This window comes from Phycodurus eques, chromosome 2 (genome assembly GCF_024500275.1).
Source record: "Phycodurus eques isolate BA_2022a chromosome 2, UOR_Pequ_1.1, whole genome shotgun sequence".
Classification (NCBI taxonomy): Eukaryota; Metazoa; Chordata; class Actinopteri; order Syngnathiformes; family Syngnathidae; genus Phycodurus; species Phycodurus eques.
Genome location: NC_084526.1, coordinates 5,470,641 through 5,542,729, shown reverse-complemented (window position 1 = coordinate 5,542,729; position 72,089 = coordinate 5,470,641). Strand labels below are relative to the sequence as shown.

Here is a 72,089-nt window from a genome sequence, read left to right as displayed (position 1 = left end):
TCGGCCTTTTATAACAGTAGACAAAGAGGAGTCTCAATACTAGTCCATAAAAGACTACTTTTTTTTTACAATAAATAGTACAGTAGTAGATCCAGAAGGCCGACACATAATTATACAGGCTACAATATTTAACAAACTTTACACAATTGTCAATGTTTACCCTCCTAAGAAAGAAGATCCAGCCTTTTTTCACACACTCTGTTCAGACTTGTTAAACCTGTCAGCCAATTCTACAATTATCAAGGGAGGCGAATTTAACCTTACGCTAAATCCCCTAATAGATTGCTCAAATCTCAAAAATAGCAGTCAGCCATATTGCGCCAATATATTAGAGCAGTATATGGATGACTTTGGTCTTGTTGACATATGGCGGCTGAAAAACCGTACAAAAAGAGCATAAACATTTTTCTCGTCGGTTCACCGCTCTTTCTCAAGAATAGAATTTTTTCTCTCAAACAATTCACCAGCTCAAAGAATTACCTCGAAAATACATCCAATCATCAGCAGTGACCACACAACAATTTCTCTCAATCTAAAAATTTAGACAAATCTGGGACCCCCACCAACATGGCGCTTTAACATGTCCCTATTGAAGGACCCGGACGGATTATTTCGTGAGGAAGGAATGTGACGAGTTTTTCAAATTCAACGACTCCCAACCATAACCCCATCTCTCCTGTGGGAAACCGGGAAAGCTGTATTGAGATGTCGAATCATATCATATTCTTCGTACAAGAAAAAAAAATTGAAAATTTAATTGAGTAAAAAATTAAACACCTCATAGAAGAATATGCAATTAATCCGACAGATACACTTAGAAACCAACTGAAAAAGGAAAAACATCAATTAAATGTCATCTTATCAAAAAGAACAGATTTTCTACAACAACAGTTAAGATAACTTTGAGTCCAATAATAAATCGGGAACATTTCTTGCGAACCAACTTTAGCGCAATAAAGAAAAGTCCTTAATTACAGCCATTCAAGATTCAAATGGAATCAGAATCAGAATCATCTGTATTTGCCAAGTATGTCCAAAACACACAAGGAATTTGTCTCCGGTAGTTGGAGCCGCTTTAGTACAACAGACAGTCAATTTACAGAACACTTTGGAGACATAAAGACATTGACAAAAAACAATTGTGCAAGAAGATGCAGAGTCCTCTAGCACTTAGAGCAGTTCGAACGACTAATATTGCAATAGTCCGGTGCAATGACCATTGTGCAAAGGGCCCCGAGACTTCAAGGAGTGTATGCGGTTTAAAATGACGAGTAGTGCGATCATCTGGGACAATGTCGGTTGTGCAAATGTTACAGATACTCCTCAATCAGTGTGCAAATGGAGCAGATGCTACTCTGGCATGAGTGGCCAGTATATGCAAATAGTGCAGCATGGCGAGACAACTACAGTGAGTGCACAAGTAATACATAATTGCCCCCACAGAATGTGACAACGAACTCAAGTCAAAAAATTGCCAGCTTGTTGTAATGGAATTATAGGTTAGGTGTTTAAGAAGTTGATCGCAAAAATAAATTTAAACTTTTATTAATTCATCAATTAAATAGACAAATTAAAGACAGCCTTGATGTTCCTTTAACCATCACAGAATTACAAAACGCATTAAAAAATATGCAATCGGGACGAGCGCCTGGCCCGGACGTGGCAACTTTACATCACAATTAATTCGGACAAAATTCACATGAACGTTGTCTCACAGTATCACAAACACTGACCTTGTGCCTCATCTGTGGGTCCGAAAATGAATCATTTTATAGCATTTGGTTCCATCCTTTAAAAAAATAAATAAAAATAAAAATCACCGGTGCCGTGTGAAGTTATTTTTCATGCTGTAGTGACTCTGACCCTTTTTCTTCTCCCGCTGGTTTTTGTTTTATTTTTCTGGATCCTTTTTCTTCTTCAACCAAACCTCCTTTGTTTTTCTCCTGAGCCCTCCCCAAAGACCAAAGAACCTACGGTTTTGAGTATCGCAACAAGTGTTGCTCGGATGTACAATATTTGTGCCTAATAATTTTGGGGAAATTACTAGCTTCCCACAAGCTCCAACCTTGTACTCGCTCAACACGCTCACATTTTCAACTTTAGCCCTGCAACACACGATGTCCTAGTTCCCTTTTCGTACACCTATTTTTCTTTCTTTCACCATTATTTGTGTTTCCTTTTTGTAGTTAGACCCCTCTGTGTGTTTACCTATAGATCCCTTGTAGATTTAATTAAATATTCTACAAAATTCCGGTCTTTTATGTGTTTTGTGTGTTTTTTGAGTTTAATAAGTAAGCCTCTGTCATCTAGGACTCGTATTTCATAAAATGTAGCAGCCTTTAGATTATGAGACTGATAAAAGGTTTCTCGTCGCTTTTCCTAAATTTTACACATATAAAAAGAGACGTGGTGCCCTTTACGAGACAAAATAGCGTGATTATAATGTTACGAGTCAAATCCCGCTAAACCGAAGCAACGCAGGCGTCGCTGCTTCGACAAATTTATTTCTCAAATAAATTATGTTTTATCCAAATGCTACAGTGCCAAAATGCTAAGTTACGTGCTTACCCTTCAAAAAAAAAAGGCTACAAGGAATTTAAGTTAAAACTTGCACATATAAACCACTTGACGTGATAAAACAGTCCCAAATAATGATCTTAACAATGCTATATTTAACTTTTAGCTGAAACATGAATTCATGAATGAATATAAGTCAATTGGGTTAGTTACACACACATTGCATTTTAGTTCATAGGTTTGATATTGATACTGGTTATAAAGAACCCCGAGTCAAATGTTCATTATAGTCTATGCTGCAGGCTGCTAAGAAAATGGATGTTCAGAATTTGGACACCCTTTATTTAAACCATGCAAACTTTTTTGACCCAGCCCCTAAAATAATCGGAATCGAGAATCGATTATTTGGAACCAGAATCAAAATAAGGAACCGGAATTGCTCAAATACAAACGATGCCCAACCCTACATGCACTGGAAAGGAGAGGAATGAAAATTTGCCGAAGTAAGACAGAATATATGAGCATGAATGAGAGGGGTGGAGGGGCAAGAATGAGGCTTCAGGGAGAAGTGATAGTGAGGGTGCAACTCTTTTGCAACTCTTGTCATATTGAGGATTTTAAAAACATTTGCATAATGAATTGAAAAAAACCCCAAAGTTTATCGAATGTTTTTTTTGATGATCAAGATTTTTTTTAATTTTCATTTTTTAATAAATTATCATCAAAACAGTGGAACGGTGGACGACTGGTTAGAGCGTCAGCCTCACAGTTTTGAGGACCGGGGTTCAATCCCCGCCCCCGCCTGTGTGGAGTTTGCATGTTCTCCCCGTGCCTGCGTGGGTTTTCTCCGGGCACTCCGGTTTCCTCCCACATCCCAAAAACATGCATGGTTGGTTAATTGACAACTCTAAATTGCCCGTAAGTGTTATTGTAAGTGCAAATGGTTGTTTGTTTGTATGTGCCCTGCGATTGGCTGGCAACCAGTTCAGGGTGTACCTCGCCTCCTGCCCGATGATAGCTGGGATAGACTCCAGCACGCATCCAGTGAGGTGAAGCGGCTCGGAAAATGGATGGATGGATGGATGGATATCATCAAAACAACATTTGTTGTTTTCAACTGTGTTGAGTTTTTTGGAGCAGATGGACTGTTTCAAAGATCTTTTCAAACTGTGAGGCTGGCAGCCTTTCGTATTTCAACCAGAAAAAAACAAAACAAAACAGAAACATTCAAAAGTCCAACGGTCATTTTGTTCTTTTTCACTCCCACTTCTTCTTTAGCTCCAACCTGCACAGCCTGCTGTTCTGTCAAAAAAAAAAAAAAAAAAAAAAAAAGAAGAAGAAGCAAATGGAGTGCAACAAGCTGGCTGTCTCCTTTGAATAATGGACAAGTCCTTGAACAAAATATTTGATTATGATCATAACCAGATCACTTTGCAAACAATCCATCCATCCATTTTCCATACCGCTTATCCTCACTAGGGCTGCGGGCGTGCTGGAGCCTATTCCAGCTAAATTTGGGCGAGAGGCGGGGTACACCCTGAGCCAATCCATTCATTGAAACCAAAAATAATGTACAATTTGTCATTCATCTGTAGGATCATTATGCATACACAGGATTATTGCTACTTTGAAACTCTAAAAACAAGATTAAATGTTGATAAATCTGTGGAAATCATTTTTTTATTTTATGTTTAAATATGAAATATGAAAACAATTTAACCATTTGTTAATTTAGTAGCAAATTGTGGCTATTTAATGTTGACAAACAACTATGTCTATAACTAGCAAAGCAACATCATATTTTTCATCCATCAATAAAAAACATTCAGGCATTCCACACTGCAGTTGAGCTGGGGCCTATCCCAGCTGTCTTTGGTTGAGAGGCAGGGTACACCTCTGGATTGGTTGCCAGTCAATTACAGGGCATAGACAAACAAGCATTCATACTCACAGTGACATCTATGGACAGTTCAGAGTTTTCAAGTAACCTAGCAATTAAAAGTTTGGAATGTGGGTGGAAGATGGAGTACAGGAAGCCGAGATTTGAAAACCCGTGCAGAATCTCTTGCCTGTGAGGCAGACCCACTAACTACAAAATGAATGCATCAAAATCAGATTAAAAAAAAAAAAAAAAAACATTTCAAAATATAATGCTGTTATTATTTCATTAAAGCATATAAATCTGAGGTGAACTGACAAATTTAATACAAAAGGCAAAATTGTGACAATTGATTTTATTGACTTATAATAAAGCAGTAACTACAAAAATATTATACACATAATACACACATACAGTATTTACAACATGGGGACTTCAAAGTTCAAATACAAAAATATAAGTATAAGAAATCCAATTAAAACATAACATCACAAATTTAAAAATAACTCAGACAATAACAAAATACTGTATTCTTAAAGCTTGAGAGGCAGGTCATTATTTCACATACAGGAACTCTCTCCTCATATCACTTCAACATAGTTTTCACAGGTGGTCTGATTGAAAGGGGCAGGTACAGATGTCTTGTTGGCAGAAACGGTCTCAAAATCTCTCAATATATTTTCTGCCCACCTCCAATTGACTGTGACGCAAAAGCTTTTATCACACACCGTTGTGACCCTGAAAAAAAGAAATGAGCCCATTATATGATGCCAGCAGCCCTATGAACTCCACATGCACTTGCAAGATGTCATTTAATTTTTAATTTTTAATTATCAGAGAGGGTTCTGACACCCAAATGATGACTCATCATACTTTGTCTTGATAACAAAGATTTTCCGCTCATAGTGAGAACGTGCAAATGAGCATGTGACGAGCAATGCACTTTCAAAAATGTCTGATACTTACACAATAGCTTTGTGTGGGCAGCCATCTGGTGTCCTCGCCACGTGTTTTACCCATGCCTTCGGGATTAGTTTTTGTGAGCTGTTTAGACAGCATCCTTCCTTCAACAAGAACTCCTGGCTGACTAAGCCTGCAAGCACATGCACACTTCAAATAATCTCACTCACCGCGAAAGTAATTTCAGTGAGAACAAAATTGCAACTGACCCGCAGACACAAAGCACATCAGAGTGAGGAGTGTGAGAGGGCCAAGTGTCTTCATAGTGACAGCTGTGCCTCTGATCTTCAGTATGTTCTGGCGTGGGTGCCCTACGCTGGCTTCCCTTTTTATGCAACTGGTATTTCCACCTTTTACAGTGGCCTTGTACTGTAAGAAAGCGTCTGTGGTTTGTCTACCCCTTTCCTTCTGCTTTGAGATACTGATAAAAGTAGACAATTCCACGAAGTGCCTTACAGAGCATCAAATGAAAGTTCCTACTATCGTTATATTACAGATTGTCAGAAAAAAGGAAGTCATTCTTGGCTATAAGATACCTGGCCAGCAGCGCCCATTGTGTGTCCAACACCGGATCCTTTTTAATGTTTCGAATTACACCATGCTCTTGATTATCTTGCACTTTTGAATTTGTGTTTCAAAGTCAAAACAAAGAAGAAAAAGTGTTTAAAAAAGTAGTGAACACATTCAGGGACATGGACAGCAAACAGGGATTGAGTCAGCCGTTGCTAAGTAGTGATAATTTACGTTTGTCAGACTGTCCTCAAGCAGAAGATGAAGCTTAATTTGAGTTAGAATGTCACACATTGCCTAATGGTTCTGAAAAGAAATTATAGTGTAAGGATATCATGAGAGGCTGGTACGGTGGGGGACTGGTTAGCACATCTGCCTCACAGTTCTGAGGACCAGGGTTCAAATCCCGGCCCCGCCTGTGTGGAGTTCGCAGGTTCTCCCCGTGCCTGCGTGGGTTTTCTCCGGGTACTCCAGTTTCCTCCCACATCCCAAAATCATGCATGGTAGGTTCATTGAAGACTCTAAATTCCCCGTAGGTGTGAATGTGAGTGCGAATGGTTGTTTGTTTATATGTGCCCTGCGATTGGCTGGCGACCGGTTCAGGGTGTACCCCGCCTCTCGTGCGAAGATAGCTGGGATAGGCTCCAGCACTCCCGCGACTCGAGTGAGGATAGGTGTTTACAGAAAACGGATGGATGGATGGATATCATGATATAATATTGATGGCCCCGACACGCTTACAAGGCTTTTCAATTGATGTTGACCAAAAAAAAAAAAAAAAAAAAAAAGTAATGCAGTAGTACTTGTAAGACTGAAAACTACAAAACTTTCTCAGAAGTTAGTGGAGGGTCTCCACAAAAATCAGCTGGAAACTGATTCCGCATTCAAAATCAGTAGTGCTCTTGTTCTAACCATTACTTCTCACAAAGTCAGGCATCCTATTCGAGCTGTATCGGTCTTGCCATTATCCATCCAGTTTATTGTTCAGAGTTACAGGGAGCTACAATCTGTACAGTATATCTGGCCTGATACAAGTTATATGCAACAGGGTACATCCTGGACAATTTAGAATCTAAAATGAAGCAAATATTAAAACAATTTAAAATGGAAAAACTATTCAGGAAACAGATAAACATTTTCAATGTGACGCAGCAATTGTGTTAGTGTTAACAGTGTTAACCACTGCAGTGATGTGTGAGCTTGGCTGAATTTGTGAGAAAATGTGAACAACTCTTATGTTTGAATCATTCATTCAGACCAGATTCAAAGGAAGAGCTGGCCTGAGTTGATATGATACTGAATGGTTGTTAATTATGAACGCGATTAATTCTCCAAAAATGTTATTCTTTCTTTTTGAATTCGCCTTTACTCTTTCTGTATTCAAATCCTTCTAATGACTTTTTTCTATTACTTTGTGGCATCATAAAACTGTTCCGCATGGTAGTTCAACCTTATGGTTTGTTTTTTAATTAAAACAATCGAAACAAACTTTTTAGTCAATCAAGTCATTATCTCCTATGCTTTTTGGCAGTCACTTTACACAGTCACTCAATATGACATACTTAAATATAGGCATCTTCTACTTGAACATGAGTTCATATCATTTATGGTACAGTATATGAAAACATACAGTACACAGTGGAACCCCGCAATTTGCAGGGGACGGGGACCGGGCGTGACTGCGAATAGCGAAAATCCACTGATACTTGACACCAATTACAATTGGATTGAAAAAAAAGAAACAATAAATATCAAAAAGCTTTTCTTTAGCCATCTAATGTTTGAAGAAGGGTTCAGAGCAGTAGCAGAGTAAAAACAGAACAGCCAAAGTCAATGCATCACTGTATCTACTGGAACCACTCGGCATTACAGGACAAGGTCAAATGAATGCAGTCATGATTTTGATGATTTGGGCAATTCTGTACCAATCTCTGGCGGGCCGGATTGAAATGATCAACGGGCCGGATGTGGCCCGCGGGCCGAAGTTTGCCCACCCCTGGCCTACAGGCTTCCTGAAAGCAGCGCACTCACTGTCCAGAAACAAATATTAACAGGCTCTATTTTCCTGACTAGCGTAAATCCGGCACGGCGCATGGCGTATCGCTGCAAGGGGTTAGGGTTAGACCGGGTTGTCGTATTCCCGCAGATGCGCGTAGCGTTGTATTTAGCTAAAAGGAGCTGTCTGCACCTGTGGGTGGAAAAAATGCTGACTTTATTCATCGCCAATCAAAGCACTTAATTCTTTCATTCCCTTAAGTGAGGCGCAATGGCAGTCTCGCATGTATGGAATGAACGATTCCATGCGTGACTGAGCATTATGTCACTTGGCCGGTCTGGTGGTGGTGGTGGTTACGAGGCGGAGGCCTCATATCCACCCGGAGTGGGGGCATCCATGCCTCCCCCCCTTTGCACGCCACAGCATCCTCCACGCATGTCCGAGGACCTCACATGTCTTTCTGCCCGCATGTGCCCTGATCAGATTCACCAAAATCGCGTTAGATCCCCGTGCCACAACTTAGACGTGGTATTAGCAGGTTTAAGTTTAGACGGACTTTCTGACACCATGATGTCACTCCACCAAGCACTTCTCCAAGGGCACACCCTCACAGCGCTGACACTGCCCAACTTGGCACAGATGGGTCTGCCAACATGCAGTTGAGTCTTGCGTTTGCACGAAAATGAATGAATCAAATAACTGCAGTATACACAACAGCAAATTAAACAACACAACAGCCATTGTGTGTAGTTAATTGCTGGTGTGTTCTGCACTTCCGGGCCACCGTAGTAATGTTACCCTTCTCAATGAAAAAGGAAGAGACTTGTGTGAAAACATTCAAATGTAACATGTTCCTCAAGTCTTTCTCAGAATTTTTGATTTGAGAAGTTCTTTCAATTACCAAGTACAGAATGCTAATGAAAATGTTGCAGAGCAGAGAAAGGAAGTGAAATGAGGAAGCAAAAACTGCCGTCCGCCAATTTTATGAAGTGCTCCTTTTGTTAAATTCCAACTATTCATTATTTATAGAGTCTGTCCTCATTAGGGTTAATAGCAGGGCCGGTTCTAGGCATGCACACTTGAGGGGGCAAGCAGAAATGTTAAGGAGGCACCGTGTAACAGCATATTTTTATCTTTTTAAAACATTATTTTTCATCATTATTTATTATGATGCTCACTTAGCGATATCTCCACAGCATCGTTCACTACTTAACTACTTTTAATCTAATAAAAGACTACAGTAAAGCAGGTAATGGCTATTGTTCACTGGGCACTGTTATTTGTGTTCCACGACTTACTTTTCTTTCAAGCCGAACAAATTTATAATTCTGTATACACACTATTTTCTACCAACTGCATCGTAAGCTTTGCTCTTCCAGCCACTGTCACATTACAACCCATGCCATCACATGAAAATGAGCACAAAACTAAAAAAGGCTTAGGATACCCACATTTAATAGATTACCTTTCTATATGGCACTCATGAAAATACTTGCAAATTCAAAATTTGTGTGAGTTTTTCTCCTTTACTTCAAGTTTTCCCCTTGAATACAATTCCTGTCTCTTCGTGCGCATGTTTAGTTGTGAGGGTGTGGTTTTCGAAGAGAGAAGGACAAAAAAGTACAAATAGGCATGGGCACTTAATATAGGATCAATAGTACTTCACAAAGCAAACATATCAAAATGATGTTAAGCCTGCAACATTCAAGTAACCAACAGATATGCAAATAGATACATATGTATATACTGATAACATGTAGCTGTAGTTTTTAAGCGTACAACTGCCCAGTGCTGGTTATTTAAAAAAAATCGATTTAAATATTTTTTTTTCTTTACATTTTTACATCAAGGAGACAAAAAGGCCCGTAATCAAATAAACACCCATGCATAGGGGGTAATGACATGCACTATGTATCAGAATCATCTTTATTTGCCAAGTATGTCCAAAAAACACACAAGGAATAGTTGGAGCCGCTCTAGTACGACAACAGACAGTCAATTGACAAGAACACTTTTGAGACATAAAGACATTGACAAAAAAAACCAACAACAAAAACAGACACTGAGCAGTAAGGGGTTGCTAGTTATCTGGTAATGCCGGCACATTAATTTTTTTTTTTTGACAATTGTGCAAAAAGATGCAGAGTCCTCTAGCACTTAGAGCAGTTCGAATGACTAATATTGCAAAAGTCCGGTGCAATGACCATTGTGCAAAGGGCGCTGAGACTTCAAGGAGTGTATGCGGTTTAAAGTGACGAGTAGTGCGATAGTCTGGGACAATGTCGGTTGTGCAAATGTTACAGATACTCCTCAATCAGTGTGCAAATGGAGCAGATGCTACTCTGGCATGAGTGGCCAGTGTATGCAAATAGTGCAGCATGGCGAGACAACTACAGTGAGTGCACGAGTAATACATAATTGGCCCCACAGAAATGTGACAACGAACTCAAGTCAAAAAATTGCCAGCTAGTTGTAATGGATTTATAGGTTAGGTGTTTAAGAAGTTGATCGCAAGAGGGAAGAAGCTGTTGGAATGTCTGCTAGTTCTAGTTTGCATTGATCGGTATGAAACAAGATCTAATTTCAAATATAGCGGGTTATGCACAAATGTAAAATAAATAAGAAAATTCATGGTTTCAATATAGGTTGGCTATTTTAAATGACAATTTTACGCACTCATTGTGGATAAGAAATATTTTAAATAATTTTAATATATATTTTTGGAAGGATTGAGCAGCTATGGAGAGACCTTTGGGCAGCTGTGACCTGTATCTACTATGTTCTCCTCCATTACCTTGAAGAAGAGGGCTTCCTCAGCATCGCCAATGAAACACACCTCTTCTGCTGCCAACTGTGTGTTCCTCCCACACCTGCAGGATGACCTGGATACTTTCCGCAATGGTTGGGACAACTGAGAACGGCGAGCCACATGACCCCTAACCAGCTGTGGGAGCTCGGTCGCACATATTATCCACATCCAGGACCAGATAACACAGAGGCACATGCAAATATGTGATTTGAACGAATCATTTAGTTCATGTTTAGCTATGTAATTAGAAGCTACAAGTACTCTTTCAAATTGTGCCTGCTGTTACGTATTACAATCTAAAATTCGCTGAATTTGTTTGTAGGGCATGGATATTCCTGACATTGAGTGGGATAACAGTGGACTTCCATGTGATGACCACATGAGCATCGTCGTTCCACACACAGCATGCCCACTGACCGATGGACAACTGACATCGTTAAGAGATGGAGTTGACTCTCAGTCCTTTGGCAGTGATATTTACATTGCTGCTGTTCAATTTTGCGAGCAATTTCATGAACTCTGAATGAACTGATCAGAAAGACTTCAGTTTTGTGTTCATCTTTAAATATTTTTGAAGACTTCCGTCCCCTTCAGTTATCCGTGAAAAGTACAGTTGAGTCCACTTTAAACTTTTGTCTCCATATTAATGGTTTATTTGAGTGCGGAAATTGACAAGGAATACATTGTCACTCATATAGAAACCAGCATGTAACCACATTTTTCTGTGAAAGCTGAGCTTCACGGATGTTTTGTCATTATGCAAAGAGCTTTAAATTCTGTAACAATGTGAAAATAAACTCAGTGCAAGTTCACCTTTTAACACCTTCACTATTTTAAACATCTTACCAGAGTAACGACAGCATCTGTGGGTTGCCATTCAAGTTATAGTTCAAATACAATTCAAACAATGAGTCTTTGAAGTTTGAAGTGTACTGCCAGATGAATCTGAACAAGCTTAAAAACTTTTAAACAAGTAAAACATTTTAGCTAAAACAACCTTGTCTGACAAGTGTAAATAGAGGCCAGGATATCTTGTTTAAAAGATGCTGTGGGGTACCTGCCCTCCATGACTTCAACGGAAAGACTTTGTGGTAGGACTTCCCATCCGCTCCAGAATTTGAGCAGGTTGGCCAATTCAGCCGGTGTTGGTATGGAGCAGATTTAAACACAGATTTAAAAGTAGTCATCAGAATAAATGACACAGACAGCTTATGTTGAATAGAAGATGAGCCAACCCATTAAGACAAGTGAACCTGCCATTAGCTATGAACTGTCGCAGATAGCCTGATATGTGGCACTTGGTTTCAGTGGAAACATCATCATCATCACAAGGCCATTTGATTTGCTGCATTGAAAAAAAAATAGCATTAGAAAGACTATCATTTTTTAATTCTTACGTTCTCTTTGGTCAAACATAATCAATTGATAGCCCTGATGTCCATTGTGGGTAATGTATGTAGGAAGACAAACAAGACTGAAAACGAACAGCAATAGATGATGACCAGGTATGAGTCAAATATTTACCACAAATATACAACCCCAATTTCAATGAAGTTGGGACATTGTGTTAAACATAAATAAAAACAGAACACAATGATTTGCAAATCATGTCTGACCTATAATTAATTGACTACACTAGGTAGACAAGGTATTTAATGTTCAAACTGATAAACTTAATAATAATCATTAACTTAGACTTTTATGGCTGCAACACGTTCCAAAAAAGCTGGGACAGGCTCATGTTTACCACTGTGTTACATCATCTTTATATAAAAAAAAAAAACGTTTGGGAACTGAGGGCACTAATTGTTGAAGCTTTGCAGGTGGAATTCTTTCCCATTCTTGCTTGATATACAGCTTCAGCTGTTCAACAGTCCGCGGTCTCCGTTGTCGTATTTTACGCTTCATAATGCGCTACACATTTTCAATGGGAGACAGGTCTGGACTGCAGGCAGGCCAGTCTAGTATCTGCACTCTTTTACTTTGAAGCCACGCTGTTGTAACACCTGCAGAATGTGGTTTGGAATTGTCTTGCTGAAATAAGCAGGGGCGTCCATGAAAAAGACGTTGCTTGGATGGCAGCATATGTTTCTCCAAAACCTGTATGTCCCTTTCAGCATTAATGGTGCCTTCGCAGATGTCTAGGTTACCCATGCCATTGGCACTAACACAGCTCCATACCATCACAGATGCTGGCTTTTGAACTTTGCGTCAATAACAGTCTGGATGGTTCTTTTCCTCTTTGACCCGGAGGACACACAAAACAATTTGAAATGTGGACTCATCGGACCACAGAACATTTTTCCATTTTGCATCAGTCCATCTTTGATGAGCTCGGGCCCAGAGAAGAGTTTCTGGTTGTTGTTGATAAATGGCTTTTGCTTTGCATAGTAGAGTTTCAAGTTGCACTTACGGATGTAGCACCGAACTGTATTTACTGACATTGGTTTTATGAAGTTCGCAGCCAAGTGTGAAGCGGCTGGGATGAGAATCAGCACCTCCAAATCTGAGACCATGGTCCTCAGTCGGAAAAGGGTGGCGTGCCCTCTCGGGGATGAGATCCTGCCCCAAGTGGAGGAGTTCAAGTATCTTGGGGTCTTGTTCACGAGTGAGGGAAGAAAGGAACGGGAGATCGACAGGCGGATCAGTGCAGCGTCTGCAGTGATGCGGACTTTGTATCGATCCGTTGTGGTAAAGAAGGAGCTAAGCCGAAAGGCGAAGCTCTCGATTTACCGGTCGATCTACGTTCCTACCCTCACCTATGGTCACGAGCTGTGGGTCATGACCGAAAGAACGAGATCCCGGATACAAGCGGCCGAAATGATTTTCCTCCGCAGGGTGTCCGGGCTCTCGCTTAGAGATAGGGTGAGAAGCTCGGTCATCCGGGAGGATCTCAGAGTAAAGCTGTTGCTCCTTCACATTGAGAGGAGCCAGATGAGGTGGCTGGGGCATCTGATTCGGATGCCTCCCAGACGATCATTTGCTAAAAACAATAATGTTTATCAGTTTGAACATTAAATATCTTGTTTTTGTAGTGTATTCAATTAAATATAGGTTGAACATGATTTGCAAATCATTGTATTCTGTTTTTATTTATGTTTAACACAACGTCCCAACTTCATTGGAATTGGGGTTGTAACACTAAAAGATCAGAATAAATCAAATTAACCTCAGCACTGACATTTCCTGCCATGTCTTTCGGAAAAAGCAAGGCCAATGTGTCAGGTCTTTGGGTCATCAGTGTCCACATTAGAGTTTCTTTAAGACCTCGTCTGAGCTGCTTAATTTGCCTTGTGACGTGTCCTATTACCTTTTAATAGAAATAAGACACAGAGAATAGAAGCCCTCAGGATAAATTGCAGCTTTTTAACACAGGCAGACTTTTTATTTATGTATTTATTTTTAGAAACTTTGCAATGTGCATTTATAACCAAAACAACGTATTACATTACCAACCTATTACCATACAAAACAAAAACGTTTGTTTTACAAAAGTAATCTAAAACAAGTTTGTCCCGTTAAGTGGCCCGAACGCGAATCTGGGCCAATGCAGGACTATATTTACCCTTTTCAGCAGGCACATCATGACAGCTGAGAATATTACTGTCAGGTTTTGTACCCCTCTATTAAATATGAAAGGAGGCTGAAAATCACAGGATATGTCTGTTCTGGCGATAAAAGTCACCGGTCCTTAAATGTGTATTTCTCCTCTTTAATAACCTCTACAGCTTGGAGGCGACGTCTTTCCGCATACAGGCATTCTTCACCTTTCAGAGTTTATCTGACACAAAACACCCATGCGAGAAGCAGGCAAGTCCCTGGAGTTGTGCACTGGACGGAAAAGAACCAGCGCGTCCCCCCTCCCCATGTACACACGGCGGTGGCCAAAATGTAAACCCTGACCCGGTTTAATGGCCTACCAGTCGTTATACTCACCGAAGCACCACCTCTCCTGTTACTCCTCGACATGGTCGAGTGTCCGACTTCTTCATCTTCATCATCATCACTTCTTCTTCCACCAGTGGAGCAAAACCTGATTGGTTGGACGTTGGATGACTTGAGACAGGGATCGAGTGCTTCTCTTTGGTTACCCGGATGTTGCTTCTGAATTTTTCGCAGCTGATTTTTTTTGCAGGTGAATTTATTTTTGAGATGTTGAAAAAATTCTGTGTCCGAAATTTATGCTAAAAACATTCAGTGTTAGAAATTCAAATTCAAACTGTGATGGCACAGATATACTTCCATAAATTGCTAGTATGTTGCAATGGAATCGTAAGTTAACTGTTGAAGAAGTTAATGGCAAGATGGAAGAAGCTGTTGGAATGTCTGCTTGTTTTAGTTTGCATTGTTCGGTCGCGCCTACCTGAGGGAAGGAGCTGGAAGAGAGGGTGACCACGATGTGGAGGGTCTAAGAGGATTTTGCATGCTCTTGTCTTAGTTCTGGCAGCGTGCAAGTGCTTAAGGGTGGGTAGCGGGGTACCGACAATCCTTTCAGCAGTTTTGATTGTCCGTTGCAGTCGGAGTTTGTCCTTTTTTGTAGCAGCACCAAACCAGACTGTGATGGAAGAACACAGGACTGATTCGATGACCGCTGTGTAGAACTGTCTCAGCATCTCCTGTGGCAGGCCGTGCTTCCTCAGAAGCCGCAGGAAGTACATCCTCTGCTTGGCCTTTTTGAGGATGGAGTTGATGTTGATCTCGCACTTCACGTCCTGAGAGACTGTAATTCCCAGGAACCTGAAGGTCTCGACGGTTGACACAGGGTAGTTGGACAGCGTGAGGGGCAGCTGTGGCAAAGGATGCCTCCTGAAGTCCACGATCGTCTCTAGTCTTGAGCGTGTTCAGCTCCAGGTTGCGTCGGCCGCACCACAGCTCCAGCCGCTCCACTTCCTGTCGATACACAGACTCGCCACTGTCTTCGATGAGGCCGATGACTGTGGTGTCATCTGCAAACTTCAGGAGTTTGACAGGCGGGTGCGTTGAGGTGCAGTTCTTCGTGTAGAGAGAGAAGAGCAGTGGAGAGAGGACACAACCTTGGGGTGCCCCGGTGTAGATGAGGTGGCTTCCCCTAGCCTCACCTGCTGCGTCCTGCCCGTCAGGAAGCTGTTAATCCACTGGCAGATGGCAGGCGAGACGCTGAGCTGGAGAAGCTTGGAGAAGAGGAGTTCGGATGATGGTGTTGAACACAGAACTGAAGTCCACAGACAGGATCCTTGCAAAGGTCCCCGTGGTTAGGGTTAGTAAAAACCTGCAGTAATCCCCTTTTCCCTGTCCCAACATATCATGTAAAATGAATATTATAAATCACACTGATCGATGACAAATGACTATATGGCATGTGGTCTATATGACTAATTACGACACCAGACATCAATACTGTGTGTAATGATATATAATCAAGATCATCCAGTGCAAGATGTTTACCAGGTGCGCTGCTTTTTTACAGCCTACCATTTTGAAGGCAGGTCCCAACCCTGTACATAGCATAGAAAGCCTTTCGGTAGGATGTGGAAAACCTGCTCCATGTAGCAACACCTGTGGAACACAAATTGTGAACCAAAAAAAATTACATTTACATAGAGCTGGTAAAAACATGCTTAGGCAGCTTAACATTGTATAAACACTACCAATCAGACCTTGCCCTGATAGCTGGAATACAACTGTAGCCGGAAAATACAACATACATTTAGAGTGTATGAGTAATTACTGGTTATATTTTTAATAAATGCAGCTCCAGAAACATTCATGTGTTGAAAATATGAATTGAAAAGGAGTCAGAAACGTAACGTTAAGTCAAACAGTAACTTTCAACTGTGTAACTTTTGGCTCTCAAGTCATTAAGGCAGTAGTCTCTGACTTTCGTATGTTCCTTTCGATAAATAATGAGATTTCTTCGTAAAATTCGACGATGTTATTCCAGAAGAACTACAATTCCCATCCTCCAAAATGGACCAACTGATTTTATATGTCATCCGGCCAAGTTCCTGCCAATCGTATAGCGTGATGCCATCAACAGGGGAAGGCCCCCGAGCTGATATTGCAGCCACATCTTGTATCTGCTAATATCTGAAGAAATGTATAATTTCTATTCCAATTTATACTCATCAACACACAGGGGAGTAGATTGATTATTGTTTTTGAAGAGTGTAAAACATAAAATTGCTCAAACTGACTCAACCTTTAAATCATTGTGTGACTCTGAAATACAAATAAAAGAATTAGATGCAGCTATAAAGCAAATTTCAGCAGGGAAATCACCTGGTCAAGAACTTCAAAGTTTTTCTGGGAAGATATGAGAGAATTATTGTTTAATACTGTGAAGGAATGTATTGAAAGGGGTGATCGAATGCCAACTATGAAACAAGGAGTCATTATGTTGTTACCCAAACCTGAAAAAGATAAAAGATATATATTGTAGATGACCTAAATGTTGACGACAAATGTTTAACTAATATCTTCGCTAACAGGTTAAAAACAGATATTGGACAGATAGTAAGTGAAACGCAATCTGTATTTATTAGGGACAGGTCCATACTGCACATAATAATATCTTAGTTCTTGCCTTAATGGATTATAAGTACTTGATTGAAGTTTTGTTTTATTTTTTAAATTTGTACTTCATCCATTTTCTGAGCCGCTTCTCCTCACGAGGGTCGCGGACGTGCTGGAGCCTATCCCAGCTGTCATCGGGCAGGAGGCGGGGTACACCCTGAACTGGTTGCCAGCCAATCGCAGGGCACATAGAAACAACCAACCATTCGCACTCACAGTCATGCCTACGGGCAATTTAGAGTCTCCAATTCATGCATGTTTTTGGGATGTGGGAGGAAACCGGAGTGCCCGGAGAATACCCACGCAGGCACGGGGAGAACATGCAAACTCCACACAGGCGGGGCCGGGGATTGAACCCGGGTCCTCAGAACTGTGAGGCTGACGCTCTATCCAGTCGTCCACCGTGCCGTGATTTGTATTCAATTATTGTTAAATCTCAACTATTTTTGGTTTGGTAAAAAATGTACTAAAGTAATTAATATGGTTGAATGGTTGTCCGTGTCTATACGTGCCCTGCGACTGACTGGCGACCAGTTCAGGGTGTAGTCCACCTTTCGCCCGAAGTCAGCTGGGATAGGCTCCAGCGCCCCGCGACCCTAACCAGGATAAGTGGTGTTGAAAATGGATGGATGGAGTTCCCAAACACCGCTTTGTTCAAGTTCGTATTATACCTTATATTTCCATAATATACCGTTACATACTCACAACACAATAGCAACCCAAAAACATGTTCAGTCACTAATTTAATACGATATAAAATAGCTAATTTATTACACTGCCATTGATTAAAATTAATGTCACGATGCGCCAGCCGTCCTCATCACAAGCTTCGCTCAGACCAAGACCCCGACCATTCTAAAAGCCTTTGGGAAGTCGCAAAAGCAAACACCTGTGTTCTATCCTCTTCCCACCCAAACTCGTTTTCAAAGAGTGATTCCCTCAACAAAAGAATGAGCTGAACACAACACTTCTCAAAAATTCAAGAGCATTTGTAGATTTTACATTGGGCTTCACCCCGGTGGACGAGAGGGAAGCCTTCCTCCGTCTTCGGGTGGGGGGACGGGTCCTGACTGTTGTTTGTGCCTATGCACCAAACAGCAGTTCAGAGTACCCACCCTTTTTGGAGTCCTTGGAGGGGGTGCTGGAGAGCGCTCCCGCTGGGGACTCCATCATTCTGGTGGGGGACTTCAATGCTCATGTGGGCAGGACACGCGAGAGACTACGTGTTTCGCCCACAACGTAATACCAGACCATAACGTAGCAACGGCCCAGAACGTAATATTATTTGCCCTTTTTAAAATTGTATTAGATCAATAACGTAATAAGTGACCAATAACTTAAGTCCTTAACATATAACGTCCACTACATTTGGAGATAGCTTGAAACGTTAAGGAGCTAACTAGAGCTCATGCTGACCATCAAGTTAAATAGACAAATACATGGAGAGGGAGAGCGAGAGACAGACCGCGCTGGAGAGTAAACATTTTCACAATAACCAGCCAACAACATAATAAGTTATTACAGCCCCCCCCCCCCCCCTTTCACCCTATAGGCCCCTTTGCTAGGCCACAATACTCTTTTTCATGAATGCAATTTCAATCAGCACCCCCCCACTTCTAAAGTAGTTCCGCCGCCCTAACGGGCCCATTACATTTTATCCCTCCATTTTCTGTACCGCTGATCCTCACAAGAGTCATTTTCTTACATTTTAAAAAGGGAAAATTTATTACATTATGGGTCAGTCATTAAATGCAAATGTATTGAATCTAAAAGTTAAATACAAGCGAACTGTATTTAGGCAGTGATTATTTCATGTACCACTGGAGACAGCCGCACTATCCATCCATCCATCCATGCATTTTCTGAGCCGCTTCTCCTCACTAGGGCCGTGGGCGTGCCGGAGCCTATCCCAGCTGTCATCGGGCAGGAGGCGGGGTACACCCTGAACTGGTTGCCAGCCAATCGCAGGGCACATAAAAACAACCAACCATTCACACTCACATTCACGCCTACGGGCAATTTAGAGTCTCCAATGCATGCATGTTTTTGGGATGTGGGAGGAAACCGGAGTGCCCGGAGAAAACCCACGCAGGCACGGGGAGAACATGCAAACTCCACACAGACGGGGGCCGGGGATTGAACCCGGGTCCTCAGAACTGTGAGGCTGACGCTCTAACCAGTCGGCCACCGTGACAGGCGCACTAATTTAGAGAATTCAAATCTGAATGTAAAGAGCATCGAGTCAGGAAAAATACTATATGGATCAACTTTACATCAAAAACAAAATGGAGCAGGGTCTATTTTTCATTTTATTGGTTAGGTCATCCAGCTACCTTACCTCCAAATAATTAAATTAAAACAGTCCAATTTCATAAATATTGTCATCAAAGACAAAAACAAAACTAAATTGCATCATTCACACATAAGTTGGGAAGAAACTTCAAATCACAAGAATGAAAAAAATAAACAAATGCTACCACACTACAACACAGCGAAACATATGCATCTTTGATGAACAGGTGAAACATGGGCCAAAAATAAGACAACTGGCACACTTATATGTTTTATCCAGGCTGGTGAGCAGGGAGTCCATCTTTCTGTGGTGTTTTCACTGGGGCTTTCCCGACAACTGCTCCAGGGGCCAAGTGGGACTATGATTAGATGTCAGCAGGTAAGGTCAGCTCACTATCATTGCTTCTTCTTTTACATGCCGAAGGTGTTTTCGCCACTGTAAGCCACGTATAAAAAGCCATCTTCGTCTTTCTCCTTTTCATACAGCTGTCCCATTGTGATGCTGAAACATGAAGGAGACACAGAATCAGTACCTTGAGCTCCTCTGCTACACATGGCGCCTCTTTGTTAGATTTATGTTAACAGTGGCAACTACATGCAGATTTGGATGTTTGGATTCATCCATCCACTTTTCGTACCGCTTATCCTCACTAGGGTTGCGGGTGTGCTGGCGCCTGTCTCAGCTGACTCTGGGCGAGAGGCGGGGTCCATACTGAACTGGCCGCCAGCCAATCACAGGGCACATACAGTGGGGCAAAAACGTATTTAGTCAGCCACCAATTGTGCACGTTCTCCCATTTAAAAAGATGAGAGAGGCCTGTCATTCTCATCATAGATATACCTCAATGAGAAAAAGAAAATCCAGAAAATCACATTGCCTGATTTTGAAATAATTTATTAGCAAATTATGGTGGAAAATAAGTATTAGGCCACCTACAAACAAGCAAACAAGATTTCTGGCAACTTGATTTCTTCTTTAAGAGGCTCCTCTGTCCTTCACCTGTATTAATGGCACCTGTTTGAACTCGTTATCAGTATAAAAGACACCTGTCCACAACCTCAAACAGTCAACACTCCAAACTCCATAGTGGAGTCTAAAGACCAAAGAGCTGTCAAAGGTCACCAGAAACAAAATTGTACACCTGCACCGGGCTGGGAAAACTGAATCTGCAATAGCTAAGCAGCTTGGTGTAAAGACATCAACTGTGGGAGCATTTATTAGAAAATGGAAGGCATATGCGCTCCATGCAAGATCTCACCATGTGGGGTCAAAATGATCACAAGAACGGTGGGCAAAAATCCCAGAACCACACGGGAGGGGGGGGACCTAGTGAATGAACTGCAGAGAGCTGGGACCAAAGTAACAAAGGTTACCATCAGTGACACACTACGCCGCCATGGACTCAAATCCTGGAGTGGCAGACATGTCCCCCTGATTAAGCCAGTACATGTCCAGGCCCATCTGAAGTTTGCTGGAGAGCATCTGAATGATCCAGAAGAGGATTGGGAGAAAGTCATATGGTCAGATGAAACCAAAATAGAACTTTTTGGTAAAAACTCAACTTGTTGTGTTTGGAGGAGAAAGAATGCTGAGTTGCATCCAAAGAACACCATACCTACTGTGAAGCATGGGGGTGGAAACATCATGCTTTGGGGCTGTTTTTCGGCAAAGACTGATCCGTTTAAAGGAAAGAATGAATGGGGCCATGTATCCTGAGATTTGGAGTGAAAACCCCCTTCCATCATCAAGGGCACTGAAGATGAAATGTGGCTGGGTCTTTCAGCATGACCATGATCCCAAACACACCGCCTGGGAAACGAACGAGTGGCTTCATAAGAAGCATTTCAAGGTCCTGGAGTGGCCTAGCCAGTCTCTCGATCTCAACCCCATAGAAAATCTTTGGATGGAGTTGAAAGTCTGTGTTGCCCAGCGACAGCCCCAAAACATCACTGCTCGAGAGGAGATCTGCATGGAGGAATGGGCTAAAATACCAGCAACAGTCGGTGAAAACCTTGTGAAGACTGACAGGAAACGTTTGACCTTTGTCATTGCAAACAAAGGGTATATAAGAATGTATTGAGATGAACTTTTGTTATTGGCCAGATACTTATTTTCCACCATAATTTGCACATTTTTTTTTTTTTTTTTTTTTTAAATCAGACAATGTGATTTTGTGATTTTTTTTTTTTCTTTCTCATTTTGTCTCTCATAGGTGAGGTATACCTATGATGAAAATTACAGGCATCGCTCATCTTTTTAAGTGGGACAACTTGCACAATTGGTGGCTGACTAAATACTTTTTTGCCCCACTCTATAGACAAACAATCATTCACATTCACATGAAGGGCAATTTAGAGTCGTCAATTAACCTACCATGCATGTTTTTTGTAATGGGGGCGGTACCTGGAGAAAACCCACGCAGGCATGGGGAGAATATGCAAACTCCACACAGGCGAGGCCGGGATTTGAACCCAGGTCCTCAGAACTGTGAGGCAGATGTGCTAACCAGTTGTCCACAGCCTGTTGGGGTTCAATTGTGAAAATAATTTGTAGAAATAAACATAGTGTGGATAGGTACTGGGCCCGACGACGAATAGCGAAAATCAGCAAATAATTGATGCCCATTATAATTGCATTGGACTATTTTATTTTATTTTTTAATATTCCACACATCCAGGGAACAGCAACTGCAGTCACAGGAACATCAAGCTGCTTGGAGATGGTTTTATAGCCTTTACCTTTAAAATGTGATTGTCTATACTTTTCTTTCCTGACACAACTCTCTCGTTCATTTTCTCTGGTCCATGTTTAGTGTGGTACACACCGTGTCACCAAACAACACAGTGATTACTTGTATTACTTTAAATAGGCCGACTAACTGATTATAAGTTTGAAGACACCTGTGATCCTTATTAGAGGACACAACTTGTTTGAATATTATGTGCCAAATGGTCAAATTATTGTAACTTTTTTTTGTTTTGTTTTAGGGGTACCGTCATTTTTGTCCAGGCCTGTTTCACAACTTTTTTTTTTTTTTTAATAACTCTGTTGAACCACAATTCAAAGGCAATGTCTGACTTTCATTGGTTAATTTTCATATATTTTTTAATCATTCTTACTTTTGTCAAGTTATTTTTGTGACTATTGTGGGTTTTTATTTAATTAATTAGAGGGGTACCAACAATTTTGTCCATGTGTGTACATTATTTAATCTCAAGTTAATTTTCAAAATAGTCACATCAGTTTTCATTTTCTCCAAATGACAATTTGTTTGCAGGCAAAGATGATTTGTAGAAGCTATATCCATCCATCCAATTTCTGTACCGCTCATCCTCACTAGGGTCTTGGGCGTGCTGGAGCCCATTCCAGCCAGCATGTTTTTGGGTGTGGGAGGAAACCGGAGTTTTTCTTCTTTTCCTTTGGGCTTGTCCCTTTAGGGGTCGCCACAGCGTATCATCCTTTTCCATGTAAGCCTACCTCCTGCATCCTCGTCTCGAACACCAACTGCCATCGTGTCTTCCCTCACGACATCCATCAACCTTCTCTGTGGTCTTCCTCTAGCTCTCTTGCCTGGCAGCTCCATCTTCATCATCATCCTACCAATATACTCACTATTTCTCCTCTGGGCGTGTCCAAACCATCCAAGTCTGCTCTCTCTAACTTTGTTTCCAAAACATCAAACCTCGGCTGTCCCTCTGATGAGCTCATTTCTAATTTTATCCAACCTGGTCACTCCGAGAGCGAACCTCAACATCTTCATTTCCGCCACCTCCAGCTCTGCTTCCTGTTGTCTCTTCAGTGCCACTGTCTCTAATCCGTACATCATGGCTGGCCTCACCACTGTTTTATAAACTTTGCCCTTCATCCTACCAGAGACTCTTCTGTCACATAACACACCTGAAACCTTCCTCCACCCGTTCCAACCTGCTTGGACCGGTTTCTTCACTTCCTGACCACACTCACCATTGCTCTGGACGGTTGACCCCAAGTATTTAAAGTCCTCCACCCTTGCTATCTCTGCTCCCCGTAGCCTCATTCTTCCCCCACCACCCCTCTCATTCATGCACATATATTCTGTTTTACTTCGGCTAATCTTCATTCCTCTTCTTTCCAATGCATGCCTCCATCTTTCTAACTGTTCCTCCAGCTGCTCCCTGCTTTCACTGCAGATCACAATGTCATCTGCAAACATCATGGTCCACGGGGATTCCAGTCTAACCTCATGTGTCAGCCTATCCATCACCACTGCAAACAGGAAGCAGTTCCACCTCCACCTTAAATTCGTCTGTCACACTTACAGCACACCTCACCGCTGTTCTGCTGCGCTCGTATATGTCCTGTATTATTTTAACATACTTCTCTGCCACTCCAGACCTCCGCATGCAGTACCACAGTTCCTCTCTGGGCACACGCCAGTCTCTAAGACTCCTATAAGTAGGCGCCACTGTTGTCTCAAGGCTTAAGCTCCGCCCCGGTCATCATAGTAACCAAAGTCAAATCCCCATTGGTCCAGCAGTAGATGGGGCAGGTATACAGTTGTTCATTTGCGTAAGTTAGGGGCGGCCATAAAACTGGCTAATTTCAGCAAGAATTTTTTTTTTATCCTAGGGTAATTTTGACGAAAGCGTGTCACAGACATGTTATAAAAGCACCTGAAGGGAAACTGCATACTGTCTCCCTTAAACCATGAAATTCTTGATCAGAAAATGCAATCATTTATTACAAATTTAACTACGACAAACTACTTCCATGCTATGTATTTAAAAATGAACCTGTCACTGCATCCAGTAACCAAATGTGAGACATCCTGTTTCTTTTACGAGCATAAACCTGATTCTATACCAATTAAATGCGTGCTAAAAAGATTGTGCATCATGTATGTGCAACTACTGCTTTTCTTGTGTGTCATGAGGACGGCCTCTGTTGAATAAACCGTCATGCGCAAAATTGCTAATATCTTGCAGGTCGGAAAATATTATAGCAATGTTACAAAGCACAAATTCTTGTGCTTTGTAACATTGTTTTTCAGATATTTATACTCAAGTATTCATTTTCGGACGACATTTTACTTTTACCCCCTACATTTGAAAACATATCTGTACTTTCTACTCCTTAACTTTGTCAAAATAGGTTTGTTACTTTTTTAACCTTAGCAGATGACGACAACACATTAAAAAAAGAGAGTTAAAGTCAACCGCAATTGAGATCTTGACAGCTTTGATTGAGATCTTGGAGATTTATTAAGGTGGAACACAAACCAGGGAGCATTAACGACAATGACGTCACAGATTCAGAGAAGCAAGATATTCCCTTCCCATTGCCTTATTTAAGAAAATTGTGTATTTCTTCCTGTTATCATCAGCTAATTAAGCATTTTATTTGTTAGTCCGTTCACAATGTATGAAAAGATGTACAAACACATTCTTTTGATGGCTTAAAAGCCTGAGCCAACGCAAGCTAGCTTTTTTTCCCTCCTTCTTTGTACAAACACTCCTACACTAATAAAAGAGGGAAACGACTTTTGTGTTTTTTTGTGTGTGCAGTTATCAAAACAGGTACTGTATATAACTCACAGTAAAAAAAACTTAAGTACATTTTAGTGTTTGTACATTTTTTTAACACTTTCAAATAAGTAAGAGTTTTAGCAGTGCTTCCACTTTTTACCAGTCTTTCTACACACATATCTGTACTTCTACCTATGTACAGAGTATGAGCGCTTTTACCACCTCAAACTTTACTTGTCCTCCACCGTTGCACCCGAGAAGAAACAGCATGAAGAAGCTACTGCCATCTACTGGTAACAAGGATATTGCAACAACTGAAAAATGGTTACTTTCAGTGCAAAAACCAGACAGGCCAAACCATGGCATATGATAAAGGTCCTGTTAATTTCAAGAAAGCTATAGAGAGAAAAGAAAAAAAAAAAAAAAAAAAAAAAAAGCCTCAACTGCTGTTTTTTTTTTTTTTTTTTTCTTCAGGTTTTGTTGATTCAAGAGGCCTTATTCATGACCGAATCATGACGAAGGACTGCAGTTGATTTTCAAACCCAGCTTGGAGTGAGTGACATGTTCATGACGCCTATGATGTCAGCACCCTCATACTGTCCATAAGGAGAGCCTCTCATCTCTCTCATCTATTAAGTTAAGGGTTGGGTTGTGTTTTATGTTTTAAGTTTAGTACAGTTTGTACAGTTTCTGTACAGTTTGTGTACATCACATTGTACAACTTATTGTATATGTCTTCATTTTATTTGTTTTTATTTTGCCTTGTTCTCTGCTGTCTGAAGTCAGGTCGGCATTGCAAATGAGAATCTGTTCTCAATAGGCTTACCTGGCTAAATAAGGGTTACGTAAATAATCATTACAGTATATCTTAGCTGGCTTTCCATTTATCTTTGACATGAAGACTAGTAATGTAACGAGAAAATGACTCGATGTAAATTTCATTCACACACCGTGCTACTATTTGTATCTTAGCAAGAGAAGAGTTGAGCTGATCCATAAAAAACAACATATTTGGTCCAAGCTCGTAGATCTGTCAAATGCTGTGGTTCTGACCTGGACTGGGGGACTGTCTTATCCACAAACAGGAAGATGGCCTTCTCTGAGGGCAGCTGGATGCGTTTCCTGATGATCCACATGAACTGAGCCACTGTGATGTCAGAGGGGACCAGGTACTTCCGCTTGTCAATATCCACGATCTGGGACCCAGATACTTTCTCCACAATCACCTAGCATGCAGTGCACAGTTGAAGCACAGTCAGGATTACAATAAACAAGGCTAATTTAAAAACAAGAACAAATCGTCAATGAGAAGGATTTCACTTACCGGGACCCTGTCAGGGTACTTGTTGCGGATTTTGGCTGATTCTATGCATCGATGTTCTGCAGGATATCAAGCAATAATTGCGTTATTTAGCTGTAGAATTAAAGCTGGTTCAAAACATACTACTACTTTGGTGTCGTGGAGACCATTGGTTCTCAACTGTTATCACAGCAGTTTCCTATTGTTGCTAAGCCACGACCCACTGCAATAGCCAATAACAACAATAATGAGAATGCATTTTTCCTTTGAAAACATATTTACATCATATTTTAACTGCACATTTTCATGTTTTAATCGCCTTATTACACTGCACCTTATTAAGAAACTGATGAACTGCATGTACAAAAATCAATCTTAGCACTAATCTTTTCTTTCTATCCATGACCCACTTTTGAGTCATGACCCACCAGTTGAGAATCACTGGTATAGATAATAGAAAAAGTATTGGCCCCCTTCTCAAATTCATATATTTTTGCATAGTTTCCTCACTTTAATATTTAAGGTCATCCAACAGATGTAAATATCAAATATAACCCAAGTGAACTTAAAATGCTGTTTTAAAATGGTGATTTTATTTAAACTTAAAGAAACTATTCAAAGTTACCTGGCCCTGTGTGAAAAAGTAATGGCCCCCAAACCTAATAACTGGCAATTAGTCTTTCACAGCTCTGTGGAAATATTTTGGCCCACTCTTGCTTGCAGAATTCTTTGAATTCACAAAAAGGGTGTGGTTTTGGGCACGGTGGATGACTGGTTAGCACATCTGCCTCACAGTTCTGGGGACAGGGGTTAAAATCGCAGCCCCATCCGTGTGGAGTTTGCGTGTTCTCCCCGTACCTGGGTGGGTTTTCCCCCGGCACTCCGGTTTCCTCCCACATCCCAAAAACATGCATGGTAAGTTAATTGTGAACTCTTAATTGCCCGTAGGTATGCATGTGAGCGCTTATGATAGTTTCTTTCTATGTGCCCTGTGATTAGCTGGCGACCGGTTCAGGGTGTACCCCACCTCTCGCCCGAAGATAGCTGGGTTAGGCACCACCACGCCCGCGACCCTAGTGAGGAGAAGCGGTGAAGAAAATGGATGGAATGGATGGATAGATGTACTTTGCCAAAGAATCAACAGAATCATGCATTTATTAACAGATTACTAATATAGAGTGCCGATAACAAATCTTGTTTTGTACTTAAGAGTTAGGGTTTTAAAAATGATATATCTTTTGGAAACTAACCAAAACAATTATGTGTAGGTGTAGCCCACTGTACTACTGTAAGAAGGGGGATTGTGGGTAATGTAGTCTTGATACTGCTACGATAAAGATGCAGATTGTCTCTGGGATGTGGCATCTTTTGTCTTTTATGCAATATTAACGACGCAAAGTGTTTTTTGTTGTGAAAGATATAATACTGGAACTGGAAACCGTTGCTATATATGTCGTTTGCATCAAACAGAAGTTGTTATGCAAAATTCTAAAGGCCACCCCCGGTAGGCCTATTAAGGATCTGACAAAAACAACCGTCTCCTTCCCGAGAACAAAGCTGGGCTCCAGTTTAAGGTGGATGCAAAAGGCTGTCTATTTTGATCTACTCATTGGGAAATCAAACATTTCATATTTCATATCTGTCAATAGTGCAGATTCAAAGGCTTCAACCATTACCCCAACAAGTGCAGTACTTCAATCGTCGTGTGTGCTACGAACAAAGACCCGACGCTGTCCTCGCACATACTAACTTGCAACAACATCATCCAATGGCGAGACAGTATATATATATATATAGTTATATATATTATTTTTCGAGTTACATCAGTATTTAAGGTCTCTATCCTTTCGGAAGGGGTTAGCTAAAGCTACTAAGCCTCCCAAGATAGCCAAGGCCATTGGTAAAGCCCCCACCCCACGTCCTTTAAAATTGTTTATGAAGTGAGCAATCCGAAATATCGTCCAATTTGCAAACACAATGTAATTTATTTTTCAACAATCCACCTCAATCGACATTTTCATGTCATTATTAGTGACACCATCGCTCGTCCCTCACCCAGAGAATGATCCTCTTTGAACATCCATTTCATGGTTGCCGTTTTCGGGCTCTCTTGGCTTGCTGTAGATGATTGTAAGAGTCACTCAAGGTTAGATTTGAGAAGAAAATAGCTTCCCCCGGTCAATATTGTTGAAATACACGTCAAGCTAAAACTCGCCTCCTCCAAATCAACACTCCAGCAAAACAACAAACAAGCACCGCCCCCTCGCTGGTCAGCCAACCGGGAGCAGCTTTGTTGGTGACGTAAGTGTTGGCTTGTGTCATTGGCTGTATCTTTTCGAGGGGGGAGGGGGGGTTGCCACCTGATAACAAACTTAAAAATGCACTTTTCCCCCATTATATTTTTATTAAACGCAACATACTTTTCATTTGGTCAATCATTCTATCGTCGTGGAATATCCCTCTAATGATTTGCAGTGGGTCTCAATATATATATATATATATATATATATATATATATATATATATATATATACATTTTATTTTACCGCTTCTCCTCACTCGGGCTGGTGGAGCCTATTCCAGCTATCTTCGGGCAGGAGGCGGGGTTTCACCCTGAACCAGTCGCCAGCCAATTGCAGGGCACATAGAAACAAACAACCATTTGCACTCACATTCACACTTACGGTATATATGTATGTATAACGGTGATAAGCCCTCCATCCATGGATTCTGTCAGTTTCTTGATTTGTAGTCGATTCAGTTTTTGTGCGGCAGAAACTGCAGCTTCTCAGGATATTGTTCTGAGAGGTGTACTGTTTGCCTTCATGGTATAGCTCCCGTTTAAACACTGCCCGCAAGTTCTCGACTGGGTTCAGGTCAGGTGAGGAAGGGGGAGATGTGATCAGTTTTTCATCTTTCAAGCCTTTACTGGCCAGCCACACAGAGGAGTACATGTGATAGATAGAGCATTGTCCTGCATAAAAATCATTGTCTTTTTGAAATATGCAAACTTCTTCCTATACCACTGCCTGAAGAAATAGTCTTAAAAACTGCCAGTATGTTTGGGAGTTCATTTTGATCCCAACTTCAACCCAAAAATGTCCAACCAGCTCATCTTTAATACTACTATACCCATGCCAATATCCCATCTCCACTCTGCTGGCATCTGAGTCGAAGTGGAGCGTTGTGCCCGTTCGTGATCCAGCCAAGGGCCCATCCATTTGGTCCGTCAAGAGTCACTCTCATTTCATGAGTCCATAAAGCCTTTGAAAAATCTGTCTTCAGATATTTCTTGGCCGAGTCTAGACGCTTCAGCTCTTGTGTCTTGTTCAGTGGTGGTCATTTATCAGCTTTTCTTACCTTGGCCATCTCTCTGAACACTAAAAATCTTGTACTTGGAGGTATTTCAGGTAGATTTCAGTTCTGAAATATGACAGAACTTCAAGATAATGGGTTCTTCTCTAATCCTTGGCAGTTAATGTGCGTCTTTTTCTCTCAACACGTTTCTTGCGACTGCTGACTATTCACAGCAAAATGTTTGGTGGTTGTGTGATCACACCCCAATATCTTAAATATTTCAAGAGTGCTGCATCCCTCTGAGAGACTTGATGAGACGCATTGAAGCGGACTGAGACATGAGGGACTGGAGTGACCTGAGATTATCTGCCTGGTGATCGAAGGTGTTCTGTTGTCATTCTCTGCATCTGCATCATGAGCATCTTTATGAATGACATCACACTTGTTAAGGAATACATGAGCCACTACCATCCGAAACTCCAGAAACTTCATGATGGCCTTCCTTGGGCTACCCATTTCCTGGTTATCTCTACGATACAATAGCCAGCTGTTGACAAGAGCAAGATCTGTGAAGTGTATCAGCATGTGAATGGTCCTCTTCTTTCTTCGCACACTCATTCGGTAGTATCTTATCATCCTATCTGACAAGTCAACGCCTCCCAGCTTTGAGTTGTACTCATGCACAACACTTGGTCTTGTGACGGCCACATATCTTTTTTCTTTCTTGGACCACCGCTAGCAGGTGTCTTCTGGCTGCTCAGCATGAACAGTGGAGAACATCAACAAACTGGTTTACTGTCATAGCACTTGACAATGCATACTTTCCCCATCTGCCCTGTTTACTGTGGCTGAGGAACGTCTTTCTTTCTGTTTCAGGGTTTTGTCATCTGGTAGCTTTTCATTGCCTGAGAGACCCGGTTCGTCATCACTGTACCAGTAAGGTACACCTCATTTTTCAGCATGTGATCTATAGCTTGTGTCGTGGTGATGAAGCGGTCCCAATACACTTACACAATAAACACCAATTTTGACGCTCCCTTGCGTTTGTACGGCATGAACAAGGCATTCAAACTGCAGTGTAAAAAGGCTTTCACGGATAAAGCACGCACACACACGCGGTGTGTGTCGAGTCCTCCGTCAAACCCCAGCGACTGCCTCACTGAACCCCTGGGGTTCGATCGAACCCAGGTTAAGGGGTCCTAATGAGTCACTGCTTAAAATAGGCGACTTCAGATGACCAGTGTCAGCTTCCAACAGCCACTCCATCACAAAAATGCTGATAATGAGTTTCACAAGTGTAACGTGTTTCAAAAACATAAATACTCTAATTAAGTTAATTCTGCCTTTATATTTTAGAGTTTGATTTCTGAATATTTCACCAAATATCACCAATTTAGCTTGTTTAAAATAGGTATAGCCTACCTGTAATTCAAGTGAATTCTGCCTTTTTATTTAAGTATTTTGTCTGTTTTATTTTATTATTTGATTCAAGAAGTCTGCCTTTTTATTTACTTCATAAAACAGTGTGCCTTTTTATTTCACATTTCATGTTTCTTCATGTTTCATATATATAAATCAACTGTTTTCATGTTTTCAACTGTGCATAAAGGCTTTTGTATTACTGGGCTATTTTTCTGTGAAATACATTTGAGTTGCTACAGAATATCAAAAATTTGGGTTGTGACTTAATGACTAAATTCATTTTGGGTCCAGAGGCAAAACCAGTTGGGAACCACTGAGCAGCTGAAAGTTTGAATATTAAACTTACATCTACAGTGGTCTATTTCCCCTGACATTTTTTAGGCTTGAAGCGGGGATTTGATAACATTGCGCAATTGTAAGTGATGCTAAGAGTAACACAACTGGCCATTTTTTTTCATAGGGTCTGTTGAGAAAAGACAGGGGGACAAGATATATAACTTCTTTTGAAAGAGAAGAAAGTCAGGTAATGGTAAGGTGGAAAGGGAGAGTGTGAGTGAATAACTCGTGTGTTTCTGTGCGTATTGTGTTGTAAACATGGTTAGTAAACTTTAATGTATGCGCACAAACCTCATCTTCTGTGTGCTTAGTATGCACATTGCAACATTTAGAGACTCTGATTGCAATTCATTGGTCGAAAAACAAATCAATGGTCATAGTCTGTGGACCCCCTGAAATAGCCTTGGCCACCCCCTGGCCACCCCAAGGAGAAAAGTCTAACTCCGCCACTGAGTCTTTTGCATATATGTCTGCCTTTTTATTTTCACTGAAATGGGTGTAATGTTGTGATATCACTACAAGATGGTGGGGGCCTTGTCCCCAAATGTGGCTCATAGGTCAAAGTTTAAAAAAAATGTCGTTTCATCGGTCTGAGAGGCAGAAATGAGTGTGCAGGGTATCAGGAGGATAAGGTGTTGATCTCCTTAGGCCACACCCACACTCATTAAAGAAATAGACAACACCAGCTATGCTTAAACCCATTAAAAATTCAGGTTTATCCAGCTGGGAGCTAGGAAATATGCCTAAAAGTGACGATATGCTAAAAATACTTGCCTAATAACTCCGTATACGGTGTAGACAGTGATTCTTTCACGTACCACTAGAGAGAACCCACGTACCACTTGTGGTGTACTGCACTTTGAGAATGACTGGAATCAGGTATGCCAGGTACCGGTAACACTGTGTACAGTGGAATCTTATTTTAACGGACATGGATATCGGACGCAACAGACCGTCTGAACCGTACATGTGTCCAAAACGTTTCCAGCTGTCACTTAAACCGGAACTGACAAAGTCTGTTAGTTTCAGAATTGGTTGCTGTTGTTTACCGGCGTATTTCGGCATCACAGAAATACAATATTACTAGAACCAACCAACGGATGTGCCTCCCGTGTCTGCGTGGCGGCCATGTTGAATGTGGCAACATTCCATCAAAGGAAATACATTGACATTTGGTAGCTATGTTGAATGTGGGAACATTTCCAGGCCATGCATTGACGTGACAGCTATGATTGTTGGAGTTCTATCTATTGTCGCATGGAGCTCTGCACAGAGAGAGCAACATGGTGGCGGTGTTACCTTTAAGAGGAATATGACACACAAGTCTCTAGAGTCGGGAACCTGCTATTTTTGGTAAAGTAACAGTACAGTTTTTTTTTGTTTCAAGTCGTTCATCAATGACAACGGACTGGTAAATAGGAAGCACACCAAATCCTTGTGGCTCATGAAAGTGACCCTCCTTGACTCGTCTATGACTATAACAACATCACCATCAAGCAAGATTGGATAAAATTTTAAACTTTTCAAATATTTTTGCAGCTTTTATTTTATTTATTTACAATAACTTTGTACTGCACTGGGCGTGTGAATGTGAGTGCGAATGGTTGTCGGTGTCTATATGTGCCCTGCGTCTGTCTAGCGACGAGTTCAGGGCGTAGTCTGCCTTTCGCCCGAAGTCAGCTGGAATAGGCACCACCAAAAAAAGTGCTTCACTGTAATGGACAATCGACTGTAACAGAAGACAAAACATAAATGACAATAACCAAATGCAGAGCCAGTTATATAGTATTTTCTGGTGATTATTAGACAAGGGATCAGAAGTGTCACAGTATAAATTCAACTACCGGCAGCATTTAAACAAGAAAGTATATATATATATATTTTTTTTTTAGCTTATTAACTGAACAGTTCAAACTGTTACAGTTGTCTGCATTGTTGAATTCTTAAAAAGAAGAGAAACTATTATTTTTACACTTTCCTAAATGAAAACATTTAAAGCTGTAGAGCATAAAAGCACTGTTAGCCCAAAGGCACTGTTAGTGTCAACTCTGCGTAATGTTACAGTGGATTACAATATCATTAAATAAATTTTAGGAATAAAGCATCTGCCTCGTTTTTGATTACCCACGTAGCCCTACAATGCCACTGTATTTAAATCTTGGCCATGATGGTTGTAGTTGGAGAGGAAAGTATTTTTTGAGGTGCTACTTGGAGAATCACTGGCCTACATCATACAATCTCAAAGAATAACGCAGTATTGCGACCTAAGAGGCGTCAGAAGCTACACACTGCAGCTTTAAGCTGATGTTTCATTTAAAATTAAGTCATTAAATGTGTGCACAAAATGTAAGTTTGTTTTACATTTTGTTTCTTTACTCTACCAAATATCAACCGAATTGTGAATTTAAAACGAAGATACATACAAAACCAGGATATTTACCGTCCTGTTACTCCGTGAGTAATAATACATTTGTATTGTTTCATCGTTATAAATGGGCCACTGAAAGCACCATAACTACAGCAAGTTTGACATCCCTGCATTATTCATTAATTCATTTTCCGTACTGCTTATCCGCACCAGGGTCGCGGGCGTGCTGGAGACTATCCCAGCTATCTTTGGGTAAATGGCGGGGTACACTCTGAACTGGTCGTCCGCCAATCACAGGGAACATATAAACAAACAACCATTCACACCTATGGGCAATTTAGAGTATTCAATTAACCTACCATGTGTCATGGGTGTGTGTTCCGGTTTTTGTCTTCCCCCTGTTTCATACACACCTGCTCCTGAGAGCATCTTCACCACCTGTGCCTCGTTCACCCTAATTGCCCAATGCATTTAACCTCGTGTCTCATTCTTTCCCGTCGCCAGTTCGTTGTACCTTGTCGTCGCGTTCCAGCATTTGTTTTTGGCTACTGTTGCCTTTTTTGGATTACCTGCCTGTGTACCAACCTCTGGCCGTATATTAAACCTCTTTTTTTAAACTGTCCATTTGTTTTGGAGTCGTGCATTTTTGGGTCCTATCCTCTGTTCCGTTCATGACACCATGCATGTTTTTTGGGATGTGGGAGGAAACCTGAATGCCCGGAGAAAACCCACGCACGCACGGGGAGAACATGCAAACTCCACACAGGCGAGGCCGGATTTGAACCCGGGTCCTCAGAACTGTGAGGCAGATATGCTAACCAGTCTACCACCGTTCCACTTACCCCTGCATGAAACAATGTCAAATCTCTGTAATTGTTTAAAAATGATGTAAAATAACGACATTTTACGTGAAACGTCGTGGAGTTGAGAATAAAATTTGAAATTCGGTGATAACTAAATGTACTATGTTTATTCAAATTAAATACATTCAAAAAGAAGTAGCACCAGTAGAGTAACAGTGCAGGAAATTGATTAGAGCGATTCTTCGACTCTCTTTCACGTGCACATTTTATTCGGAGTTACAGCCATCTGTGATTAAAGGCATGTACTGACGAGCTTTATTCATCTGTGAGCTGTGCTTTGGTCTGATTGTCAGGCGGGAGTAGTTTGCCAAGATGGTGTCCCGTGGTGATCCCGTAGGCATTGGACATCTGTTCCTCCTTCACCTTTGTTCGGAGCAAGAACCCCTGTTCAAAGGTGAGGTCAAACCATTCAGATGGTGCAAAAGTCAGAGACTTCTCAAGCAGCAGTCCTTTGAGCCGCACACTCCACTCTTCTAGCATTGCAGCTCGAACTACAGCAGGGCAATGAGCTGGACCCCAGAAAATCTGAGGAGCAAGGACCTGAAATCCACAGAAGTGCAGAGTGCCATTCTGAAAAAAAACAAAACAAGACACAAATATCAAGTGAAGCCGAAAAAGTACAGTATGTCATCCAACGGGATAACGGCTTAAAGGTTATTATTTTTAATGACATTTTTAATCAGTAATTGAATCTTAGGTTGACCGAGGTGCATGGAAATAGAAAACAGCTGTGCTGGAGAAAATAAATCACAGTATTTACATATTATATACTGTGTGTGTGTATATATATATATATATATATATATATATATATATATATAGTGAAAGTTTTCAGACCGCCTTCAATTTTCCGTTCTTTGTTATATTGCAGCCATTTGTTAAAATCCATTTGTTTCCTCATTAATGTACACACAGCACCCCATATAGTTTCAGAAAAAAACACAATTGTTGAAGTTTTTGCTGATTTATTTAAAAAACTGAAATAGCACACAGCCATAAGTATTCAGAGCCTTTGCTATGACACTCATATATTTAACTCAGGTGCTGTCCATTTCTTCTGATCATCCTTGAAATGGTTCTACACCTTAATTGGAGTCCAGCTGTGTTTGATTATACTGAATGGACTTGATTAGGAAAGCCACACACCTGTTTATATAACACCTTACAGCTCACAGTGCATGTCAGACCAAATGAGAATCATGAGGTCAAAGGAACTGCCTGAAGAGCTCAGAGACCGAATTGTGATAAGGCACAGATCTGGCCAAGGTTACAAAAAAATCTCTGCTGCACTTAAGGTTCCTAAGAGCACAGTGGCCTCCATAATCTTTAAGTGGAAGACGTTGGGACGATCAGGATCCTTCCTAGAGCTGGCCGTCTGGCCAAACTGAGCAATCGGGGGAGATGAGCCTTGGTGAGAGAGGTAAAGAAGAACCCAAAGATCACTGTGGCTGAGCTCCAGAGATGTAGTCAGGAGAGTTGAGAAAGTTCTAGAAAGTCAACCATCACTGCAGCCCTCCACCAGTCGGGGCTTTATGGCAGAGTGGCCCGACGGAAGCCTCTCCTCTGTCACGTACGTGGTTTGGGCGAAGGCGAGGAACGCAAGGCAAGAACATGGTGGACCCAATTGCAGGGAAGCAGGGAGGCAAGGCAGGAGTGCGGGAATCTCAAAAATAATAATATTTAATCACAATGATAAAGACAACTGGCGACTATGACATGGCAAGACATGTGACAACGGCAGTGACAATGAACCGACAAGAACTGAAAGAAACCAGGGAACTAAATACAAACAGATTGATGAGACAACAAGGAACACCTGGACAAGACACGAGTGGCTGGAGAGAGCTGATTGGTCGACAAAGTAGATGAGAACAGGTGGACACAACAACCTAATGAGCACACGACAAACATGGAACACAGAAAACATGAAACAAAACTAAACACAACACAACCCAAACCAAATCACAGACCATGACAGTACCCGCCCCCCCCAAAGGAACGGATCCCAGACGTTCCCAAACAACAACCAAAACGTCACCAACCCAGGGTGGGCGGAAGGGGGCCTGGAGAAGGGTACAAAGTCCACCCCTCAGGTCAGTCTGGTGGCTATCCAGGCCACCTGAAGTGAGGTGCTTGGCTGAGCGGTTCAGGAGGTCGTCCAGGGCGCCAAGCACTAGGGTCTTTACAGGGCCATTCAGGCGGACGGCCACGGTGCCGAACCCAATGGTAATGCAGGGGCCAGGCAATAGGGTTGGGTGGCGGCCGCTGGACGAGCGCCGCTGGAGCGGGGACGGGTGGCGGCCGCTGGACGAGCGCCGCCGGAGCCGGGACGGGTGGCGGCCGCTGGACGAGCGCTGCCGGAGCCGGGACGGGAGCCTGGTGCAGCTGCCGAGGAGCAGGAACGGGAGCCTGGCGCAGCTGCCGAGGAGCAGGAACGGGAGCCTGGCGCAGCTGCCGAGGAGCAGGAACGGGAGCCTGGCGCAGCTGCCGAGGAGCAGGAACGGGAGCCTGGCGCAGCTGCCGAGGAGCCGGAACGGGAGCCTGCCGCAGCTGCCGAGGAGCCGGAACGGGAGCCTGCCGCAGCTGCCGAGGAGCCGGAACGGGAGCCTGCCGTAGCTGCCGAGGAGCAGGAACGGGAGCCTGCCGCAGCTGCAGAGGAGCAGGAACGGGAGCCTGCCGCAGCTGCAGAGGAGCAGGAACGGGAGCCTGCCGCAGCTGCCTAGGAGCAGGAACAGGGCCTGCAGTCGCTTCCTCAGCCTGTCGCCATTGAGGTTTGGGAGTAGAGGGTACGGGAGTGGAAGAGTGCACAAGGTCTCGGGAAGGTGAACTAGGAAAAATGGCTGGTACTGAACATGGTGGCTTGGGGGCAGGTTTGACTAGACGTGACTTAATTGGAGCCGTGGAACAACGTGTGGGAACAGGTGAAAAATTAAGTGACTTGTGAACAGGGGAAAAAACGAGAGGGCAAAATTTGACCTTTACTTGGGCGCCTCCGTTGGCCACCACGCGGCGGTCCCGGGTTGATGGCCAAAAGGGTGCCCAAGAAAAGGTCCGAGGGAAAGGTTTTGGACTCACTGGGGTTGGAAACGGGGAGATATGACAAAAACTGACGAGGACGGGATAAACTAGGGAAGGAACCAGAAAAATCTAAGTCTGTGTCAGAGTCAGAAACAGACAGAAGGTTAACTAAATCGGGGCCATCTTCACAATCAGAAAAATCTGAATCTAAAGAAACATGTGGATGTAAAATAGTAGGGCATGGTGAATAACTAGGACAAGTGGGGGGACCCGATGAAAAGGACAGAAAAGACTGAACGATAGGGCTTACTGGAGGAGGGTAGGTATGGATGGCAGGCTGAGGACGGTGGGAGGCAGTTTGGTGGTGTCCAGGGTGACGCCATGTTCATCCCGCTGGGTCCTGTTCTGGTCGGTTCATTCTGTCACGTACTTGGTTAGGGCGAAGGCGAGGAACGCAAGGCAAGAACATGGTGGACCCAATTGCATGGAAGCAGGGAGGCAAGGCAGGAGTGCGGGAATCTCAAAATAATAATATTTAATCACAATGATAAAGACAACTGGCGACTATGACATGGCAAGACATGTGACAACGACAGTGACAATGAACCGACAAGAACTGAAAGAAACCAGGGAACTAAATACAAACAGATTGACGAGACAACGAGGAACACCTGGACAAGACACGAGTGGCTGGAGAGAGCTGATTGGTCGACACAAAGTAGACGAGAACAGGTGGACACAACAACCTAATGAGCACACGACAAACATGGAACACAGGAAAACATGGAACAAAACTAAACACAACCCAAACAAAATCACAGACCATGACATCCTCAGTGCAAGACACATGAAAGCCTGCATGGAGTTTGCTAAAAAAAAACACCTGAAGGACTCCAAGATGGTGAGAAATAAGATTCTCCGCTCTGATGAAATCAAGAAACCAACCACTTTTTGGCCTTAATTCTAAGCAGTTTGTGTGGAGAAAACCAGGCACTCCTCATCAACTGTCCAATACAGTCCCAACAGTGAAGCATGGTGGTGGCAGCATCATGGTGTGGGGGCGTTTTTCAGCTGCAAGGACAGGACTGGTTACAATCAAAGGAAAGATGAATGCGGCCAAGTACAGGGATATCCTGGACAAAATACTTCTCCAGAGTGCTCAGGACCTCAGACTGGGCCGAAGTTTCACCTTCCAACAAAATAATGACCTTAAGCACACAGCTAAAATAACAAAGGAGTGGCTTCAGAACAACTCTGTGACTGTTCTTGAATGGCCCAGCCAGAGTCCTGACTTAAACCCAACTGAGCATCTCTGGAGAGACCTGAAAATGGCTGTTCACCAACATTCACCATTCAACCTGACAGAACTGGAGAGGATCTGCAAGGAGGAATGGCAAAGTATCTCCAAATCCAGGTGTGGAAAACTTGTTGCATCATTCCCAAAGACTCATGGATGTACAGCTCAAAAGGGTGCTTCTACTAAATACTGAGCAAAGGGTTTGAATATTTATGGCTGTATGATAGTTCAGTTTTTCTTTTTTAATAAATCTGCAAAATGTCAACAATTATGTTTTTTTTCTGTCAATATGGGGTGCATTAATGAGGGGAAAAAATGAACTTAAATTATTTTAGCAAATGGCTGCAATATAACAAAGAGACAAACATTTAAGGGGGTCTGAATACTTTCCGTACCCACTGTGTGTGTGTTTATATATATATATATATATATATATATATATATATATATATATATATATATATATATATATATATAACTTGGGTTGTAATATACCCACAGAGCGGCGGAAATAAGTATTTAACACTACCATTTTTCTCATTAAATATATTTACAAAGGTGCTACTTACATGAACATTTCACCAGATGTTGGGAACACCACAAGTAATCCATATACACAAAGAAAATAGAACAAATAAGCTCAGAAATGAAGTTGTTTGTAACAATGTGAAATGACACAGGGGAAAAGTATTGAACACGCCAACTGGTATTTATTAAAAGCCTTTGGTTGCAATGACAGCTTTAAGATGCCACCTGTCTGGAGAAACTCATCGCATGCATTGCTCTGGTGTGATTTTGGCCCATTCCTCCACACAAGCAGTCTTGAAGGTTCCGTGAGCTTCTTTCATGGACCTTGAGTTTCAGTTCTTTCCATAGATTTTCAATTGGATTCAAGTCAGGTGATTGGCTGGGCCATTCTAGCAGCTTTATTTTTTTTCTTTGAAACCAAATGAGAGTTTCCTTGGAAGTATGTTTTGGATCATTACCCTGCTGAAATGTCCACCCTCGTTTCATTTTGATCATTCTCGTAGATGGCAGCATATTTTTTGTCAAGAATGTCTCAGTACAATTGCCCATTCATCCTTCCCTCAATAATGTGAAGTTTACTAGTACAATTTGCTGAAAAGCAGCCCCTCATCCAAACAGTTACATTTCGCTCTCATTCTACCAGACTATATTTTCCCAGTATTTAACTGGGTTCTCCAACTGTTATTCAAGTAAACTTTAAACAAGCTTTGACATGCTTCTATTTTTTCCAGCAATGGGGCGTTGCGCAGTGAGCGTGCATCCAGGTCATGGCAGCGGAGTACATTACTCCCTGGTTTCCTTGTGACAAGAGTACCTACTAATTCCAGGTCTTTTTGAAGCTCTCCACAGGTGGTCCTTGGCTCGTGGACAACTCTTCTGATTTTTCTTTGCACTCCTCTGTCAGACATCTTGCGAGGAACACCTGATCGATGCATATTTATGATGGTATGATTGGCTTTCCACTTACGAAAATTGTCCCCAACCGTGCTCACTGGAACATACAGAAGCTTAGATATGCGCCTGTCACCAATGCCATCGTTATGTTTTGCAACAATAAGTTTGCCATGGTCTTGAGACAGCTCCATGCTCTTACCCATCATGAGATGTGTCTTGACTCACACCTTGGCAATGAGAACTTTTTGTAGGCCATCAATTACGACTGAACCAGCTGATATTCATTTACACTGACAATGGGCTGGATTGCTCTTTGATTATTGATAGGTTTTAGGTGTTGTCTTGGCTTTCCATGCCTTTTTGCACCTTCCTTTCTTCATGTGTTCAATACTTGTTCCCAGTGTCATTTCAGATGTTACACGCAACTTAATTTCTGAGCTTATTTGTTCTACTTTCTTTGTATATATGAATTACTTCCCAACATCTGATGAAATCTTCAGGTCAATGGGACCTCTGGAAGTATATTTAGTGAGAAAAATAGTGATGTGTGAAATACCTATTTCAGCTGCTGTATATATATCCATCCATCCATTCCATTTTCTGTGCCGCTTCTCCTCACTAGGGTCGCGGGCATGCTGGAGCCTATCCCAGCTATCATCGGGCAGGAGGCGGGGTACACCCTGAACTGGTTGCCAGCCAATCGCAGGGCACACATAAACAAACATTCACACTCACATTCACACCTACAGGCAATTTAGAGTCGTCAATTAACCTACCATGCATGTTTTTGTGATGTGGGAGGAAACCGGAGCACCCGGAGAAAACCCACGCAGGCACGGGGAGAACATGCAAACTCCACACAGGGGGGGCCGGGGATTGAACCCCGGTCCTGAGAACTGTGAGGCAGACGCTCTAACCAGTCGGCCATATATATATATATATATATATGTATATATATATATATATATATATATATATATATGTATATATATATATATATATGTATATATATATATATATATATGTATATATGTATATATATATGTATATATATATATATATATACATACATACATATATATACATATATGTATGTATATATATGTATATATAGTTTGACAATTTAACTACTAACATTTACAAATACTTATATTATTATACTTGATTATTTTCTATTAACACAAATTGTATTGCATCTACCAACACAGATATGGATATATATACCCATAAACTTAAAATAATAACAGATTAAGTCCTATGTTGAATGTTTCAAATAGTCTTGGGTGATTATTTATTCATCTGCAGAACATACCAGGCATTTGCATGCTTTCCACATGGCAGGAGACATTTATTTGTAAAACTATATGTAGTGTATGGGAGCAGCATTATTATACAGGTGTTACTTAGTTCGTAGTATTGCAGTGGGTTACAATTGAGAGGACTCAAGAGACATTTGTGTTTCTTGATTTCGTTACTGGTGAAAACACACTGTCCCGCTGCTCTGATCTCATACAAATTACAAAGCTACAGTATCTACTATAATGATCAGCCGTCAACTACAGACTTGCAGTGAACACCAATCAAATCAAGGCGTTTCATACTCATGTGAACTGAATGGAACTGAACTCCTTTGGGGGAATATGCCATTAACGTAAAGGTAATTACATTTTGGGGAGAAGCATTTATTTTTTCAAATGGACAAGGAGACATCTGCTTTAGTTCAGGGTTTCCCAACCTTTATTGAAACAAGGCACCCATTTTAAATAGACAGATGAACAAATCTATATTTATAACTAATAATTCAGATAATAATTCATTTCATAAAAATTAAATGAAATTGGATAATTTCAAGGCATTAGTTAAATGGCCTGTCAAGAGCAAACTACAATATTTGCTGTTGAGATGTGAGTAGCTTTACCAGCAATCCATCCTCACCTGTAGAGGCCACAGTGCAACATTAATGTCTCCATTGATGCCATCGGGGCGAAACATTGATTCTGTAGCTCCAGTTGTAAAGGACAACATTGCTTTCTTGTCCTGAGGGGAAACATCAAAACACATACAGTATTTTAATAATTGTGCTAATGGCAAGGACCTTACATGACACTAACATGAAAATAATTGTTTATAATGTATGACAATTTTAAACATGAACAAGTGAAGTTTACTGATCTACTGATAAATTATATTTTTAGGCTATAAAATCTGATCGTTTGTATTGACCCTTAACAAAAAGTTGACCATAGATTATATTATGTATCATGTAATAAAAATATAAAGAAATATATACCAGTAAATTTAAGATACTGTAGTGTACTGTACTGTATTTATTTATTGCAGTACAGTGCTATCTATGAGATGCACTGTATAAAAACGGATGCATTTTAATGTCATTGTCACAATTCTATATACAGTAGTGAAGTAGCTCCTCCAAGACAGACCTTGAAAATACCGTTATTGTACATCTTTTCCAGGGAGAAAGCAAAGCCCTGGGTCAGCACTCGGTCCATCCATCCCTTCATGATGGCAGGTACACTAAACCAGTATAAAGGAAACTGCAGAAAGACATTAAAAATGTTGTTTTAATTAAATAATGTCCCCTACGTTTTGCATAATGCTCAAAGAGGACGTAATCCTTTTTTGTTTCCACAATTTAAAACAGCTCCCAGGTGTCTTAATAACATGTATTGTATGTGACATGCTTTTGTTTGTCTTGTTTGAGTCTGACTGAAATTAGCCTGTTTTCAGGGGGTGGGTATCTGCTCGCCAGTGACAGAACACAAAATCAATCTGTATGCTGATGATATTCTTCATTTACAGGAACTCAAGTTGTCTCTTCAGGCAGTCTTCAATCTCATTAAAACATTTTCACAAATATCGGATTACTCTATCAACTGGACAAAATCAACAATATTCCCAATAACAGCAAACTCATGGAATCCTACAGATCAAATCCCAGATTACGCCATTCCTATCGGAAACATTAAATATTTAGGTATTAATATTTCGCCAAAACACACAGAGCTAACCAATCAGAATTTCTGGACTTCTCAGATGAAATCTCAGATGATTTAAAACACTCGAATAATTTACCTATTTCACCATTGGGAACAATAGCCACAATAAAAATGAAAACCTTACCTCAAATAAATTATTTATTCTCGATGATTCCATTTAAACACAGATTTAAATGGACATTATATACTGCCGTAATTAATTTTTATTAAAAAAAATTAGAACAATAGAATTACAATCATTGCTCGTTGCGTTAGCTATCGGTTAAAAAACAATTTTATTAAACTGGAAAAATAAACAAACTATTACCATCAATGCAGTCATACGTTACCCTGTCAAATTGGAATGAAAGTGTCAGCTACACCTTTTTCATAACCTCTAGGTGGCGGCATATTAAAATGAAAGTGTACACCTTTCTCAATACATCTAGATGGCGGCATACATTTATAAAATGTGAAAGCTTTTTCATTTTCGGCTATACCCATGTATAATGCGCACTATTGACTTTTGACAATTTATTTGGGTAAAAAATGCGCATTATACAGAAATTACGGTATGTACTTTATAATTTTTTCTCACACTTCAGACTGATTTGCATGATGAAAGGACACATGCATGGAATGGGGGATCTTCTCTTCTTGACCCTGTGTTTGTCATCTGTGGGGTGGGACTTTCTTTACTCGTTCCCGATCTCAGGGGCTGGGGACCGCTGTAATGGCCTCCCTGGAAGCATTTATGGTGGACTTGCCCATGTTCTGTGGGTGCTGGTGCGATACCAGCTGGTGCCCGCCTTGGTCCCCCGCTCTGGCTACTGGTGGGGGGTCAGTGGGGCTGCCCTGTCGCGCCTCGGCCTGCTTCCTCCTCTTCTCCCGTTTCTTGCGTCCCGCTGTGTTCGCCTCTTCCTCTTCTCGTGGGGAGGCTGTGGGGCCTGCTGTGGGGTTTTCGTCCCTGCCTGGTGTGTCTGGGTCTACCTCCCACACTCGGGGGCAGGTAGTGGGTGCTGGCTGGAATGTGGGGGGATTCCCAGGGTCGGTGCTGCAGGGCTGGGTAGGGCGGCCCTCTCTGTCTGTGGTTATCCTACCTAAGGGGCCCGACCCGCAGGATAATCACTCACCTAGCACACACTCACATCACTAATGTAAATATTTTTTTCACTAGTCACATCTGGGTACACACACATATATAGGGTATCCTGGGGGACTGGTGTGGGGTTGGGAGAGTGCGGGTGCCGGACCGGGTTTCAGTACATCAGTGCTGTTTCCCGGTACAGGCGCCCTGCCCCTCTGCACTGCCTGCCCCCAGGATTTTAATGCATTACACATTACATTGGGCAATGCAGCCCTTTGGGGGCCACAAGCCAGTGCAAACTGTAGGCCGGTCCCAAGCCCGGATAAATGCAGAGGGTTGTGTCAGGAAGGGCGTCCGGCTTAAAACTTTACCAGTCGTGGCCCGAGTTAACAACGTCCGGCACCGTCAACCTGCAGGGCGACGTTGGAAATTCAGCTACTGTGGGTCGAAGTCGAAGAAGAAGAGGTGGAAAGCGGGTTCTTCAGCAGAAAGAGAAGAGGAAAGCACAAAGCCTACAACTGAATGTGAGGACTTTGAATGTTGGGACTATGACAGGAAAATCTCGGGAGTTGGTTGACATGATGATTAGGAGAAAGGTTGATATATTGTGTGTCCAGGAGACCAGGTGGAAAGGCATTAAGGCTAGAAGTTTAGGGGCAGGGTTTAAATTATTTTATCATCGCATAGATGGGAAGAGAAATGGAGTAGGGGATATTTTAAAGGAAGAGTTAGCTAAGAATGTCTTGGAGGTGAAAAGAGTATCAGATCGAGTGATGAGGCTGAAACTTGAAATTGAGGGTGTTATGTGTAATGTGATTAGTGGCTATGCCCCACAGGTAGAATGTGACCTAGAGGTGAAAGAAAAATTCTGGAAGGAGCTAGACGAAGTAGTTCTGAGCGTCCCAGACAGAGAGAGAGTCGTAATTGGTGCAGATTGTAATGGACATGTTGGTGAAGGAAATAGGGGTGATGAAGAAGTGATGGGTAAGTACGGCATCCAGGAAATGAACTTGGAGAGACAGATGGTGGTAGATTTTGCAACAAGGATCCAAATTGCGGTAGTGAACACTTTTTTTCCAGAAGAGGCAGGAACATAGGGTGTCCTACAAGAGCGGAGGGAGAAGCACGCAGGTGGATTACATTTTGTGCAGACGATGTAATCTGAATGAGGTTACCGACTGTAAGGTAGTGGTAGGGGAAAGTGTGGCTAGACAGCATAGGATGGTGGTGTGTGAGATGACTCTGGTGGTGGGGAGGAAGATTAGGAAGACAAAGGCAGAGAAGAGAACCATGTGGTGGAAGCTGAGACAGGACGAGTGTTGTGCAGCTTTTCGGGAAGATGTGAGACAGGCTCTCGGTGGACGGGAGGAGCTTCCAGAAGACTCGACCACTGCAGCCAAGGTGATCAGAGAGGCAGGCAGGAGAGTACTTGGTGCATCTTCTGGCAGGAAAGGAGAGAAGGAGACTTGCTGGTGGAACCTCACAGTACAGGAAATCATACAAGGAAAAAGGTTAGCTAAGAAGAAGTGGGACACTGAGAGGACCGAGGAGAGGCGAAAGGAATACATTGAGATGCGACACAGGGCAAAGGTAGAGGTGGCAAAGGCCAAACAAGAGGCATATGATGACATGTATGGCAGGTTGGACACTAAAGAAGGAGAAAAGGATCTATACAGGCTGGCCAGACAGAGGGATAGAGATGGGAAAGATGTGCAGCAGGTTAGGGTGATTAAGGATAGAGATGGAAATATGTTGACTGGTGCAAGTACTGTGCTAGATAGATGGAAAGAATACTTCGAGGAGTTGATGAATGAGGAAAATGAGAGAGAAGGGAGACTAGAAGAGGCAATCGTGGTGGACCAGGAAGTGGCAATGATTAGTAAGGGGGAAGTTAGAAAGGCATTAAAGAGGATGAAAAATGGAAAGGCAGTTGGTCCTGATGACATTCCTGTGGAGGTATGGAAGCATCTAGGAGAGGTGGCTGTGGAGTTTTTGACCAGCTTGTTCAATAGAATTCTACTGCGTGAGAAGATGCCTGAGGAATGGAGGAAAAGTGTACTGGTGCCCATTTTTAAGAACAAAGGTGATGTGCAGAGCTGTGGGAACTATACAGGAATCAAGTTGATGAGCCGCACAATGAAGTTGTGGGAAAGAGTAGTGGAGGCTAGACTCAGGACAGAAGTGAGTATTTGCGAGCAACAGCATGGTTTCATGCCTAGAAAGAGAACCACAGATGCATTATTTGCCTTGAGGATGTTGATCCAAAAGTACAGAGAAGGTCAGAAGGAGCTACATTGTGTCTTTGTAGATCTAGAGAAAGCCTATAACAGAGTACCCAGAGAGGAACTGTGGTACTGCATGCGGAAGTCTGGAGTGTCATAGAAGTATGTTAGAATAATACAGAACATGTACGAGGGCAGCAGAACAGCGGTGAGGTGTGCTGTAGGTGTGACAGACGAATTTAAGGTGGAGGTGGGACTGCATCAGGGATCAGCCCTGAGCCCCTTCCTGTTTGCAGTGGTGATGGATAGGCTGACAGATGAGGTTAGACTGGAATAACCGTGGACGATGATGTTTGCAGATGACATTGTGATCAGCAGTGAAAGCAGGGAGCATGTGGAGGAACAGTTAGAAAGATGGAGGCATGCACTGGAAAGAAGAGGAATGAAGATTAGCCGAAGTAAAACAGAATATATGTGCATGAATGAGAGGAGTGGTGGGGGAAGAGTGAGGCTACAGGGAGAAGAGATAGCAAGGGTGGAGGACTTTAAATACTTGGGGTCAACCGTCCAGAGCAATGGTGAGTGTGGTCAGGAAGTGAAGAAATGGCTCCAAGCAGGTTGGAACGGGTGGAGGAAGGTGTCAGGTGTGTTATGTGACAGAAGAGTCTCTGCTAGGGTGAATGGCAAAGTTTATAAGACAGTGGTGAGACCAGCCATGATGTACGGATTAGAGACAGTGGCACTGAAGAGACAACAGGAAGCAGAGCTGGAGGTGGCGGAAATGAAGATGTTGAGGTTCGCTCTTGGAGAGACCAGGTTGGATAAAATTAGAAATGAGCTCATCAGAGGGACAGCCAAGGTTCGATGTTTTGGAGACAAAGTTAGAGAGAGCAGACTTTGATGGTTTGGTCACGTCCAGAGGAGAAATAGTGAGTATATTGGTAGAAGGATGATGAGGATGGAGCTGCCAGGCAAGAGAGCTAGAGGAAGACCAAAGAGAAGGTTGATGGATGTCGTGAGGGAAGACATGATGGCCGTTGGTGTTCGAGAGGAGGATGCAGGAGATAGGCTTACATGGAAAAGGATGAAGCGCTGTGGTGACCCCTAAAGAGACAAGCCCAAAGGAAAAGAAGAAGAAGAAGACACATTACATTGGGCGGCTGTGGTTCAGTAGGTAGAGCAGGTCGTGCAGTGACCCAAGGGTTACTGGTTCGAATCCCGGCTATAACTTTCCGCATGTCGAAGTGTTGTTGGGCAAGACACTGAACCCCAATTTGCTCCTAGTGGGCCTGGCAGTGCCTTGGATGGCAGCAGTCGCCCATTGGTGTATGAATGTCTGTGTGAGTGGGTGAATGTGAGGCTTTGTAAACCGCTTTGGGCACTGTGATAGTGTAGATAAAGCGCTATAGAAGTGCAGTCCATTTACCATTTATACACACTCATCCTCCTTTCTTTTAATGCACCACATACACCCATCTCTGGGGGGCGGTGGGTCTTGGGTGGGGGGTGGGGGGGATTTGGCTGTTAGGCAGGAGTGTCTGGCAGCCCATTCAGGGACCTCGCAGTCATAGTAACACAGGGGGAGGTGGGGTTTCACTAGCTTCATGGCGGTGCTCCTGAGGTGTCATTGTTCTAGATATATAATAATTTACTTTCCTCCTCTTGTTTACAGTTAGTGCTTTGTCTCTTGTTGTCTTCATTTCTCACTTCCATCTAGAAACCTTGTTCTGTTCGATTGATCTACTCTGATTCTCAATAAATATCCATTATAATACTAAGAAACCACAGCGACAGCTTTAAAACTCCACTGTGACACAGTAAAACTGTTCCGGCATAAAAGGGATTCAGATCCTCCATTCTGCTTGACCTCAAACTCGAACAGGACATACACACAAAAAAGAGAGGGGGTGGGGGTGCCCTCCCATTGTGGGGTCTGCTCACATGAGAATGGCTATTGCTACAATGACAGCTTGGTCAGAACAAGGGGATGGCGACTTGTTCAGCCTAAATTGTATCTAAATTCTCCATTAATGTGAATATTCAAGTGTGTGGTGGTTTTTTTTGTGTGTTTATATATATATATATATATATATATATATATATATATATATATATATATATATATATATATATATATATATACACACTTGTGAAGGCACATGTTTATGGTTTCTGATCAAATTTGTTTTTAAGATGGTTTCAGTGTGGTGCATGATACACAGGCTAATTCATAAAACCAAGTATTTAAGATTATATTAGCATTCATCAGCCTGTGGGTAAAACTGCAATATTTATTCAATAAATCTGCAAAGAGTCACACACACAACGTTACCCTGAATGAAACAGCCACAGTTCCTCCTTGATCAGTGTTTTACATTAACTTTTGATATAGTTTGCTGACGAATCATTTGGCCCTCTGTGTTAACATATGCCATCACAAGTGGCCTCTGACCTGGAAGATGATGAGCTCAGCCTTTTCGACTTTACGTTGTTCGGCCACAATGTCTTCACTTAAGCGACCCTCCTTCCAGGCGTGCAATGTCTCCTCTCCATACTGGAAAAGCTCTGGATTCTTTAAATCACCTGGACAATACCAACATTGTCAGCACTGAATAGATACATTGATAAAGGTGCCAGGTTTAATTTTTAATGGCTGCAATTATTTTATTCAAATATCAATGTGCAATTTTGACATGCAGTTCCATTTAGGGTGGAAATGAAACAGGGCAGCAGTTGCTCAATCTGTAAGAACTTGGACTTTGAGACCAGAGGGTCATAATTCAAATCTTGCTACAGAATTACTAGTTGTTGGACAGATGCTAGTCTGCTTCCTGATTTCTGTCGAGGTGCCTTCAAGCAAGGCACGGAAGCCCCCTGCCCCATAACCTCAGCTCAGTGGTGCAGAACAGTTTCTATGCTCCATCACTCTGACATCACACAATGTATGTGTGTTCTGCTTTTTTTGTATGGTCTAAAACAGTATAATGCTACACAATATATTGGTCATTTTCAAATAATTTAATCACTAAAGGTAAAGACACTTGTGAAAAGAAAAATCTAATTGAGCGATTTTTTTATGCTTCCTTGGTTTTATCAGGGTAAATGTCTTGCATGTTAAACAGCCATGCTAAAAGTCCCATTCTCAAAATGTTATTAATTTAAAATTGTTGGCATTCATAGCAAAGGCAATCCTTACTGACAGAGTAAATGGTGGTGTCTCATTGAAATACACTTCCAGCAAAACAGTAAAGACAAAAGTGCATAACGGTAAAAGCATTAACAGCTTCATAAAAATCGTTTGAGTTGCACAATTTACATGTTGCTCTTCAAACTCTGCGGATACAAGTGCATCATGATCCAAACTCGTCATTGCATGTTTGCATATTTCATGTTCATGTTTCACATGCACATCTTATGACCATAAAATAAGGCTAATATGTTTTTCTCAAGTTAGAGTGGGCTGGAATATCAACATTTGTGCAGACAGTGCCAAGCAAATACTACAATACATGAAAGGTTTTGTTTTTCATCATCTGAAATGTAATCGCAGTCGCGCGATGGGAACGACAACCTTTCCAACATGGCCGCCACGTAGGCACGTCGATTAGCCAGGCTGGCATATCTAATGTTCATGTCTATAAACCCAAAGCCCAATAGAAGACGTTGTGTGCGGTCATGTGAGTGCCTTGTGTCGTTTGACACAGACATCACTAGCAGTTACGTTGGATTGGAGCAAACAGCACCCGATGTGGCAGTTGTAGTCTAAACAGATTGCACACAAAAACAAAAAATCATATATAAGCAATAATTGATAAATAAAAGTAGTGAGCGGCATGTAGATCATTGTAACGGAGTAAAAGTACTGTTTCATCTGAACATAAATACTGGAGTAAAAGTAAAATGTATGCTGCATTAAAACGACTCTTACAAGTACAATTGATCCAAAATGCTACTTGAGTAAATGTAACACGTTCCTACCCACCTCTGCCCATTTCACTCTTGTCCTTATACAATAGTAATAAAGGTAAAGACATGCAATAATGCCGAAAATTTCCTAAATTTATACATATTCATTCCTATCTCAGAAATAACATTTATTTTGCTGTCTGCTACTGTGTAAATATAAAATGGCTGCCTCACCCTGGCACTTCAGCTCACAGATGCCTCTGGTGTATTCCAACAACATAATGAGGCTCTCTCCAGTGACATTAACAGTAAAGACAGCTTGAGTGAAAAAGATAACCAAAACAAAAAAGAAACTCTGAGGAAGTTTTCATGGAAAAGACATATTCAGCAATAAGGCAAAAATGCCAGTTGCCAATAATTCAAATAGTCATATCAGTCAAATTCATTGATTTTCAAAAGGAAATTCAGTGGGCCATGTCTTTAACCTTACAAATTATATGAAAATGACACTTATACAGTATTTGAGGGATAGAAATTCGTATGGTAAAAATCGAAAGATCACCAATTATGTCATCCTGTGTGGAGTTGGCTTCGAAGTTCATAGCATAAAGGTCCGACACGATGATCCGATAGCCTTGCATTGATAGCTCCTTAGCGGCCGTATCCCGGACTGCTTGGTTGAATGAGCCCAAGCTCTGGTGGGCATACACAATCAGGACCGTTTTCTGAGCTGTGACACACACAAACAGGTTTGAATAGTAACCATCCTTCCAACCATCCATTTTATATAGCGCTTTTCCTGTTCAGGGTCATGGCGAGCTGGAGCCTTTCCCAGCTGACTGTGGGTGAAAAACTACACCCGGGACCGGTTGCCTTTCAATCACAGAGCACATGACAGATGGACAACCATTCACGCCCACATTCACACAGTCACTGAGTGACAGCTGAACCAACACTGCCTGGACAGAGGTCAGGTGGGAGAACCATTACACCATCAGTGACATATAGTAAGCCATTCAACAAATGTTAAAAAAAATGACCAATCTGACACTGCTGGGAGAGTATTAATGTAATATGTTTTTTTTTTTTTTTGTGGTTCTCGTTTGCAGAACTGCACCTTACGGGGAAGTATTTGCAATTACTTTAGTTACCTAATTAAGAGTCACAAAATGGCAAATTGTTATGAACACCCCTTGGTATGACACCATTTCAATTCTACGCCACTGCAAACTATAACCTCAATAGTAAATATATTGTTACATCTGAACTCGCGCTCCAATTTCGCAGGCAACATTGTTGCGAGCAGTAAGTTTACAAGAATGAGAACTAACTAAGCCACCTTTCCAAGGCAGTAACGCTTCCGGTCTGTTTTATCTCACAGGCAAAAAGCTTCAACAGATTGGAAGAACAAGAACATTCCTTTGTGGATGCAACACATGATCTGCAGCTGGATATCAAGTGATAGCATCAAAAGCTCTGTCACTGCTCACGCTGGGCACCAAAGTTCCATTTTTAAATGTTTTATCTATGTATTAAGACATCGACAATGATCTGGGTTATGGTATAAAAAAATGTCTCTGTTGTTAAAACATAACCAGAAAATTCGTTTTTTTGCACAGGTATTGCACAGTATCACCGACCCAAGGAAACATGCCCAGTAATTCTCTGTTAAAAGTCTCGAGTGCTTCCATGACACATGATGTTGACCAAAAATATAGTTCTGTAATATCAGTTTCATCCTTTTTAAAAGGATCAGTTCAACATATTTTAAATGTCAGTGCTTGGAAGAAAGAGTTCACAGATTGAGCTCTTAACAATTATAGGTTAATGTAGACTTACATTCAACCTCTTCTGGTTCAAAGACCCGAGAGTCTTCCGCTGCTTGCTGCTGTTCATCCCTCCAATTCTCCTCCTCGGGCGGCGCTTCCATGTTGTGTCTGCTGGATCAGTATGCGCTGTAGCTCAGCTTCTTGTGGCTTTTATACACCCTGTAGCCCTCTTTGCGTGAGAAACCTGGTTAGATTGGACATGAGATGGAGCAAACGTGTCCCAGACTTACTGAACTACACACAAGCGGAAGAAAAAAAAAAAAGTGTCGGCACACTGCAGGACCGGTTTAGTGTGGGATTTATTTTTTATTTTATTTTTTTCACAAAGGGAGGAGGCTAAAGTGTGCGTGCGTGTGTGCAATTCAGTCAAGCTGTGGAGTCACTCAGGCAGGTGAATAAGATTGGTTTCACTTGGCCTGGAAAAGAATGTATGACACTTTCAAGGGATTATCCGACAGGCGTCATGTGGCCCAAAACACTTTAATCTGACTTAATTTCCCTTTGTCAGAAGTAAAAGTGAAGGAGGGCGTCCATTTGCTAAAGCTGAGGTAATTCAATCAAGTCCCTTCTATAATGTCACCTGTCATTAGTTTCTGTGTGAACACACAACAATGACTGACTGCTTTTAGTTTGGCCATACTGCATCTTTCTATTGTATCAAGTGTTTGCCCTTATCAGCATTTTAAAGGTCCGTATTTTATATTTCTGAGGATTTCATGTCCTCCATACCACACCAAACAAACAGAATAATTTGATTTTGGACTTGAATAATGAGCAGTATATCCACGTCACAACGACACCTAAGTCTGATCCACCCGTTTTGCATGCCTTTTGCCTTTCTCGACGATTGCATGCAATATACAAACTGCATGCATGTCAAACTTAAAACAGATCACAGACTCTTTTTGACCAGTGGTGAGGCCAGCCTTATTTTGGGTAGACTCAAGCTCATCCAAAACTTACCTTAGTCGACCCTATGACCCCTAAAATTTGGTTGAGAAATTTGAGCAGATTATGACTTAATTTCAATATCCATGCATTGTTTTTGAAGGGGGGCGGCACGGTGGACGACTGGTTAGCGCGTCAGCCTCACAGTTCTGAGGACCCGGGTTCTATCCCCGGCCCCGCCTGTGTGGAGTTTGCATGTTCTCCCCGTGCCTGCGTGGGTTTTCTCCGGGCACTCCGGTTTCCTCCCACATCCCAAAAACATGCATGAATTGGAGACTCTAAATTGCCCGTAGGCATGACTGTGAGTGCGAATGGTTGTTTGTTTCTATGTTCCCTGCGATTGGCTGGCAACCAATTCAGGGTGTACCCCGCCTCCTGCCCGATGACAGCTGGGATAGGCTCCAGCACGCCCGCGACCCTAGTGAGGAGAAGCGGCTCAGAAAATGGATGGATGGATGGATGTTTTTGAAGGGAACATCGACCCTCCCAACATGGCCGCCACGAGGGCGCATCAATTAGCCGGGCGCTGGCATATGGACTTCATATCTACGGTCAGGACAGCCTTACACATTTCCAGCTATGATAATGCTAATGACCAGGTTAAACTTGATTTACAACCCTGACACAATCTATGAAATGACAGTTGACAACACGACGATGCTTCAATGCCTTCTCTTGAATTGCTATATGTTATGTGCACTGAATCGGCAGCGGTTTGTAATCTGATAAGATATGAAATGTTTCCGTAAAGTATTTTATACCAATATATACCATTTTTATATACCATTTTTTTTTTTTTTTTTTGAGTATGGTCTGCAAAATCTCAAAATCTTACCAAAATTATTTTATTTCTAGCAAAACTTATTAAAATTAGGTGCAATCACATTAAAATAAATAAATAAAAATAAATAAATAAATAAAACAATTGCCTGTGGGGTATATATATAAAAAACTTACTCCTCTGGAAAATTTCGTCTACTTATTTCAAGTAAACATTAGCTTGAAACTATGAAAATTGTCTCAAAACAAGGTGATGAGTCTTATTTTTCAATATTTTTTGTTTTTACAGTGTGGGTTTTTATTTTATACTCCCACTTCCCAAAAACATGCATGGTAGGTTAATTGAAGACTAAATCGTCCGTAGGTGTGAATGTGAGTGCAAATGGTTGTTTGTTTATATGTGCCTTGCGATTGGCTGGCGACCAGTTCAGGGTGTCACCCCGCCTCTGGCCCAAAGATAGCTGGGATAGGCTCCAGCACACCCGCGACCCGAGTGAGGATAAGCGGTACACAAAATGAATGAATGAATCATTTTAATGATAATAGTAATAATAATAATACTAATAATAATAATAATATTTTGATTCATCCACCAAATGGTCTTTTTCAAGGTTGAAAAAGTTCGATCAAATTTCAGAAGGTGTACTTTCCAAAATGAGATCATGGACTCAGCCCCCCCAAAGTAGTCGACCTAGACTCGCCTCTGTTTATGACATATGCTACGCATAAAAATGTGTGCAACATATCATTTTCTTATCTTTTTGGCTTTTTGAGTTGTGTGGTTTGTTTATGAAATAACAAGAACATTGACTATAACTGACTTGTATGAATGCTACTACAGTAGTTAGGTTTTTACAATATGTATTTACTTTTTGTCACAAAAGTACTTTGTCGGTGTCACTCAGACACTCTTAACCCAAAGCTTACTGTCAGACACTGCCTTTGGCCTGACAAGCTGGAATGTGGCAGGAATGTTACTTGGCAGGCCCACACCATGTGTCTCCATCCTGCCTCAAAGTCTGCGCAGACTGGCTCGCTCCAATCTTCACACAGATCTTCAACAGATCCCTGGAGGTACCATCCTATGTCAAACGCTCCACTATCATCCCAGTCCCCAAGAAACCTGCAATATCGGGTCTGAATGACTACAAGCCTGTCGTACTGACATCTGTGGTCATGAAGTCCTTTGAACGCCTCGTGCTGGACCATCTCAAGAGCGTCACAGGAGTGCAGTTTGCTTACCGAGCAAAGAGGTGTATGGATGACGCAGTTAACATGGGACTGCACTTCATCCTAGAACACCTCGACGGCACGGGGACCTTCAGCTCTGCGTTCAACACCATAATCCGCAAACTCCTTTCCTCCAATCTTCTCCAGCTCAGCGTCTCGCCTGCCATCTGCCAGTGGATTTATAGCTCTCTGACAGGCAGGACACAGCAGGTGAGGCTGGGGGAGGCCACCTCATCTACACGCGCAACCAGCACCGGGGCACCCCAAGGATATGTCCTCTCTCTGCTGTTTTTCTCTCTACACAACTGCACAGTCATCGGCCTCATCAAAGACAGTGACGAGTCTGCATAACGACAGGAAGTGAAGCGGCTGGAGCTGTGGTGCGGCCGACACAACCTGGAGCTGAACACGCTCAAAACTGTAGAGATGATCGTGGACTTCAGGAAGCATTCTTCACCGCAGCTGCCTCTTACGGTGTCAAACTGCCCTGTGTCAACCGTCGAGACCTTCAAGTTCCTGGGAATTAAAGTCTCTCAGGACCTGAAGTGGGAGACCAAGATCACAACTCCATCCTCAAAAAGGTCCAGCAGTGGATGTACTTCCTGTGGCTTCTGAGGAAGCACGGTCTGCCAGAAGAGCTGTTGAGGCAGTTCTACACAGCAGTCATCAACTCAGTCCTGTGTTCATCCATCACAGTCGGGTTTGGTGTTGCCACACAAAAAAACCTCTGACTTCAACAGATGCAACAGACAATGCAAACTAAAACAATCAGATATTCCAACAGCTTCTTCCCTCTTGCCATTAATTTCTTCAACAGTTAATTTACAAATCCATTGTGACAATTTTGTCTTGAGATTGTTGTCACATCTCTGTCGGGCCGATTATACATTACTCGTGCACTCACTGACATAGTCTCGCCACCCTGCAGTACATGCAAATATGTTGTTGACCAATACTGGCCACTCATGTGCTTGAGAAGTATCTCCACCATTTGCGCAATTGACATTGTTCCAGATGATCGCACGACTAGTCACTTGAAACTGCATAAATGTCTTGAAGTCTCTGCACCATTTGCACTACTGTTCTATTAGCCATTTCAAACTGCTCTAAATTGCTAGAGGACTTGGCATCATTTTGCACAATTGTCAAAAAACAAAACATAATAAAAAAAAAAAGGATCGGCATTACCACATTACTGCCAACCTTTTATTGCTCAGTGACTGAGCAATTTCATTGGACATCATGCATTGCTGGCTAAATTTAAACTTGAATTCTTACTGTACCAATTATTCTTGAATTCTTACTGTACCAATTATTACTGTACCATTATTTTTGTGGAAACACTTCGAGTGTATTTGTTTGACCGTGAATCAATTAAAAGAAATTATAAAATGTATTGTTTTTATAATGTATCATTATTCTGTGCACATTAATTCCATCATGAGAATTATGATTCATGTCCTTGTTTTGAAGAAGTCAGATGCAGAGCGTAACAAGTGTAGCAGACATGCCAAGCAAAAGATGCCACCCGGCACCCCAGCCTCGCACTACCGGCGCTTCCCGCCGAGGTGAGCAATAGAGGGTGGCGAGACGCAACTTCACACGCAGACGCTGAACAAATCAGCCGCCATTAACCATCAAAAACAAGACACAGATAGTTACTTTGCCATGCCGACCCTAAGTGAATTACGGCTGCCTGGCGCTTGAAAGCGGAGACCCAAGGATGCCGAGTTCGCCCCCGTACGCTAAGTTAATTAACTTCCTGCCAGTCGGACTGGGCCAGCCGAACACTGGAGAGCCTGACTCGCCTGCCTCAAACGTGTTCCAGACACGTAAGTCCAACATTGCGGTCTACTAAAAGTACAGATTAGTGCATATTTGGGTTTAAATTAACTAGAACAGGAATCCTTAGCTATATGCATTAACTACACGCCCATTCTGCTAATCTCACATCACAAATCCCTTCCTTTGCCAATGTTCGTCTGTACCTTGTTTGTTTTGTGTTTGTCTGTGTTTTATCCTGTAGAAACCCCTTTTTATTATAAAATTTTCTATAAAATTCACCACTTGCATCATTGTTTTGTGTGACTTGGTTCGGAACAAAACCTCTGGAAAGTCTAGAACTCAAAGTTTCTAAAGTGTAGCCACTTTCCGATAAGAGACTAATTAAAAAGGTTTGTCGCCATTTCGCCAAAAGTTAAACTTTTAAAAATATGACGTGGTGCCCCTCGTATATATAAAATATCTTGATTTATAACACTGTAATTTTAAATTACGATAACCCGGAAGTGACGCAGGCGCCGTTTCCAACTCATCGTTTCCTTTTAAATTAAGCACAATTCTTATTTCATACATAATCGCTACACAGGCATACAGGATAGTTGAGCAAAAGCCCTTCGAGTCAAGTGTTTCAATTTAAATTCAATTTTATTTATATAGTTCCAAATCACTGAAATCTGATCACTGCTTAATTCACTTAATACCGACGTACAAGCAAGAACTTAAACGTGCGAAGCCTACAGTGAAAACAGTCAAAAAGTGGACCAATGAAGCAAAGATGGAACTTCAAAGCTGTTTAGACTGCACAGACTGGAGTGTCTTTGAAAATTCAGCTGGCAGCCTGGATGAATATACGGACACTGTCACATCCTATATCAGTTTCTGTGAAGAGGTTTGTGTACCAACAAAATCATTTCGGACATTCAACAACAACAAGCCGTGGTTCACTGCTAAACTTAAGCAGCTTCGCCAAGCTAAGGAAGACGCATATCAGAGCGGGGACAGGGCCCTGTATAATCGAGCTAGAAACCAGCTCACTAAAGAAATTAACATTGCAAAGACGATCTATGCAGCAAAGTTGGAAAAACAGTTTAGCGCGAACGACTCAAAATCAGTCTGGCGTGCATTCCAATCGCTGACTAATTATAAGCGACGATCCCCCCAAGCTGAGAACAATAGCACACTAGCCAACGACTTGAATACCTTCTATTGCAGATTTGAAAAGGACAGTTTCACTCCACACACCCACCCGGCCGCACCCGCGACCACAACCACACCTCTGACTTCTGCGTTAACCATCCATGAACAGGATGTGAGACGCATCTTCAAACAACAGAAGATTAACAAAGCGACAGGACCGGACCATGTGTCCCCATCCTGCCTCAAAGTCTGCGCGGACCAGCTCGCTCCAGTCTTCACTCAGATCTTTAACAGATCTTTGGAAATGTGCGAAGTTCCATCCTGTTTCAAACGCTCCACCATCATTCCAGTCCCCAAGAAACCTGCAATCTCTAGTCTGAATGACTACAGGCCTGTCGCTTTGACATCTGTGGTCATGAAGTCCTTTGAACGTCTCGTCCTGGACCACCTCAAGAGTGTCACAGGTCCCCTGCTGGACCCCCTGCAGTTTGCCTACCAAGCGAACAGGTCTGCGGATGATGCAGTCAACATGGGACTGCACTTCATCCTAGAACACCTCGACAGTGCAGGGACCTACGCGAGGATCCTGTTCGTGGACTTCAGCTCAGCGTTCAACACCATCATCCCTGAACTCCTTTCAACCAAGCTTCTCCAGCTCAGCGTCTCACCTGCCATCTGCCAGTGGATTTACAGCTTTCTGACGGGCAGGACACAGCAGGTCAGGCTGGGGGAGGCCACCTCATCCACACGCAGCATCAGCACTGGGGCGCCCCAAGGTTGTGTCCTCTCTCCGCTGCTCTTCTCTCTCTACACGAACGACTGCACCTCAGCGAACCCGACTGTCAAGCTCCTGAAGTTTGCAGATGACACCACTGTCATCGGCCTCATCAAGGACGGTGACGAGTCTGCATATCGACAGGAAGCGGAGCGGCTGGAGCTGTGGTGCGGCCGACACAACCTGGAGCTGAACACGCTCAAGACGGTAGAGATGATCGTGGACTTCAGGAGGCATCCTTCGCCACAGCTGCCCCTCACGTTGTCCAGCTGCCTTGTGTCAACCGTCGAGACCTTCAAGTTCCTGGGAATTACAATCTCTCAGGACCTGAAGTGGGCGAACAACATCAACTCCGTCCTCAAAAAGGCCCAGCAGAGGATGTACTTCCTGCGGCTTCTGAGAAAGCACGGCCTGCCATCGGAGCTGCTGAGACAGTTCTACACAGCGGTCATCGAATCGGTCCTGTGTTCTTCCATCACAGTCTGGTTTGGTGCTGCTACAAAAAAGGACAAACTCCGACTGCAACGGACAATCAAAACTGCTGAAAGGATTGTCGGTACCCCCCTACCCACCATTGAGGACTTGCACGCTGCCAGAACTAAGACAAGGGCGTGCAAAATCCTCTCGGACCGTCTGCACCCCGGTCACCGGCTCTTCCGGCTCTTCCGGCTCCTTCCCTCAGGTAGGCGCTACCGATCAACGCAAACTAGAACTAGTAGACATTCCAACAGCTTCTTCCCTCTTGCGATCAACTTCTTAAACACCTAACCTATAATTCCATTACAACAAGCTGGCAATTTTTTGACTTGAGTTCGTTGTCACATTTCTGTGGGGCCAATTATGTATTACTCGTGCACTCACTGTAGTTGTCTCGCCATGCTGCACTATTTGCATATACTGGCCACTCATGCCAGAGTAGCATCTGCTCCATTTGCACACTGATTGAGGAGTATCTGTAACATTTGCACAACCAACATTGTCCCAGATGATCGCACTACTCGTCACTTTAAACCGCATACATTCCTTGAAGTCTCAGCGCCCTTTGCACAATGGTCATTGCACCGGACTATTGCAACATTAGTCGTTCGAACTGCTCTAAGTGCTAGAGGACTCTGCATCTTTTTGCACAATTGTTTTTTGTCAATGTCTTTATGTCCCCAAAGTGTTCTGTAAATTGACTGTCTGTTGTACTTGAGCGGCTCCAACTACCGGAGACAAATTCCTTGTGTGTTTTGGACATACTTGGCAAATAAAGATGATTCTGATTCTGATGGAGCAGGTCAAAGATCATGCTCCACAAGTGAGGATGATGTTTGTGTCAGTGATGAATGGCTTCCAGAAAAAAAGAGGAACAGTAAATCCTAGCAGTAGTGACATTGGAATTGGATGCAGATGTGATAGCAAAGCAAAGCAAATTTATTTACGTAGCGCATTTCCTACACAAGGTAACTGTACATGATTAAAAGCATTTAAAAATAAAGACAAAGAAAATAAAAGACAGCTTAACACATTTAAGAACAAATGGAAAAAAATAGATAGATCGATAGATAAGTAACATACAGTGCAAGAAAGAGAGTGTGAGTATTGTTGAAGCTCTTACTGATGATTTCAGAAAAGTGTTGTTGTCTAGCCCTGACTAACTCTTGGTTAAAATTACAAAGACTGTCTGGAGAGGTCATAGTCCATTTGGAGTTTAGTTTTTCTCCGCTTACATTCTGCTTTACTACACTTTGATTTAGAGGCCTTAACCATTATTGTGCTCCTCCACGGTGTTCTAGGTCGCCTCAAGATTGTCTTCGTTTTAGTGGGAGCTGTCGACAGCATTCATGACATTTGAGATTATACAGGGGAAATTATCCAAATGTTCATCAACTGTCTCAGCATTCACAGTTTGTGGCACAGCAATGGTCTCCATAAACTTTGTGGCGGTACTCTCATTCATGTACATTTTCTTAAAAGACATGGAGGTTGTCTGAACTTTTGGAAGAATCTCTAATTCAAAGAATACACATAAATGGTCAGAAATAGCCATATCCTTAATGTCAATTGATAGAATTTCAACATCCTCAGAAATGACCAGGTCTAAGATGTGACCCCGAGTGTGGGTCGGACTCTTAATTTGTTGAGAGAGGTCAAATGTGTCAAGTATAGCAGAGAGTTCTTTAGATTTTTTTCCATGTTATTGTCAACATGAATGTTAAAATTATGAATAGTTGTCAGTACAAATAACTGACAGCAGTTCTGAAAAGTCCTCCATAAATTTTCTATTGTATTATTCTCCTTTTCCTTTTGGCTTGTCCCTTTAGGGGTCGCCACACCGTGTCATCCTTTTCCATGTAAGCCTATCTCCTGCATCCTCCTCTCGAACACCAACTGCCTTCATGTCTTCCCTCACGACATCCATCAACCTTCTCTTTGGTCTTCCTTTAGCTCTCTTTCCTGGCAGCTCCATCCTCATCATCCTTCTACCAATATACTCACTATTTCTCCTCTGGGCGTGACCAAACCATCGAAGTCTGCTCTCTCTAACTTTGTCTCCAAAACATTGAATCTTGGCTGTCCCTCTGACGAGCTCATTTCTAATTTTATCCAACCTGGTCAGTCCAAGAGCGAACCTCAACATCTTCATTTCCGCCACCTCCAACTCTGCTTCCTGTTGTCTCTTCAGTGCCACTGACTCTAATCCATACATCATGGCTGGCCTCACCACTGTTTTATAAACTTTGCCCTTCATCCTAGCAGAGACTCTTCTGTCACATAACACACCTGACACCTTCCTCCACCCGTTCCAACCTGCTTGGACCCGTTTCTTCACTTCCTGACCACACTCACCATTGCTCTGGACGGTTGAGCCCAAATATTTAAAGTCCTCCACCCCTGCTATCTCTTCTCCCTGTAGCCTCACTCTTCTTGCAACAACTGCATCTTTTTGTTCTTCACCAAGGCCAGTGTTTTCTTTTTGGGCCGCTGAATGACGTAAACAGTAACAAATATTGTCAGCCAATAAGTTAACCCCTTGTCTATTTAGACAGACATCTTGTTAAGATGCCTGCGCTCCCAAAAAAATGCAAAAATTGTCAATGAAACTCACAGATAGTGCAGTACACACTTCTTTGAGCCACTTATTTAATTGGCTGAGCCTAGAGAAACATTCATCTCCAAATCGTACAACTGGGAGAGGTCCACTAATAAAAACATCAGCATCCAAACATTGCACTTTTGTTAGGAGATCAATGAAATCTCGCTTCAGTACCTCTATTGCTGCTTCAGAACATCCTGGGCCCCTGTGTGTATAATGACACATTTCACAGTTGGGTGCTGATTAGTGACATCCAGCATCATGGATATCAGACACCATGTCATTGGTAAAACACAGTACTTTGGTGTTCTTATCACTGTTCTTATCTTATTCTTATTCTTATCACATCCTTGACAGCTCCACTATTAACGTTTGGGGTGCCATTTTTTTCTTGTATGATTTAGTTTCATACCTTTCAGGGGTGGTGGAGAATGAGTATTATTGGCCAAGGTCTTGTAAAAGTGGCTCAAATCTATTTGTAAGTCTGATGTCAATGTTTTGCATTGACTCACGTCCTTTTTTCTTGCCCTTCGCTGTAACGACAGTTCACGACTGCTCACTCGGGGTTGAAGCAGCCCGCAACGCAGGCCAGCTGCATTTCTCGGTAATCTGCTGGTGTTGTGTCTCCCCTTTTAGATGTTGTCCCATATCTTTGGGCTTTGCTCCCAGTAAATTCCAGGGAGAACTGCTGGATGGTCATTACCGTTTCCACAGTCCACATCCGTCCCCTTTGTTGGGATAAGTGGCTGTCTATTAGCACACTTCTGCTCACCATTTTGAGACATCAGTAGAGTGGTTTCATTCCCCGACTGCCCATTTACGTCCACATACACTTCAAGACAGTGGATTTTCGTTTCCAGGATTAACATCCTCTGCAGCTGTCCATGATAGTTATCAGTGGAAAAGGGAGGCATCTTGATTGCTGGTCTTGTTGCTAATAGCAGGCTTGTGCTAATTAGCAGGCCTCGCTCACATCATGGTGAGATGGTATCAGAAAATATTGGAATATAGCAACAACTGACTGTATCGACAAAAAAAAGTACAGTCCCACAGGTTTAAAAATATCGCTGCTTCTCTTTTTGTTTTGAAGAAAAACAAGCTTATCAGCAAGAAAAAATGTCAACAGAAGCGAAGCAAGCAGAGCGAGCAAAAAAACGTCTGCTTTGTACGAGAGCGAGAATAGAGAGAGTCTAGATATTTGAACACAAGTAACATTACAATGGTCATTTGTAGATGGGGGGGCACACCCGGTGAGGACATGCAATAACTAACCAAGAGAACAAGAGAGAACAGAAAAATGAGTGGTGCTACTGAAGAGTGGTGCGGTGGGATTCCTTTTTAGTGTCTAAACACCTCTAAGAACCTGTGAGTTGATATGTTAGTATAACCTGTGTTGTTGTTAGTGATCCCAGTGGAAGTAATTAAAGCCTATCGTGTGTCTGTCAAGCTTATTACTGAATGAACACCATATCACATGCATGTTAGTGAACTGAGTTGCTGAGCCGGCTCATTGAGGAAGGGTGAGCCGAGTCAGCGAGCCCATCCAGCAGGGAACCCAACCAGGGGGACGCCACCGACCCCCCCAGGACCCAGGGAGGTCCACAGATTGTGTGTGGTGGGGTGTAGTGCATTAAAAATTTGAGAAATTGGTGGGGGTGAGGCGAGACGCTCACAGGGCAAAAGTGTCCTGCAACCGTCACCCCCAGCCATGCCAAGTAGTGCATTAAAAAAAAAAGGCACGGCCGAGTGCAGTGACACCTGGTCGAGTGTCCTCACCAGCCAGCCCCCCCCCCCCAGACAGGTGTATGATGCACTAAAACTGGAGGACCGGCAGAGTATTAAGAGAATATAATGTCACAGTTAGGGGCAATACCGTGACAGGGAGCGAGCGCATGCTGTGACAACGCGAGAGATTGCGTGATTTCCGAAGACGGAAAAACATGGCAGCGCCCCTTGCATAGATTTTAAAAAGCAGCTATTACTATTATTACAGCTATTATTATTAAGATAAAATGTATCTTTTCACAAGTCTTTTTTCCTTTTTCAACGACAGATGGTCATTTCGTTTCGTTCTTTTCTCTTTTTCTTTGCCAGCTTCGCGAGCAGCGGTAACTTGCGGAGCGCCACTTGCCATCCGCGCAGCTACGTCAACGCCAACTCGTCTGTCATGGAGGATCCGAGCCATTGCACCACCCTTACTTCCGCTAATCTTCATCCCTATCCAGTGCAAGCCTCCATCTTTCTAACTGTTCCTCCACCTGCTCCCTGCTTCCACTGCAGATCACAATGTCATCTGCAAACATCATGGTCCATGGGGATTCCAGTCTAACCTCATCTGTCAGCCTATCCATCACCACTGCAAACAGGAAGGGGCTCAGGGCTGATCCCTGATGCAGTCCCACCTCCACCTTAAATATAGCATCTGTATCACCCGCTCTAAATAACATTTATCAACACAATACCAAAAAAATCTTCTGAAAATTGTCAAAAAAAATGACAACAAAGAATGCAGAGTAACAAATCTATTTAAAATTATGATACATGAATCCATTATATGCGGGTGTGCTGGAGCTTATCCCAGCTATCATCGGGCAGGAGGCGGGGTACACCCTGAACTGGTTTCCAGCCAATCGCAGGGCACATAGAAACAAAGAACCATTCGCACTCACAGTCATGGCTACGGGCAATTTAGAGTCTCCAATTAATGCATGTTTTTGGGATGTGGGAGGAAACCGGAGTGCCCGGAGAAAACCCACACAGGCACGGGGAGAACATGCAAACTCCACACAGGCGGGGCCGGGGATTGAACCCGGGTCCTCAGACCTGTGAGGCTGACGCTCTAACCAGTCGACCACCGCGCCGCCCACCCATTATATGTCACACTTAATTTTTGTGTCATGGAATGTCAATGGCATTCGATTGCAGGCAAAGAGAATTAAGATTATGGATTATACTACTAAATTTAAAACAGACCTCCTCCTATTTCAAGAAACTCACGTTACTGAGTCAGAAGAAAAATGCCTCATTCACTCTAATTTCACTCAGGTTATCTTGGCCTTTTATAACTGTAGACCAAGAGGAGTCTCAATACTAGTCCATAAAAGACTACTTTTTACAATAAATAGTACAGTAGCAGATCCAGAAGGCCGATATATAATTATACAGGCTTCATTCAATATTTAACAAGCTTTACACATTCATCAATGTATACTCTCCAAATAAAGATGATCCAGCCTTTTTTCACCTGCTCTTTTCACACTTGTTAAACTTGTCACTCAATTCTATAGTTATCATGGGAGGTGATTTTAACCTTACGCTAAATCCCCTAATACATATATGTCAAACTCAGGCCCGGGGAGCAAATTTGGCCCACGATGTAATTATATTTGGGCCGCAAGACCATATCAAATGTGTATTACAGCTGGCCCGCCAGTATATAGCACATGCGGCACTAATATTACAAATCCCAAAATACTTTGCAAGTGTGTTGGCCCATCAGTCGAGACTGGCAAGCGCCCCTTCCCTTTTTGTTGCAGTCGTTAGCAACTATGCTACCAGTCTCCTCGAGCAAATTTACACTTCCCCTTCCCAAAAATGGCCAAACGAAAGATGGAAAACCGTTAACTTCCGAGGCAGGTGGTAGGCAGATTGTCTGTTCACTAAAGTAAAAGACAGACCTATTTGTCGTGTGCGGAGCAACGTGGCTGTAACAAAGAATATAACATAATTGAATGTTATTTTTTTAATGGCCGTTATCAACTCCTAGGTAGGGACTATTAATAGTTTGAACTTTGGATTTTTATTGAAGGACATTCTTATTTTTGGGGGTTGTTTTGTTGTTGGCCTTTGAAAAAAGATTTAAATCAAAAAGCTAGTTGGAGATAGATAAATAGAAGATGGAGAGACAGAAGAATTCAAGTTATCTATTTAAATACAAAACAAACAAATACCACTGATGTCTTTTATCGCGAATTTTATTTATCGTGTTTATAATATTAAAGTTTGCTCATTCCAGATTCAGTGTTTAAGCAAAATTTAAGTTTGTTGTCATATGTAAACTTTAACGCTACATTTCTACAGAGAAGGTAAATATGTACATCCCAGTGATTTTCATTAAATATTGAGTTTGGCCCACGGTGGACGACTGTCTACCTCCCAGTTCTGAGGACCGGGGTTCAAGTCTCGGCCCCGCCTGTGTGGAGTTTGCATGTTCTCCCCGTGCCTGCGTGGGTTTTCTCTGGGCACTCCGGTTTCTTCCCGCATCCCAAAAACATGCATGGTAGGTTGATTGAAGACTCTAAATTGCCCTTAGGTGTGACTGTGAGTGTGAATGGTTGTCTGCTTGTATGTGCCCTGCGATTGGCTGGCAACCAGTTCAGGGTGTACCCCGCCTCCTGCCCGATGACAGCTGGGATAGGCTCCAGCACGCCCGCGACCCTAGTGAGGAGAAGCGGCTCAGAAAATGGATGGATGGATGGATTGGGTTTGGCCCTCGACGTTGTCTCAATTTTTTATTTTGGCCCACTGTGAATTTGAGTTTGACACCCCTGCCCAAATAGATGGCTCAAATCTGGTGGTAGGGGCGGTGGGGCCCCTCTGTCACTTCTCTGGGCTGCTTGCGTCCCGCTGCTGTCGCCTCTTCCTCTTCCCGTGGGGGAGCCAGGTGGTCCTCTGCGGGCTGTGGAGCCTTGTGTGGGGTTTTAGTCCCTGCCTGGTTTGGAGGGGGGGGGTCCACCTCCCACACTTGGGGGCGGGTAGTGGGTGCTGGCGGGAATGTGTGGGGGGGGCAGTGCTGCGGGTCTGGGTGGACCAGCCCTCTTTGTCGGTGGTTGTCCGGCCTGATGGGCCCGACCTACAGGAGCCATTAGGTCCCTGTGGCCCCCACCGGGTGGCCAGTTGTCAGGGCGGCCTCGGTGGGGCCGGCGGACCGCCATGGGTCCCTCGGTGTGGGACGTGTCCCGTCCACCGGGCTGCTCTCAGATGGACCCTATTTACTGCGACAAATAACTAATGAATATGGGAATTGCTTGTGTATCCCCTCACTCATACTCTCGTCCTATAGACTTATAATTTACATTCCCACCTCACTTCAGTTGTACAGCCGGGTCCACGACCCTGGTCCTGCATGCTTCTTCTCCTGTCCTTGTCCTGTTCTAGCTTGTCCTTCCCTCACAGGGTGTAGCACTACATCCCCATGCAACACTCATATTTAATATTTCATTGTTGTAGATAATGTAATGACTTACTTTTCTCATCCTGTTTACAATTAGTGCTTTGTCTTTTGTCTTCGTTTCTCTCTTCCCTCTAGAAAATTTGTTCTGTTCGACTCTGATTCTCAATAAATTTCAATTATAATACTAAGAAACCACAGCAGAAGCTTAAAACCTCCACTGTGACACAGTAAAAATTTTCCGGGATAAAAAGGATACAGATCTTCCATTCTTCTTGACCTAGCAGTCGAACAGGACACAAAAAAAAAAAAAAAAAAAATTACACCTGACAATGACAATGAACTGACCAGGCCTGAAAGAAACCAGGGACCTCCATCCATCCATCCATTTTCTGAGGTCGCGGGAGTGCTGGAGCCTCTCCCAGCTGTCATCGGGCAGGAGGCGGGGTACACCCTGAACTGGTTGCCAGCCAATCGCAGAAACCAGGGACCTAAATACAGATTTACGAGGCAATGAGGAACACTTGGACAAGACACGAGTGGCTGGAGGGAGCTGATTGGTTGACACAAGGTAGGTTGATGAGAACAGGTGGACAATAACTAAATCAGCACACAAGACATGAAAAACATGGAACAAAACCAAACACAACCCAAACCAAAACATAGACCATGACATATAAGAGAATAAATCTGCAAAAATGTCAACAATTCTACTTTTTTTTCTGTCAAAATAGGGTGCTGTGTGTACATTAATGAGGAAAAAATTAACTTAAATGATTTTAGCAAATGGCTACACTATAACAAAGAGTGAAAAATGTAAGTGGGTCTGAATACATAATACTGGAAATCATTGCATACCTCTTCACTCACTGATCCGATCTTTCAATTACATCCCCTTGATTGGCTTTCATATTGCTGGTGGACTATGGCTTTATTCAGAAGTTTTCTGTCTGCTCAGATAAAAACAGAGGTGTTCCACGAAGCAGTTTTCTCATGGTTATACTAAAGTGCAAGTGAAAAGTGTGTCTTAATACATTTGGAATAGACATTTCTTTGTACTCTGCAGGCACAGCCGGTAACCCAGACATCCAGCATGTAATGTATTAAGATAAATCTATCCCCAAGTACAAAGCAGATTGATCGTGTGGCGTTACTGGATGTCATTATTTCTCCCTAAACCCATCCATCCATTTTCAACACCGTTTATCCTGTTCAGGGTCGTGTGGCACTGGAGCCTATCCCAGTGGACTTCGGACAAAAGGCAGGCTGCAGCCTGAACTGGTCGCCAGTCAGTCGCAGGTCACATATAGACACGAACAACCATTCACACTCACATTCACACCGTCACTGAGTGGGAACTGAACCCACGCTGCCCGCACCAAAGTCAGGCGAGTGTACCACTACACCATCAGTGACACTCTCTAAGCCTGTTAAGTCTTATTTAATGTGAACTGTATTCTAGACTCAATTTTCAAGTAATTCATGAAGTTTTGTGACACCATCATTTTCAGAATCAGAATCATCTTTATTAATCATGTACAGTTACCTTGTGTAGGAAATGCGCTACGTAAATAAATTTGCTTTGCTTTGCAATCACATCTGCATCCAATTCCAATGTCACTACTGCTAGGATTTACTGTTCCTCTTTTTTTCTGGTAGCCATTCATCACTGACACAAACATCATCCTCACTTGTGGAGCATGATCTTTGACCTGCTCCATCAGAATCAGAATCATCTTTATTTGCCAAGTATGTCCAAAACACACAAGGAATTTGTCTCCGGTAGTTGGAGCCGCTCTAGTACAACAGACAGTCAGTTTACAGAACACTTTGGGGACATAAAGACATTGACAAAAAACAATTGTGCAAAAAGATGCAGAGTCCTCGAGCACTTAGAGCAGTTCGAATGACTAATATTGCAATAGTCCGGTGCAATGACCATTGTGCAAAGGGCGCTGAGAATTGTATGCGGTTTAAAGTGACGCGTAGTGCGATCATCTGGGACAATGTCGGTTGTGCAAATGTTACAGATACTCCTCAATCAGTGTGCAAATGGAGCAGATGCTACTCTGGCATGAGTGGCCAGTATATGCAAATAGTGCAGCATGGCGAGACAACTACAGTGAGTGCTCGAGTAATACATAATTGGCCCCACAGAAATGTGACAACGAACTCAAGTCAAGAAATTTCCAACTTGTTGTAATGGAATTATAGGTTAGGTGTTTTAGAAGTTGATCGCAAGAGGGAAGAAGCTGTTGGAATGTCTACTAGTTCTAGTTTGCGTTGATCGGTAGCGCCTACCTGAGGGAAGGAGCTGGAAGAGCTACTGACCGGGGTGCGGAGGGTCCGAGAGGATTTTGCACGCCCTTGTCTTAGTTTCATGACTTAGACCACGTGTCAAACGCATTTGGCCCGTGGGGGCTTGAAAGGTCTTAAAATAAGTCAATTGAGCAGTTTCCACGTCTATTCACCATCAACTACATTTCACATAATACATCGTTGCCTTACAAATTACTGCCAAGTGACGGGATTTTACCACTAGGTGGTAGTGTACCCGCATCTGTGTAAAGCAGCGTGTTTATAAGTCTACAAATGATCCCAAAATGTCAAAGCGAAAAATTGATTCAGATAGGTTTTTTCAACAAAGATTGGAAAACAAATATATATTTTTCTGCTGCTTTGTTCACGGGTTTCTGTATTCATGCAGACAATGTTTTTTTTTACAGTCGTCACTATTCATACATTTCTCATTAGCAGGTGGTATTCCCTTTGCACTTTATACCAGGCCGATTTGTATTTCTAAAATGCTAACTGACACCAAAGTTCTGAGTCGTGCAAAATTGTCAAGCGTAACAAAAAAAAATTAATGTCATAACTTGGGTTCAGAGATATTCTTATTTACTTAAATAGTTTGATGGTTGATTAATGAGCAACGTGGGTTTCTTAGGATTCATGTTGTAATACCAGTGCAGTACGTAATAATAAATAGTTATTTTACAATATGTTGAGGAGTAGAGTTACATTTATTTTACATTATATTTAGTTTCATTTACTGTCTTCTAACTGGTCCTTTGACGGCATCGATAATGCCAATATGGCCCTTGGTGAAAATGAGTTCAACACCCATGACTTAGACAAACATAAACCCAAAGAAATTAACCCCCTAATAAAAGGGCACATTACGTAAAATTTAGTTTTTTCATTACTCGTATAAAAATAGCTGGTTCTCTGGAGTGCCTACCCACCCATCAAGTGCCGAATGAAACAGCCAAGTAAATCTTGGTTCAATTTAAGCCTGATAAGATTATCCTATAAAATTATTCTTAGGTCTGAGGTGAGATAAGGATGGATTTGTCCTGATTTTAGGACCAAAAGCAGGTCGGGGCCGACAATCCTAAATAATGAACGTGTGCAATATTTATTGTTTGAATGGCACTGTCTGAAACAGTTTCATGCCAAAGCCAAAAGGAGAATTGTGCTGAGTTATTCAATGCACAATTAGTGTTAGCAAACAGCGTTAGTAGCTGCTGAGTGGCATTTCTTTTTAGTGAGTGTTTGGTTTTTACCAATGTGTCTGCTGCATGTGCCAGACAACAAGTATGTTGTTACGCTGGCAGAAAGCTGAATTGTGAATCCCAAATCAGAAAGACACAACTGAGCAATTTAACAGAGTTTACTTAAACAAAGGGAAGCAAGCAAGCGTGAGAAATTTAGAGTCGGGCAATTTAGAGTTGTCAATTAACCTAGCGTGCATGTTTTTGGGATGTGGGAGGAAACGTGGGAGGAAAACATCCTGGAGTAACTAAACACAGGCATGGGGAGAACATGCAAACTCCACACAGGGGAGGCCGGATTTGAACCTGGGTCATCAGAACTGTGAGACAGATGTGCTAACCAATCGACCACCGTTGCAATTAACAAAACATGACAAGAGAATAATTTACCTTCGATGAGTTAACAATGAAGGTAATATAGAATACTTTATAGCCTAATATGTAATTCTATTTGTAATATAATATAGAGTTTAATGGTAACTGGTTTGGAAGGTAAGCAAGGATGTGTATTGTAGTATAATCAGATAAGGGGGTAGGAGTTTATTGCAGGAAGGCTCCCCCCATCAGGATGTATCTGGAGACAATACAGAACAGAGGTCAAGGAAGAAAAGGACTGCGGGGAGCCACTATAGGCATTGAATTCAGGAATGTGGGACGGCATCTGGAGGCGGCATCTGGAGCCAGCGGCAAATGGTCATCATTCTGCAGAGCAACGATGACGTCAGATCAGACCATGGACCAATCAGACGACAGCGATTCCATACTCTCTCGTTTGAAACATTGTATAAGTCTGGGGTAGAATCAGATAGAGTAGTCGAATAAAAACTATCTGCTAAGGATAAGATAGGGATAGTTACGAACCCAGAGCTCTGCAAAATGTATAGACTCCTCTGTCAGGAATAAATTGGTTTTTGATACATTGTTATGAACGGGCGGGGGACATTGAGTCCGAGTGGACCATGTTCCGCGCCTCTATTGCCGAGGCGGCCGACCGGAGCTGTGGCCGTAAGGTAGTCGGTGCCTGTCGTGGCGGCAATCCCCACGGTGAGGGATGCCGTCAAGCTGAAGAATCAGAATCAGAATCATCTTTATTTGCCAAGTATGTCCAAAACACACAAGGAATTTGTCTCCGGTAGTTGGAGCCGCTCTAGTACAACAGACAGTCAATTTACAGAACACTTTGGGGACATAAAGACATTGACAAAAAACAATTGTGCAAAAAGATGCAGAGTCCTCTAGCACTTAGAGCAG

The 72,089-nt window shown here is 42.4% G+C and overlaps 2 protein-coding genes across 3 annotated transcripts; both read right to left on the bottom strand.

The window, feature by feature from the left end:
- Positions 1 to 19,514: 19,514 nt before the first annotated feature.
- On the bottom strand, positions 19,515 to 28,582 carry gabarapl2 (GABA(A) receptor-associated protein like 2). The gene is made up of 4 exons (XM_061664809.1): positions 28,376 to 28,582; positions 26,345 to 26,400; positions 26,074 to 26,246; positions 19,515 to 20,017 (listed from the first exon to the last, which is right to left on the bottom strand). The coding sequence occupies exons 1-4, from the start codon at positions 28,407 to 28,409 to the stop codon at positions 19,927 to 19,929; spliced, it is 354 nt and encodes a 117-aa protein (XP_061520793.1). The 5' UTR covers positions 28,410 to 28,582; the 3' UTR covers positions 19,515 to 19,926.
- A 6,109-nt stretch (positions 28,583 to 34,691) lies between these two features.
- Positions 34,692 to 52,635, bottom strand: nqo1 (NAD(P)H dehydrogenase, quinone 1). Of its 2 annotated transcripts, XM_061700750.1 has the most exons (7): positions 52,394 to 52,635; positions 51,117 to 51,284; positions 50,789 to 50,872; positions 49,101 to 49,231; positions 42,785 to 42,898; positions 42,279 to 42,380; positions 34,692 to 35,176 (listed from the first exon to the last, which is right to left on the bottom strand). In XM_061700750.1, the coding sequence occupies exons 1-7, from the start codon at positions 52,482 to 52,484 to the stop codon at positions 34,862 to 34,864; spliced, it is 1,005 nt and encodes a 334-aa protein (XP_061556734.1). In that variant the 5' UTR covers positions 52,485 to 52,635; the 3' UTR covers positions 34,692 to 34,861. The 2 variants fall into 2 exon arrangements, with proteins under 2 accessions (XP_061556734.1, XP_061556743.1); XM_061700759.1 differs by lacking the exon at positions 50,789 to 50,872.
- Between the last annotated feature and the right edge of the window lie 19,454 nt (positions 52,636 to 72,089).

Excerpts from the sequence above, each read along its gene's own strand:
- gabarapl2 (XM_061664809.1), bottom strand. The coding sequence starts at position 28,409 with ATGAAATGGATGTTCAAAGAGGATCATTCTCTGG. Across the intron at positions 26,401-28,375 it reads CAAAGAGGATCATTCTCTGG|AACATCGATGCATAGAATCA; the intron begins GTGAGGGACGAG and ends GATATCCTGCAG. Across the intron at positions 20,018-26,073 it reads AAGACAGTCCCCCAGTCCAG|CATCACAATGGGACAGCTGT; the intron begins GTCAGAACCACA and ends TTCATGTTTCAG.
- nqo1 (XM_061700750.1), bottom strand. The coding sequence starts at position 52,484 with ATGGAAGCGCCGCCCGAGGAGGAGAATTGGAGGGATGAACAGCAGCAA. Across the intron at positions 51,285-52,393 it reads TGAACCAGAAGAGGTTGAAT|CTCAGAAAACGGTCCTGATT; the intron begins GTAAGTCTACAT and ends TGTGTGTCACAG. Across the intron at positions 50,873-51,116 it reads CACACAGGATGACATAATTG|CTGTCTTTACTGTTAATGTC; the intron begins GTGATCTTTCGA and ends TTTTCACTCAAG.